Genomic DNA, 72,089 nt, shown 5'->3' with positions numbered 1-72,089 from the left:
ATCGAACTTTGGTTGTCCAACTTAGGATATAACTTTTGGTTGTCCAACTTAGGATCGAACTTTGATTGTCTGACTTGGGATTGAACTTTGGTTGTCCAACTTAGGATCGAACTTTGGTTGATTCAACTAAGGATCTAACTTTGGTTGACCAACTTAGGATCGAACTTTGGTTGATTCCACTAAGGATCTAACTTTTGGTTGTCCAACTTCGATTCGAACTTTGGTTGTCTAACTTAGGATCGAACTTTGGTTGTCCAACTTAGGATCAAACCATGATTGTCCGATATAGGGTCGAACTTTAGTTGTCCAACTTAGGGTCGAATTTAAGTCGTCAAACTTTGTTTGTCCAACTTCGGATTTAACTTTGGTTGCCCAACTTAGGAGTTCGGACAAGACGTGTTTGTCATTGTTGTAAACACCACGCCCGTGTCTGTAATCTTCTCTTTCGCAGTCCCAGATTGATTATTATTATTTATTTGTTCTTGTATACATAGTCGAGGCCCGTGGAAGAGCTAGTACTAGTTACCATTACTTGTTACAGCAAATTAAACAATGCACCACATAAATATGTGAACTTTAGAAACGAGTGAAATGGAATTTCAATCTGCGTGTTCTCAATGCTTCAAATAACCGGCTGAGGATGTGCTGGCAGGATGGACTCGCCCTATTCTATAGGTATGCATGCTCACCTCTATAGTGATGCAACCAGCGGGCTGAATTCAAGAATTCAATCATAGCAACAATATGCTTCACTAACAACAACGATCGTCTGAGGATGTTTCTGTGGTCAGTTATCAGAAACAGAAAAACAGACCTTCGGATTTACCCAGATACTGTAGATTATCTCCGATGCAAGGCTATGTACAGGCTATCTGGTTTTTTAATGTTTGTTTTTACATGTCTAGAAGAACATTTTGTGCTCCACGAAAGAATTGTCCTCCTCCCATCAAAAGGTTCCCTTCCCTCCCTGCCCTCCCCCAACACCCAAGCCAGAAAAATGTACAGTATTGCTCTTGGTCTACAAACAACCCTAACAACTTTTTCAGACTTTGTTCCAAGTGATATTTTCAGGATCGTCACCGAACACCAGATTGCCTCCAGTTGTAGTTCATTTGTGGTAATATTCCCGGGGGTGGTTTTTAAGATCTCTGTAAGGTTCTTCTTTATCATTCCCATTGCTCCAATTATTATCACTGGTTCAATTTTGGCGCTCTTCAGCTTCCAGGATATTTTCACTTCATTCTTGAGGTCTTGGTATTTGAGCCTGGTGTTGGCTTAGCGGTTAGGGTGCCAGCTTGGGATCCTAGGATCCTGAGTTCTGAATCCCGGTCAATTGCTAAATTAACACCAGGGGGGTTGACGCAGCCTGTCATCCTTCCAAGGTCGGTAAATTGAGTACCAGTTCTCACTGGTAATTCCCTGTGTGTCACAAGATGTGACTAACAGGGATGGCAGCAGGAAGGGCATCCGGCCATAAAACATTGCTTCAAAAAGGGGATCACAGTGCCCAAAAAAGGCCAACCCCTGCTCTGCGGTAAAAAAAAATGGCCTCTAAAGGTGTTTCTTCTTCTTCTTCTTTTTTTCAATACCGTCTCTTCCTTTTTGTATCTGAGTACTTTGTCTGGTCACAGTGTTTTGTTTTTTATGTTCACGCTGGATGGGATCATCAGGTGATACATGAGCATTATGTCCTTGTTTTCAGTGATTGCTTTTTTTTTTCTCTTTTTTTTTTTCTTTTTTTTGTATACTGAATCGAGGCTCGTGAAAGAGCTAACATTTACTTCACAAACAAATCAACCAGACAAACAAAATACACAAAAAGAGGGAGCGGAAGACAAGATGGGGAGAGAAGGGGAAGCACACAAACACAACATTTGAGAGCAGGGAGATGTGTGGAAGGCAGAGGGCTTGGGGGGAGGAGGCGTGGGAGGGGGGCGGGGGGAGGGAGAAGTATAAAACACAAGGACACCAAGGACTTCCAGGACAGAAGTTGGTATTTCTAAAAAGTGTAATTGGGGTGAAATTAGCGGGGGTAGAAAAGCTCAAGGTTTTGGATGGGGGAAGATAAGAGATGGTGGTGAGCAGCTGTTTTAAAGACCTGGAGGGTGGAGTGGGATTGAAGAGAGTGAGAGAGTTTGTTCCAGAGGCGGGAGAAAAGAGGAATGAAGGAGTGAAGGTGAGCAGAGAGTCTTGATTTTGGCAGTTTGACCATAAGAGGGTTGCAGGCAGATCTTGTGCGACCTGTAGGAATATTTGTGGGACAGAGCCCAGAGAGAGCTGTGGGGCAAGGCCAGAGAGGAGTCGGTAGAAGATGGAAAGACCACCAACTTGCCTGCGGTGAGTGAGTGAAAGGCCCTTGGAGTTAGCTTCATCGCGGGAGATTCCAATGATTCTGAATGCTTTGGTTTCAACAGCGTGAAGACGAGCTAGGTGTGAGGCAGGAGCACCAGCCCAGAGGGGAGAGGAGTACTCCATTGAGCTGCGGATGAAAGCCTTGTATGTGGTGAGGAGCTCAGGTGTGCCAAGGAAGGACTTCACACGACGGAGGATGCCCAGTCGGCGACTGGCTTTGGAGGCCAGATTTGAAATGTGGTTTTCCCAGGAAAGATCATGGCAGATAGTGAGACCCAAAAGCTTGAGTGACAGAACTTCTTGGAGAGGATTATTCAGAAAGTGGATGGGAGGGTTGTCCAGTCGGTCTTTTCGGAGAGACATCGTAAGAGTGTGAGATTTGTCAGGATTGAAAGACATGTTCCACTTGTTTGCCCAGTCTGTGAATTTGTCCAGGTCTGCAGAGAGTGAGGAGGCTGCAGACTGCCGATCTGAGGGATGAAGAATGGAGCGACAGAGAGTAGAGTCATCAGCAAAGAGATACAGAGGATTTTCAAGAGAGTCGGAGAGATCATTGATGAAGACCAGAAAAAGCACAGGGCCCAGAACACTGCCTTGTGGAACTCCAGCCTGAACAGGAAGAGGAGATGAGAGAAACCCATTCAGGGCCACACGTTGACTACGACTAGAGAGGAAGTCCGCCAGCCATGCGTGGAGATTTCCATGGATACCAAAAGAGCAGAGTTTGGTGAGCAGAGCGGGGTGCCAGACCGTATCGAAGGCACGTGATATGTCAAGGGAGACTGCTCTAATTTCCTGTTTGGCATTGAGGACCTCCATCCATTGTTGAGAAAGCAGAAGCAGCATGTCCAGAGTAGAGTGTCCAGGTCTGAAACCAAATTGATGATCAGAGATCAAGCCATTGGAGAAGAGGAAAGATTTCATATCTGAAGCAATAATGGAATCCATGACTTTGCTGATAATTGGGAGATGGCTGATTGGTCTGTAGTTGCTGGGATCTGTTTTTGCACCTTTTTTGTGCAAAGTGGTGATGTTGGCAGATTTCCAAGCAGATGGAAGATGACCTTGAGCAAAAGAGAGGGTGAAGAGAACAGAGAGAGGGAGTGAAAGAGCGGAAGAACAGGATTTTAGGACCCGTGGGCTGATGCCGTCAGGTCCAGTTGCAGAATCCGAGTCGAGGGTTGACAGAAACTTTTCCACCTTGTCAGGAGGAAAGGACACAGAGTCCAGGAGCAGCTGGGTACGACTGGGTATGGTGGGTACAGAGAGGGATGGGTTTGGGACACAAGATTTAGAGGAAAACACAGAGTTGAGGCATTCAGCTTTTTCACGTGCGGAGTCAGCCGTGTGGCCATTTGAGGTGAGGGAGGTGATGGAGGGGGAACAAACACCAGAAACAGATTTGACCAGATGCCACCAGGATTTGGAAGAGGGAGACAGATAAGAGAGTTCGGTCCTGAGAACGGAGAGATATTGTTTCCTGGTTCTCCTGAGGGTGGACACACACTTGTTTCGGGCTTTGTGAAAGGAAATGAGATTTCCTTCCGTTGGATTTGCTTTCCAGGAGACGAAAGCAAGTTGTTTCTGGGCAATAGCCTCACCACAAGATTCCGTGTACCATGGATGGGAGGAAGGGTATGACAACTGAAGACGAGATGGGATAAATCTGTGCATGAGAGAGAGCAATTTACTTTGGAAGAATTCCCAGGATGAGTTGATGTCAGAGGCGGTAGAGATGGGAGACCAGTCCAGATGATTGATGGCTGCTTGAAGACCGTGCCAGTTGGCCTGAGTGAAATGCCAGACTCGTCGACGCTGAGGAGGCTCTCTGAGAATGGTCAGAGAGATGTCCACTTTAACAAGCACACGATCAGAAGAGCCGATTGGAGCAGAAGAAGAGCAGCACACATTTTCAGGGAAGTTAGTCATAACCAAGTCCAGAAGAGAAGATGCTCCGTTGACTGAAATCCGGGTCGGGAAATTTGGTTCATGTTTCCATGAGTTTTGTGGAACTGGGATATCTAAATTTCTGCAGATTTGCCAGTGGATTACTCTACATACCTTGTTGTGCCTTTGGGTGTACAGCTGCTCTGACATGAGTTTTTAGCTCACTTGGAACGAAGTTCAGGGGAGCTTATGCGATGGCGCGTCGTCCATCTGTCTGTAAACACTTGCAACTTCTTCTCCGAAACCGCTGAAGGGATTGTGACCAAATTTGGCACAAATGATATTTGTTATGGTGCGACTAAAGTTTGTTCACGGCATTAAAAAATCGGGGTCTATGGGGGTTTACCAGGGTTCAAAGTGGATCCAGGTTTGACCCCCCAAAATAGGAATTTGCTTTCTTCTCAGAAACAACACACGCAATTCGGATGAAACTTGACCACAACCTTCATCACCCGTGTTGTACCTGAGTTTGCTCCTGGCATTTAAATAATCGGGGTCTGAAGTGGTTAATGGGGGGACTTGCCACCCAAAGTAGGTATTTGCTTTTTTCTCAGAATCTACACACACAATTTCGATGAAACTTCACCACATCCTTCATCACCTGTGATGTACCAATGGTTGTACAAGGCATTGGAAAAATTAGGGTCTGATGAGGTACACGGGGTGGGAGGGGGGATGGGGGTTGCCCCCAAAATAGATATTTTTTTGTTTGTTTAAATTCTTATGATTATGTTATTATGATTCTACATTCTGCGCTGTCTTCTAGCAACCATTGAAATTGGTTTAAAATTACCTTTAGTCAGTGCAGTGTAATGTTTATTCTACCAGGTGAGCGCCAGGGGTATTGCCCCATGTTTATTTCCAAAATCGAACCGTGTTTTTTTCCGACTTCGATTTGCAGGAAAGCAAGAAGAAAAAGACATAAATGTCAAAATTCCACCGTGGAGTTAGTAATTTTGCCGTATGGAACTATAAAGGCTGTCAGTCGGCCACCTTTGTTCGGATGACAAAATGATATCTTCTGTATATGCATACTCATTACTCATGTATTGGCTTTGTGCCAAGTTTGAAGAAAATCGATCCATGCATGTCCGAGAAATGGATGGGACACGTTTAAGTAACCAAATGGCCGCCAGTCGGCCATGTTGGATCTGATCTCGAAAAAAAATGGCGTGCATATATATGTAAGCTATCATTCACTATGTGTGTGCCAAATTTGAACAGGATCGGTAAATGCATTTCCGAGAAATGGTTGACGACGTGTTCAACATTGGGTGTTTTACAACAAAAATAGCTGCCAGTCGGCCATCTTTCATCACATCGCGAAACAAAATGATGTGTTTATGTGTACCGTCGTGTTTTGTCTTTGCGCCAAGTATGAACAAAATCGGTCCATACATCTCCGAGATATGGTTGCGGACACACGGACGGACGGACGAGACCAAATCCATAAGCCCCGTTTCGGATCAAGTCCAACGGGGGCTATTAATCTGTGCTGGCTTTGCTGCTGCTGGAAATGCAAGGGAAATAGAGCAAATTGGGAGCAGAATCCTGTATCAGAGGTTACCATGGATTTAAAGGACCTTTAATCTTATGACGTCACAAACGTAGTACGAAGGACTGGGAGGTTTCAACACACGAACAGCGATTTGAGTGGCGAAGCTACACAAACTGCAACCGTTGAGAAACTAGTACTAGAACGACAATGACGACAATGACGTCATCCAGGAGAATGACGTCATCCAAAGTGCACAATTATGTCAAAATAATTTTTTCACGAAAAACTCAATCCAGCAAGGTCCGCGAGGCGACTTTCTGTATCAAAATTTCCTGTTGTCCCGAGACCGCATGGGTGCTATCTGGACAGCAAATGTCTCGTCCCCTCCCTGCTGTCCACCCCCTTTTGGTGCTCGAAGCCAAGTTTTGCTCTGATTAGCAAAAATCTTCACATCGCTCGTGTCTCGTGCCTGCAACACCACTCTTCATCTGGGTAGCACATGTTGAGCTCACTCGTACGTCTCAGCCGTTTTGCGGTGCTCGGAAAAGAAGGAATGAAATTCGGAATCTCTATATGTTGTTCTTGAGTTTATATCTGTTGCAATGCATTTCGCCCATTAAAGTTCATTTTTATTTCTTTATTTGCTAACAAATAAGGCACGATACCTCATCATTGCTCAAGAGAGATTCAATCAGGGTCCGCGGAAAGTTTTGTTAGAATCCCAAGAGATTTGGCTGCAACGTCTGTTGGGAAGTCACATGGGAGTCCGAAGCGAATCTGCCAAAAGCTGCCGAGATTCCGGGGCATGAGGGATGTAAAGGAAATGATTGAGGGATGCAGGGGAAATTCAAATAAAACATGCTTCGCGCACATTTTTCTCATATTCCGGTGCATTTTGAAAGAGCCATAAAGAACCCTTTCTTTTTGAAATGGATGTCAGTGGCTCCTATGTGTGTGATTGTTCGCGCTTCGCAAAAGTTATGCATTACGCGATGCGAACTCGTAAAGCGAGCTGATATGTACAAGTTTGTATAAAAATTTATTATATAGTAAAAAAAAATACAACAAATTTGTGTAAAATATATTGTACAATAAAAAAACAAAACAAATTTGTGTAAAAGATATTATACAATAAAATAGTATATAAAAAAAAAATTGTGTAAAATATATCATATAATAAAATAATATTAAAAAACAATAAATTTGTGTAAAATACATTATACAATAAAATTAAATAAAAAAACAATAAAGTTGTGTAAAATATATAATATAATATAATAAAATACATTTTTTTCTAAAACAACAAATTTGTGTAAAATATATTGTATATAAAAATTTTTTGTGTAAAAGATATTATATAATAAAATAATTTTTTTTTGAAACATGTGTAAAATATATTATATAATAAAATAAAAAAACAAATTTGTGTAAAATATATTATATAATTATATACAATTAAAAAACAATACATTTGTGTAAAATATAGTACAAAAAAAAACAAAAAAAACAAGTTTATGTAAAATATATGATATAATAAAAGAAAATAAAAAAACAACTAATTTGTGTGTGTTTGAAATTTTCAAAAAATGTTTTTGATGTATTTTTTTTATATATTTCTTTATTTTTTGTATACAAGATCGAGGCTCGTGAAAGAGCTAACATTAATCACACAATAAGTCAACCGACACATAAAACACAAAATAAGGGGGGCAGAACACAAGATGGGGAGAGAGGGGGAAGGACACAAACACACAACATTTGAGAGCAAGGACATCGAGAGAAATGTGGGAGGGTGAGGGCTTGGGGGGAGGTGGGAGATGTATAAAACATATCAACACTGCAAGGACTTCCAGGAAAGAAATTGGAATTTCAAAAAAAGTGTATCTGGGGTGAATTAGCGGGGGTAGAAAAGATCAAGGTTTTGGATGGGGGAAGATAAGAGATGGTGGTGAACAGCTGTTTGAAAGACCTGGAGGGAGGAGTGGGATTGAAGGGAGTGGGGGAGTTTGTTCCAGAGGTGGGAGAAAAGGGGAATGAAAGAGTGAAGGTGAGCAGAGAGCCTAGATTTTGGCAGTTTAACCATAAGAGGGTTGCTGGCAGATCTTGTGCGACCTGTAGGAATATTAGGGGGACAGAGCACAGAGAGAGAGCTGGGGGAGCAAGGCCGGAGAGGAGTCGGTAGAAGACAGAAAGACCACCAACCTGCCTGCGGTGAGTGAGGGAAAGGCCCTCGGAGTTAGCTTCATCGTAGGAGATTCCAATGATTCTGAAAGCTTTGGTTTCAACAGCGTGAATACGAGCTAGGTGTGAGGCAGGAGCACCGGCCCAGAGGGGGGAACAGTATTCCATTGAGCTGCGGATGAAAGCCCTGTATGTGGTGAGGAGCTCAGGTGTGCCAAGGAAGGACTTCGCACGACGGAGGATGCCCAGTCGGCGACTGGCTTTGGAGGCCAGTTTGGAAATGTGGTTATCCCAAGAAAGATCATGGCAGATAGTGAGACCCAAAAGCTTGAGCGACAGAACTTCTTGGAGAGGATTGTTGAGAAAGTAGATGGAAGGGTTTTCCAGTCGGTCTTTTCGGAGAGACATTGTAAGAGTGTGGGATTTGTCAGGATTGAAAGACATGTTCCACTTGTTTGACCAGTCTGTGATTTTGTCCAGTCTGTGATTTTGTCCAGGTCTGCAGAGAGTGAGGAGGCTGCAGACTGCCGATCTGAGGGATGAGGAATGGAGCGGCAGATAGTGGAGTCATCAGCAAAGAGATAGAGAGGATTTTCCAGAGAGTCGGATTGTCGAACAATTGGTATGGAAAGAGAAAGTTTGTATGAAATGACCTAATGTATCCTGTGGGACAACATGTGTGGTCTTCATGGTATTCTTGGAATGAGGTGTGCAATAGTGGAAGAACCACAAACTTTATTTTAAATCATGAAGTAAACTATTAGTAAGAAATGATATTTGCTCACAAGTGTTTGTGTGTGCGTACGTGCATATGTGTATGTGTATTGTTATGTGCTTCCTCCCCAAACCCCGGCCACGGTGTACCTCCGAGCTTCGAAAGGAGTCACGGCAGAAAGATGTGCTATTATGTGTGTGTGTGCCAATGACCAATGGTTGAACCACACCAAGCAATTGATACAAAACAAATGATTGTATTCAAAACTCACACAATAATAACACTTAACGCAAGTACAAGGAAACTCTCACTTGCACATCATAAACCATACAATTCCTATGATGGTACCACCAATATTTCCTTAATCAATAACTCACAGTACTCCAACGTGAGTGAACTGTAACATTCCCCAAAGTCACGGTGTCACGACACAAGGCCAAAGTCGATCCCTACTTTGGCGATCAACACGAAAAGGTCGTACTGGGACCTGAACCCAGGTTAGTCGACAGTGAAAGCTGAAAAAGAGCCGATTGGTGAGAGGTCGGGCCGAAGTCGGTCCGGTAATGGTTCACCCAAAAGGTGAGTGGAAACTCACACCTTCTGTTTACCCGACAATGAAGCCGACATGAACAATTGGCGGTTCCCACGCTGAGTCGCTCCGGGAAAACCCACGCCACACACGTGGAACAGGGCGAATGGCTGGTGCGAGGTGAAATGGCGGATGCGCCGATAATGGAGGCATCAGCTTGCTCTCCAATGATGATTCACTCTCGGAACCAAAACCCATCGCACAGGTTTAATAATTGCAACAGCAATAACGACACTGTCACGGGAATCCCTTTCCCGGGGAAACCAACATTCGCTCGCGACCAATGTCCAAAAGGTCCGCTCGCCACCACGAAGCAGAGAAAACCCCCTTCTTCCCCGATCTCTCTCGATTCCCCTCGCCCGCCTCTTTTTCTTCCGGTTTCTTCTTCACCCATTTCGTTTTTCTTCTGAAACACTATTTTTACCTTTGAAGACAGTTATCTCCATTTCACACCGAAACCATAACAATAATAGTACCTGAAACTAAAAATGCTTCAAGTAGATGAAAACCACAAAGACGGAAGTGACGAATCCATAACAGTATGTACCAGTATGTGTATGTGTGTGTAATGGTTAGAGCATCCGCTCTGCGTCTGGGAGGTCGGTGGTTCAAACCCCACCGTCATACAAAAGACTTTGTAATAAACTAGAGCTTCCAGGAAAGCAGAACTCAACTGAACTGATGTTAAAGTCTTAACATCGTTTCAGAGCTGAAAACAATATGGCGGCCTATGATGACCATTTTGTGACGGATCGGGTAGGAATGCAATAGCAACCTACCTTGTGTGGTAAGGGTTAAGCATTCTAAGTTTGATCAAAATCTGTTGATATCTGTGGACGCTAGAGTGTTAACATCGTTTTCATGACCAAAAACAAAATGGTCGCCTAAGTCCGCCATTTTTCAACGGATGGGGCTGAAATGTAATACCAACCTGGTCCTTGGGGTAAGGATGCTGCAGGTCAAGTTTGATCAGAATCGGTTGATATTTGTGGACGCTGGAGTGTTAACGTCGAAAAGTTAACGGACGACAGATGACAGACGACAGACGACAGACGACGACAGACGACAGACGACAGACGACGACGACGACAGACGCCGGAGGGTTCAGTATGTGATGAACTCAACCGGACGGTAGTCCAGTTGAGTTAAAAATGTAAAAAAAGAAAGAAAAGTACGTGCTTCTTCCTTCCTTCAGTCAATATATCAATGCATAGAGCATGCACAAACAACGCTGGGAAGGCAATGGCAAACCACCCAGTATAAGCCCCGCTAAGAAAGTCCTTTGGCAGCTCGAAAGCTCTGTAGAGCACGGTACAGGTTATAGGTTATATACGGGTATGTATGAATATATACAGGATGTTTCAAAAGAAACTGGAGCAGAAACTTAACACTTCTTGTGCAAAAAGACAAGTCTTTTAGAGAAAAGTATTTATTGTCAAATACAACAAACACGTGGTGGCTCACTTGAGCGAGTCAATGATACCTGCAAGTAAACAAGCATACATTACCATTTTAAGATCAACAAACACATGAAACATAAGTATTTCGTTCAGTGCTCTATTACTATATATATATGTATATGTGTGTGTGTGTGTGTGTGTGTGTGTGTGTGTGTGTGTGTGTGTGTGTGTGTGTGTGTGTGTGAAGCTGACTTATGTTGATATTCATGATCAGATTTCTCCAAGCATCGCTATCTTGCACTGCTTTGCAAAACTGGCTGAGACACCTTGGTTGCATCCTGTACCCCCATCCATCAGGCCTGTGCAAGGTCTGCCTCTTCCTCTTCTTCCCTCAACCATACTCCGCATGGTTTACTTATCCAGACTTTCATTTTCTGTACACATGATGTGTCCAAAGTTTGACAGTTTCTGCTATAGCATCAGCCCTTCTAATGTACATGGTGGTCTCATTTCTTCAAGGACTGATTTGTTTGTTTTTCCTGGAGTCTGTGGATTTTTTAAACATTCATCTCAAACACCACATTTCAACACTATCATTGAACTTCCTTGCTTTCTTTTTCACCGTCAATGACTCACATCCATACATTGCAACTGGCAGTACCAGAGTATTCACCAGCTCCATCTTGGTTTGTGTAGTCACATCTTTGTCTTTCCAGATCTTTGTCAATCCTAACATTGCTGTTCTCCCCAATGATAACGATCCATTAATTTCTCCTCTACATTCTCCACTCACTTCGATCTCAGAACCCAGGAAGACGAAACCTTCCACTATTTCCACAGTGATAATTACAAACAGTTTGGCTGTGTAATGTTGACCGTTTGACCAGAGAAGCAACTTGATTTGAGTTGATCGCCCATCGTCTCTTGACAATCTCCTATTTGAGAATTAGCAATCGAGATGTGTCGGAAATTCCTTAAAGGAAACCTTTTGCCACATTGGAATCGAGCTTGAACCTGGAGCAACATGGCAATGCCAATGTATTCACTTTGTTGGAACTTCAACATAAATGTCGCCTGCCGGCTAAATCCTGGCTAGCAGCAAGACGGATGGTCTTGGCACTTGAGTGCGGCTCGCCGCTAAACCACACCATTGTGCGTCCGCACAGCGTCCACCCTTTACTCGGACATGCGGGGCGGTGCTACACCCAGCGCACAGGTCTCCGTCCAGCAGGACCGTGTTCACCAAGAGTGCCCGATCCAGACGGCTCGCCAGTTTGGTGACGTCACATCACCTTGTAAGTGTATCTGCCTTGTCGTTTTTATATTGTCCGTGTTTTGTGTCGTGTTTTTTAAGTTGCCATGAGCTAGGTGCTAAGTTAAAATTGAGGAATGGTAACCTCAGCTTCTGCTTCTTCTTTTTTTGTGAACACAACCAGGTCATTTTCCTACACGACTGACACATCTGTGTGCGATTTGTTTTCCCTCCTGAAACATGTCATCAATTGCAATCATTGTAATTGCTGGGTTATGAAAATGTTGCATCTCTGGTGTAAACGTGCGGTCTTTGGTCGTCTCACGACAAAACATTTATCCGCTTTCATCGAGTCCAAACAACACGCATTTTCAACCACCGAGCTCGATATTGCGGAATGATCGGTGCTAGAATACGTCATCCAGTGGATTGTTGTGCCCTGGTGGACACTTGGACGGTAACTGGCCACCCACACCGTACGAGTGACCGCTTGCACTTCGGATTAATAAAAGGATAATTCCATGTGTCAACCTCTTGTTCATGTGTCACCATCTTGTTCATGTGTCACCATCTTGCTCACGTGTCACCATCTTGTTCATGTGTCACCATCTTGTTCATGTGTCACCATCTTGTTCATGTGTCACCATCTTGTTCATGTGTCACCACCTTGCTCACGTGTCACCATCTTGTTCATGTGTCACCATCTTGTCCATGTGTCACCATCTTGTTCATGTGTCACCATCTTGTCCATGTGTCACTATCTTGGTCATGTGTCACCTTCTTGTTCATGTGTCACCATCTTGTTCATGTGTCACCATCTTGTTCATGTGTCACCCTCTTACTCACGTGTCACCATTTTGTCCATGTGTCACCATCTGGTCCATGTTTCACCATCTTGTCCATGTGTCACCATCTTGTTCATGTGTCACCATCTTGCTCACGTGTCACCATCTTGTTCATGTGTCACCATCTTGTCCATGTGTCACCATCTTGTTCATGTGTCACCTTCTTGTCCATGTGTCACTATCTTGGTCATGTGTCACCTTCTTGTTCATGTGTCACCATCTTGTTCATGTGTCACCATCTTGTTCATGTGTCACCATCTTGTTCATGTGTCACCATCTTGTTCATATGTCACCATCTTGTTCATGTGTCACCCTCTTACTCACGTGTCACCATTTTGTCCATGTGTCACCATCTTGTCCATGTTTCACCATCTTGTCCATGTGTCACCATCTTGTTCATGTGTCACCATCTTGTTCATGTTACACCATATTGTCCATGTGTCACCATCTTGTTCATGTGTCACCATCTTGTCCATGTGTCACCATCTTGTTCATGTTTCACCATCTTGTCCATGTGTCACCATCTTGTTCATGTTTCACCATCTTGTCCATGTGTCACCATCTTGTTCATGTTTCGCCATCTTGTCCATGTGTCACCATCTTGTTCATGTGTCACCATCTTGTCCATGTGTCACCATCTTGGTCATGTTTCACCATCTTGTCCATGTGTCACCATCTTGTTCATGTGTCACCATCTTGTCCATGTGTCACCATCTTGTTTTATGTGTCACCATCTTGTTCATGTGTCACCATCTTGTTCATGTGTCACCATCTTTTCCATGTGTCACCATCTTGTTCATGTGTCACCATCTTGTTCAAGAAGTTGTCTCCCTCTGGCAACATTCCAAATTTTCTTTTTTAATGTCATTGTGAGCAAAATGGTTCTTTCGGAGCACGTGTGGCCATTTGTACAAGGACATGGAAGGAACATGGACACGACAGCAGGAGAATTGAACGCTCCATCATGCCTGCGCTCGATCATATCAATATACCATATTAATTCAATCGATTGGCTAATCTACCTGAGCTTCATTTTGATTAGTTTGGTGGGGTTGGCATGGGAAGGTAGAGGGGTGAGAAGATTTGGGATGAGGACTTGGGACATGGAAAATGAACCAATACTGATGGGACATGCACGTTTTCCAGAGACCGATCTCTCACAAACATCACAATCACTACACCATCATCACAATCATAGACTATCACCAAATCCATACCTGAGCAAGCAGCCAGTCTGATCAATATACCTGTACACCTCAATCTACAGTGCTTCTTGGTACCGAATTCCAGTTGAAACCTACCTACTCTTTGTGCTGCCCCTACCTTTTCAGGGAGACAGGTTGATGTATGAACAAGACAGATTTAATAATGCAGAGACTCACCAAGGTGGTTGTCGAGACGACCCCTTTTACACAACGAGCCCCTTCGAGATTAATAACATCTATCTATAATTCCAGTAATCTCTGTCTGTCTGTACGTTTGTCTGTGACCGCTGTTTCTCGACAACCACGGGTCCGATATACTTTTAACTTGCCAGGTATATTGCTGGGGACCCGAGGATGTGCCTTTTCAAGGTTTCATATTAATCGGACAATTACTTACCGAGCTATGTCCAAAAAACGATTCAACCAATCAGAGAGCAGCGAACGATCGCGTGTGCCGAACGTGGCGGGCACACTCTGCCTCGGATGGCACATTTGAGAGCGTATTCATTTATTTCACGTTTGCAAACTATGTTGGCGTTAAACTATGTTTTACAACTAATAAAAACGAATTTGCGATTCATTCGCTTTCCTGCGCGTTTGTGCACGCGATGGCGATTTCTTTACCAAACTCCGGAAGCCGTTCGCTTTGGACCAAACCATTGCATGTAAATAGAGGGGGGGGATTGTCACCGTACTCGCAAGCCGTTCGCTTTGGACCAAACCATTTCATGTAAATAGAGGGGGGGGGATATAATTTTAGATATATATATAGTACGGGCATGCCCTAGTTTTTATAATGTAGCATATATATATTTTTTCAATGGAAAAGATATTTTATTATGGCTGCACTGTGTGACGTCATTAGTTTAACGCCTTTGAATAAATAATATATAGATTGCAGTAGATCTCGTTGTAGACAAAACAAAAACCCTCAAAAGGGCACAGCTGACTTGGACAAAATACACATTCAACAAATGTGAGCAAATAATGGTTAATTTGGACATGGAGCTGTCATGTTTAAATTAGGTAACTTTGTCGAACTGTGCCAAATGGCCGGTGCAGGGTGGCCACCGTGCAAGATAGTCATGCCCGGAGGCCTGGCAGGATACCTCATACCACGCATGGTGCAAACACGTACGTACTGAGGAACAGTCGGACATAATCCACATTCAAGGTACAAAATCCACTCGTAGTTAGATTCGATGTAATGGTGACTTGTAGGTAAATTGGACAACTTTGTTGGTTGAACTCTGCCTATGGCTGCTCGGGCTCAATGTTAAAGTAGGCTGCCCAGGGATACTATATTACACACACAAGTACACACAAATACACACACACACAAATACACAGACACACACACACACACACACACACACACACACACACATACACACACACACACACACATTGACACAAATACACAGACACACACACACACACACACACATACACACACACACACATAGACACAAACACACAGACACAAATACACACATATACACACACACATACACACACACGTACATACATACACACACATACATACACACACATATATACACACACACACATACATACATAAACACACACACATATACACACACACACACATACACATACACCTACACACATACACCTACACACATGCACCTCCACACATACACCTACACACATACACCTACATACAAACACACATACATACACATACACATAAACACACACACAAACACACACCTACACACCTATGCATCTATGCATACACCTGCACACTTACACAAACACAAACTCTTTCGGGTGAGCATAACTACTCTCTGTGGCAAAGCCCTACCTTACTACCATCCTAACGCTCTTCTTCACACTCACTTAGGTTCTGGCCCCTGATCCTGTTACTGTCCATTCTACTAGAGCAAAGTTTGCATTTATTTATTTATTTATTTCTTGTGTGCACCCTTCATTATTGTAAACATCTCTATCAGATCCCCTTGTTATCACTTCCTTTATAATGCATAAAGCCCTGTCTCCTACAGCTATTCCTCATAGCTTCGTCTTCCTAGGCTTGGAATCAATATCGTCTCTTGACACTGAACTCTCGCTATGGCAGCTTTTTGTCCTTCCTCAGATGTGGTGACCAAAACTGTACACAATGTTCCAGATTTGCGTTCACAAAATTATTGTATCGTGTTAACACTACCTCTATTGATTTATATCTTGTGCGTCCTACAGGAATATTTGGGGGATGGAGCACAGATAGAGCAGGGAGTGTAAGGCCAGAGAGGAGTCGGTGGAAGACAGAAAGACCGCCAACCTGCCTGCGGTGAGTGAGCGAAAGGCCATCAGAATCAGCTTCATTGCGGGAGATTCCAATGATTCTAACAGCCTTGGTTTCTACAGCGTGAAGCCGAGCTTGGTGCGAGGCTGGAGCACCAGCCTAGAGGGGAGAGCAGTATTCCATCAAGCTGTGGATGAAAGCTTTCTAAGTAGTTAGGAGCTCAGGTGTGCCAAGGAAGGACTTCACACAATGGAGGATGCCCAGTCGCGACTGGCTATGGAGTCCAGCTTGGAAATGTGGTTTTCCCAGAAAGGATCTTGGCAGATAATGAGACCCAAAAAGCTTGAAGGAATGAACTTCGAGAGGATTGTTGAGAAAGTAGATGGGAGGGTTTATATACGGTCTTTTCGGAGAGACATAGTGAGGGTGTGAGATTTGTCAGGATTGAAAGACATGTTCCACGTATTTGACCAGTTTGTGATTTTAACCAGGTCTGTAAAGAGTGGAGAGGCTGCAGCCTGCCGATCTGATGGATGAGATATGGAGAGAGTGGAGTCATCAGCAAAAAGATAGGATTTTCCAGAGAGCCGGATAAATCACTGATGAATATTAGAAAAAGCACAGGGCCGAGAACACTGCCATGCAGAACTCCAGCCTGGACAGGAAGATTAAATAATTTTATTTAGAGCCAAACGTTGACTAGGACAGGAGAGCAAGTCCACGAGCCATGAGTGGTGATTTCCCTGGATACCATAAGAGGAGAGTTTGGTGAACAATGTGGGGTGCCAGACCGTATCGAAGGCACGTGATATGTCAAGGGAGACGGCTCTGATTTCCTGTCTCTCATTGAGGACCTCCATCCATTGATGAGAAAGCAGAAGCAGCATGTCCAGAGTAGAATGACCTGGTCTAAATCAGAATTGGTGATCAGAGATGAGTTTGTTGTAGAAAAGGATGGATTTCTGCGATGATGGACATATCAATTATTGCAATGATGAATTCCATGACCTTGATGATAATTGGAAGTAAGCGAATGAGTGTAGTTGAGTGGATCCGTTTTTGTAGCTTTTTGTGTAATGCTGTGAGGTTGGCGGATTTCCAAGCAGATCGAAGATGATCTAGGGCAAATTATAGGGTGAAAAGAGCAGATAGAGGATGTGCAAAAGTAGCAGAGCAGGTTTTTAGGACACATGAGTTGATGCACATGAGCAGAATCTGAGCTGAGATACTCAGGTGGCCAGAATCTGAATCCTCGTTCTCAAGTGCAAAAGACACAGAGTGCAGGAGCAGTTGGGTACGACAGGAAAGAATGGGTACTGAGAGTGAGGGGTTGGGGACACAATATTTGGAAGCAAACACAGAATTGAGGCTTTCAGCCTTCTCACGAGCGGAGTCGGCTGTGATGCCATTTGAAGAGAGGGAAGGGATGGAAGGGGAGCTTACTTCAGAGACAGACTTGACAAGGTGCCACCAGGTTTTAGAGGACGGAGACTTATTGTTGAGGTTGGACAGATGTTGTTTTCTCGCTCTCTTGAGAGTGGACACACACTTGTTGCGGGCTTTGTGGAATAAGCCAAGATTGCCTTCGGATGGGTTTGCTTTCCTTGAAGAGAAGGCAAGTTGTTTCAGAGAAACTTCCCTCGCCACAGTGTACCATGGGTGGGAAGAAGGGTAGGATAACTGAAGATGACATGGGATGAATCTGCTGTGCATAAGAGAGAGAGCAGGTTTCTGTGGATGACTTCCCAGGCTGAGTTAATGATAGGTTTGAACAACAGCAGGATATGATAGAAAAAAGAACCTTCTAGCAATATAACTGCAAACGCCTTTACTTTTTTTTATGTTGTACGTACAGGAGAAGGATCCCACCGGTAGTCATTCAGAATAATCTCCTTTTTACAATTGAAGGGAATAAGAGTCAAGTACAATGAGTGGATTAGCATCAGTTTTAGATCAGTCCAGGTGCGGCATGCATATTGTCCCACCCTGAAGATCATTGTTGAGCGAGCTGGGTTTTCCTGACAATCCAAAAGTGAGGTTGCAATTCTTCTGAAACAAACTTCACTTCCTGAAGCGTAGAATGCATCTCTGAAACACAACCTCCCAGGGGGATGCTGGTCTAAAATCCTCACCAACAAACGACCACCAAACGTAACAATCCATTCCCCAGCATGTTTAGCTATTAATTTGAGTATAGTGGTGGTTTGTTGATGACAAAACGTGTGCAGTGTTTACTAAGACAATTCAACAAAAATGCAGAACCACAAATTCGCACAATTACCAATTACGGTTTTGTTTTTGTTGTTGTTCGTGAGCCACCAATATGTGGAATGTAAACTGGAATGTGGACGTTGCGCAATACGTTGTGTATATTGTTGTTATGGAAAAGGTCAGCCTAGAAATGCCCTATATTTTTTGGCTATTTGGGTGTCCAGATGGTCTATCTCTCCTGGAGATGAGACCGGCAAGGCACACAAGGCAATAACATATACACATGCTTGCATCTTGTATGCAAATCCATCAAGCTATCTTCTGCAACTCCATCAAGTACATAGTAGGCAGTATTAGCAGCAAGCGGTGTGCTTGCTTGGGTTTTTTAAACACAACTTCCAACAGTATTGAAGCCAAACTCGAATACCGAAACTATAAACTCTTCCGATGACATCACTGTGTATGAAAAACATGGTTGCTTCATCACTTCAATCATGTGATATATATGTGGGCGACTTAGCAGGACTTTGACATGGAAACGATACAGGGCTGGGCCATGCCAAGACAAGCTGTGATGCGCACAAGGGGGAATGGTAAAACACACTATATTTGAGTATGTAATATATAGACAGTACCACGAAGTACATTTGATTTTTTGTTGTTGTTTGTGAAGACAGCCAGACTGAGTGACAAACATTACCGATCATTTCCAGCGAATTCCCAAAATGCAAAACCCAAAAAGGAAATGCTGTCAGCACGGGGTCCCGAGGGTTGTGTACCAGGAACGTGTTGTACCCAGACCGCAGCCCAGTGTTGTTGATGATCCATGACAATCCCGAGAGTGCAGCTTTGTCCCGCATGACCCATTTAGTCCGTAGGACGAAGCACATGATGTGAGCGCTCCATGCACTTGCTTCTGGTGGGCTCGCTGATCCATTGTCTGGAGAGCAGCAGACAGCACGCCGGCCCATAGAGTTTGATTAATTATCAAGACTACAACAACATTGCCAGTTGTAGACAGAGCTCCCTTATACGATGAACTCATTCATGCACGTCCGTCCCAGGGCGATTGTCTTGGCGAGACTTCGCTTTCAGAGACAACGGTCCAACTTGAGTCGCCAATGAACTCTCAAGGAAAGTGCAGGAATTTTGTCTCCAATGTGATCAACACAAAAGGGGAAAAAACAAACTTTTAAAAGTTTATTTCCTCCAATAGGATGCCAACGTTTACATGTTAAGGCCAATAACGCAGGATAAATAAACAGTAGTGGGGTGAACATCCACAGGAGTGCGCCGTAAGCGCGCTCTTCTCGGGGACCTGGGGGAGGGCGTGGAGGCCTCGGGCCCGACCGAGCATCTTGACGGAGCATCTTGTCGGCGCCCTGGAGAGCCCGGGTGCGGAACATGCACCACTTGCGCCACGCTTGCTTCTGCCCCGCATCAGGACGAGGCGCCGCGCAGTGGCCGGAAATGGCACGGCACGCCACGATCCCTCCAGGCCCCTATGCAGATCCTCCACGATTCGTGCCCAGCTGCTCGCGACAACGTCCCAGGTATTTTGTTGCAACACTTATCTCTGAAACACGCATGGGTTTGATGTTTCAAAAAGCCTTTCGTTCTGTGTTGTTTATTGCCTTTTAAAGGATGCAGTGCATTCTCCATTTGAGATTGGGTTTGTGTCCGGACCCGACTTTAACGTCATCCTGGTGCTTCTCGAGCATCGACGTGTATGAACACTATCGCTCGGAGGACAAGTTCAGCCAGATGCTCCATTAAAATCCGTACTGATATGTACATATATATATATATATATATATATATATATATATATATATATATATATATATGTGTGTGTGTGTGTGTGTGTGTGTGTATATACATATATATATATATATATATATATATATATATATATATATATGTGTGTGTGTGTGTGTGTGTGTGTGTGTGTGTGTGTGTGTGTGTGTATATACTATATATATATATATATATATATATATATATATATATATATATATATATATATGTGTGTGTGTGTGTGTGTGTATATATATATATATGTGTGTGTGTGTGTGTGTGTGTGTGTGTATATATATATGTGTGTGTGTGTGTGTATATATATACGTATATATATGTGTGTGTGTGTGTGTGTATATATATATGTGTGTGTGTGTGTGTGTGTGTATATATATATATATATGTGAACATATATATTTATATATACATATATATTTTTATATTCATACATGTATATTTATATGTACATATATATACTTATATATACATATGTATATTTATATATGAATGAATGAATATTTATATATACATATATGTATTTATATATATATATTTAAATATACATGTTTATTTATATATACATATTTATATATACATATGTGTATTTATATATATATATATATATATATGTATATATATATATATATATATATATGTGTGTGTGTGTGTATGTGTCACTGATGGGAGCGTTAAGCACAAAAAGTTTCCAGGTGAGTGCGGGAGGGGTGATAGGGCTAAGGGGAGGTACGTGAGTGGTGAGGGCGGAGAGAGCGATGCTGCGAGTGATGTTTAAAGAACACTGTGAGAAACGTACCGGTTTGAGCCATGTTCGGTTCACCTCCTTATGATGGATTCTCGAATCGATGATTCCACGCGAGATTCTTTGGAAAACCTGGTGAGCCCATTTCGGACGCACTCACTCTTTTCCTCTCATCATCTAATCTTTCGTTACACTCTTCCACTGAGCTGCACTCTTGCCTAGGTATATAAAGAGAGGTGAGTGGTTTATTTTTTATTCAAATAACATGAACGTTCTATGCAAATGCGTTTACTATTTTCGAGTTGATTCCTACCTACACGTTACACTTTCTGTGACCTGAGGCCGGTGTTTATAATTCATTTCAGTTTTTAAAATTTTGACGTTATATAAACGGAGTATTTCACTCATTAAAGAAACGAATCGCATGGCACGGTCTCTGTGGTTAGAATTATAATATAAATGTGCTTTTATGGGGGTAGCCAGGTAGCAACGAACCTGTTTATACTGTCGACTCAGAGTATCTTTACGAATATACACAATGTGATTACATTCCCAACGTTACATTATTATTAAATAATATGTTTGTTATTTCCCCTTTACATCAACCTCACACAATATTGTTGTAATACCACCTTTACATCAATTTTACACTTTGGTTATAATACTCCTTGACATCAACTAGACAAACAAAAACATGGTTATATCACGCTAACATCTACTTTACACAATATGGTTATAATCCCACCTTTACATTAACTACACAATATGGTTATAATCCCACCTTTACATTAAATACACACAAACATAGTTACAATATCACTTTTACATAAACTTTACACAATATGGATATAATATCATCTTTACGTCAACTACACACAAAACATGGTTAAAATACCACATTTACATCAACTATACATTATATGGTTATAATATCACCTTTACATCAACTATACATAATATGGTTATAATATCACCTTTACATCAACTGTACATAATATGGTTATAATATCACCTTTACATCAACTGTACATAATATGGTTATAATATCACCCTTAAATCAACTATACATTATATGGTTATAATATCACCTTTACATCAACTGTACATAATATGGTTATAATAACACCTTTACATCAACTATACATTATATGGTTATAATATCACCATTACATCAACGATACATAATATGGTTATAATACCACCTTTAGATCAACTGTACATAATATGGTTATAATATCACGTTTACATCAACTGTACACAATGTTGTTATAATATCACCTTTACATCAACTGTACACAACATGGTTATGATGTCACCTTTACATCAACTTTACATAATATGGTTGTATTACCGCCTTTACATCAACTGTACACAACATGGTTATGATGTCACCTTTACATCAACTTTACATAATATGGTTCTATTACCGCCTTTACATCAACTGTACATAATATGGTTATAATATCACCCTTACATCAACTATACATAATATGGTTATAATACCACCTTTACATCAACTGTACATAATATGGTTATAATATCACCTTTACATCAACTGTACACAACATGGTTATGATGTCACCTTTACATCAACTTTACATAATATGGTTATATTACCGCCTTTACATCAACTGTACACAATATGGTTATGATACCACCTTTACATCATCTTTACACAATATGGTTATGATACCACCTTTACATCAACTGAACACAATATGGTTATACTATCACCTTTACATCAACTGTACACAATATGGTTATGATACGCCTTTACATCAACTGTACACAATATGGTTATGATACCACCTTTACATCAACTGTACACAATATGGTTATACTATCACCTTTACATCAACTGAACACAATATGGTTATGATACGCCTTTACATCAACTGTACACAATATGGTTGTGATACCACCTTTACATCAACTGTACACAATATGGTTATGATACCACCTTCACATCAACTGTACACAACATGGTCATGATGTCACCTTTACATCAACTTTACACAATATGGTTATGATACCACCTTTACATCAATTGTACACAATATGGTTATGATATCACCTTAACATCAACTTTACACAATATGGTTATAATACACCTTTACATCAACTGTACACAATATGGTTATGATACCACCTTTACATCATCTGTACACAATATGGTTATGATACCACCTTCACATCAACTTTACACAATATGGTTATAATCCGCCTTTACATCAACTGTACACAATATGGTTATGATACCACCTTTACATCAACTGTACACAATATGGTTATGATACCACCTTCACATCAACTTTACACAATATGGTTATAATCCGCCTTTACATCAACTGTACACAATATGTTTATAATCCGCCTTTACTTCAACTGTACACAATGTGGTTATGATATCACCTTTATATCAACTTTACACAATATGGTTATGATATCACCTTCACATCAACTGTACACAATATGGTTATGATATCACCTTTACATCAACTTTACACAATATGGTTATAATCCGCCTTTACATCAACTTTACACAATATGGTTATGATATCACCTTTACATCAACTTTACACAATATGGTTATGATATCACGTTTACATCAACTGTACACAATATGGTTATGATACCACCTTTACATCAACTTTACACAATATGGCTATGATTCCACCTTCACATCAACTGTACACCATATGGTTATGATCCCACCTTTACATAAACTTTAAACAATATGGTTATAATACGCCTTTACATCAACTGTACACAACATGGTTGTGATATCACCTTTACATCAACTGTACACAATATGGTTATGATATCACCTTTACATCAACTGAACACAATATGGGTATGATATCACATTTACATCAACTGCACACAATATGGTTGTGATATCACCTTTACATCAACTGTACACAATATGGTTATGATATCACCTTTACATCAACTGCACACAATTTGGTTGTGATATCACCTTTACATCAACTGTACACAATATGGTTATGATATCACCTTTACATCAACTGTACGCAACATGGTTATGATATCACCTTTACATCAACTGAACACAATATGGTTATGATATCACCTTTACATCAACTGAACACAATATGGTTATGATATCACGTTTACATCAACTGTACACAACATGGTTGTGATATCACCTTTACATCAACTGTACACAATATGGTTATGATATCACCTTTACATCAACTGTACACAACATGGTTGTGATATCAACTTCACATCAACTGTACACAATATGGTTATGATCCCACCTTTACATCAACTTTACACAATATGGCTATGATACCACCTTTACATCAACTGTACACAATATGGTTATGATACCACCTTTGCATCAATGTTACGCAATATGGTTATAATATCACCTTTACATCAACTTTACACAATATGGTTATGATACCACCTTCACATCAACTGTACACAATATGGTTATGATCCCACCTTTACATCAACTTTGCACAATATGGCTATGATACCACCTTTACATCAACTGTACACAATATGGTTATGATACCACCTTTGCATCAATGTTATGCAATATGGTTATAATATCACCTTTGCATCAACTTTACGCAATATGGTTATAATATCACCTTTACATCAACTTTATGCAATATGGTTATAATACCACCTTTACATCAACTGTGCACAATATGGTTGGAATACCTCCTTTATATCAACTGTACACAATATGGTTATAATACCACCTTTATATCAACTGTACACAATATGGTTATGATCCCACCTTTACATCAACTTTACACAATATGGTGATGATCCCACCTTCACATCAACTGTACACAATATGGCTATGATCCCACCTTCACATCAACTGTACACAGTATGGCTATGATCCCACCTTCACATCAACTGTACACAATATGGTTATGATACCACCTTCACATCAACTGTACACAATATGGTTATGATACCACCTTTGCATCAATGTTACGCAATATGGTTATAATATCACCTTTGCATCAACTTTACGCAATATGGTTATAATATCACCTTTACATCAACTTTATGCAATATGGTTATAATACCACCTTTACATCAACTGTACACAATATGGATGGAATACCTCCTTTATATCAACTGTACACAATATGGTTATGATATCACCTTTACATCAACTTTACACAATATGGTTATGATCCCACCTTTACATCAACTGTACACTACATGGTTATGATCCCACCTTTACATCAACTTTACACAATATGCTTATGATCCCACCTTTACATCAACTGTACACTACATGGTTATGATACCACCTTTATATCAACTGTACACAATATGGTTGGAATAACTCCTTTATACAACGGTACACAATATGGTTATAATACCGTCTTTATATCAACTGGACACAATATGGTTATAATACCACCTTTATATCAACTGTACACTACATGGTTATGATACCACCTTTACATCAACTGTACACTACATGGTTATGATACCGCCTTTATACAACTGTACACTACATGGTTATGATACCGCCTTTATATCAACTGGACACAATATGGTTATGATCCCACCTTTACATCAACTGTACACTACATGGTTATGATACCACCTTTATATCAACTGTACACAATATGGTTGGAATACCTCCTTTATACAACTGTACACAATATGGTTATAATACCGCCTTTATATCAACTGGACACAATGTATGGTTACAATATCACCTGTGCATCAGCATTATACAATGTAGTTATAATATTACCTTTATATCAACTTTACACGATATGGTTATTATACCACCTTTACATCAACTATACACAATATATGATTATAATGCCACCTTTATGTCAACATTAAACAACATGTAAACTGTGGTTATGTTTCCACCGTTGTATCAAATGTAAGCTGTGGTTATGCTTCCACCCTTATATCAAATGTAAACTGTGGTTTTGTTTCCACCCTTGTATCAAATGTAAACTGTGGATATGTTTCCACCCTTATATCAAATGTAAACTGTGGTTATGTTTCCACCCTTGTATCAAACGTAAACTGTGGTTATGTTTCCACCCTTGTATCAAATGCAAATTGTGGATATGCTTCCACCCTTATATCAAATGTAAAGTGTGGATATGTTTCCACCCTTATATCAAATGTCACCTTTGGATATGTTTCCACCCTTATATCAAATGTAAACTGTGGTTATGCTTCCACCATTGTATCAAATGTAAACTGTGGTTATGTTTCCACCCTTATATCAAATGTCACCTTTGAATATGTTTCCACCCTTATATCAAATGTAAACTGTGGTTATGCTTCCACCATTGTATCAAATGTAAACTTGGATATGTTTCCACCCTTATATCAAATGTAAACTGTGGATATGTTTCCACCTTTATATCAAATATAAACTGTGGTTATATTTCCACCCTTATATCAAATATATACTGAGGTTATGTTTCCACCCTTATATCAAATGTAAACTGTGGTTATATTTCCACCCTTATATCAAATATATACTGAGGTTATATTTCCACCCTTATATCAAATGTAAACTGTGGTTATGTTTCCACCCTTATATCAAATGTAAACTGTGGTTATATTTCCACCTTTATATCAAATATAAACTGTGGTTATATTTCCACCCTTATATCAAATATATACTGAGGTTATGTTTCCACCCTTATATCAAATATAAACTGTGGTTATATTTCCACCCTTATATCAAATATATACTGAGGTTATGTTTCCACCCTTATATCAAATATATACTGAGGTTATGTTTCCACCCTTATATCAAATGTAAACTGTGGTTATATTTCCACCCTTATATCAAATATATACTGAGGTTATGTTTCCACCCTTATATCAAATATAAACTGTGGTTATGTTTCCACCCTTATATCAAATATATACTGAGGTTATATTTCCACCCTTATATCAAATGTAAACTGTGGTTATGTTTCCACCCTTATATCAAATGTAAACTGTGGTTATATTTCCACCTTTATATCAAATATAAACTGTGGTTATATTTCCACCCTTATATCAAATATATACTGAGGTTATGTTTCCACCCTTATATCAAATATAAACTGTGGTTATATTTCCACCCTTATATCAAATATATACTGAGGTTATGTTTCCACCCTTATATCAAATATATACTGAGGTTATGTTTCCACCCTTATATCAAATATAAACTGTGGTTATATTTCCACCCTTATATCAAATATATACTGAGGTTATATTTCCACCCTTATATCAAATATATACTGAGGTTATATTTCCACCCTTATATCAAATGTAAACTGTGGATATGTTTCCACCCTTATATCAAATATATACTGAGGTTATGTTTCCACCCTTATATCAAATATATACTGTGGTTATATTTCCACCCTTATATCAAATATATACTGAGGTTATATTTCCACCCTTATATCAAATGTAAACTGTGGATATGTTTCCACCCTTATATCAAATATATACTGAGGTTATGTTTCCACCCTTATATCAAATATATACTGAGGTTATATTTCCACCCTTATATCAAATGTAAACTGTGGATATATTTCCACCCTTATATCAAATGTAAACTGTGGATATGTTTCCACCCTTATATCAAATATATACTGAGGTTATGTTTCCACCCTTATATCAAATGTAAACTGTGGTTATGCTACCCTTATATCAAATATAAACTGTGGATATGTTTGTATCATTATTATATACCTGAAGCATTATTATGTCCAAGCCGCGTATCGAGGTGCTATAATCATACACGTCTTGTTTGTCCATGGTGTTCCCTCGACCCTCCTCCATCCTCCCACATTCCTCTCCATTCCTTCTTCCATTTTTGTCACATGATTCCCATGATATTGTTTAGATGCATGACGAGACGAGCTGAAGGAACAACTTCTCAAACGAAGGCTATTTTTGAAATCGTGAAGAAATGAACAATCCATGATCTATAAAAAGGGTTATGAATGATTATTTGCTTCCTGGCTGTTTGAAACATGCCCTCACTGCGCTCGAGTTTTTTTCAGCTACTTTTTGTAAAAGTTAATTAACATTTTTCACTGCAGTTATAAAACTTTAGTCACTCATTCGTTATCATTATGTGAAGATATGTCCATCACGGACACCAATCCAGATGACTATTACGAACAGCTTAATGCATACTTTCTCTTGTGGTGCACAAAACCTCTTCCAACTCAATTCGTCATTGATTCAGTCATTAACCTAATTGTTTTTATTTATTTATTATTTTTAGAAATACAACAACAGAGTGTACATTAATTCTTTGCAATTCGATATGTATATACAGTCACGTGAAAAAGTAAGTACACCCCATGTAAAGTTTTGACTTTTTCAACATATTTCAACATGCAGCTATTTTATCTTCATTTCAACAATATTGATAGATAAAGGTGATATAATATAACAAATATCATGAAACATTTACATTTTGTCATCCATTGTATAATTTAAATAAACATAAATGCAAATTTCGCATGTGGAAAAAGTAAGTACACCCTTGGCTCTAATCGGTGGTATTGCCCCCTTTGGCAGAAACAACCTCAAGTAGGCGTTTCTTATAACTGTCTACCAGTCTCTGACATCGACTGGGAGAAATTTTTGCCCACTCCTCCATGCAGAATTCTTTCAGCTGTGTGATGTTTGAGGGGTTTCTTGCATGCACAGCTCGTTTCAAATCCCCCCACAACATCTCGATGGAATTTAGATCCGGGCTTTGACTTGGCCATTCCAGAACCCTCCATTTCTTTCTTTTCAGCCATTCCTTGGTGGATGTATTGGTATGTTTAGGGTCATTGTCATGTTGCAAGGTCCACCTTCAGTTGAGCTTCAACTTTCTGACAGATAGCCTCACATTATCGTCAAGCACCCTCTGGTACAATGAAGAATTCATCGTGGATTCTATGATGGTGTGCTGCCCAGGCCCTGATGCAGCAAAGCTGCCCCAAACCATAATATTTCCACCACCATGCTTTACAGTTGGTATCAGGTTACTGTGGCCAAATAGCTCTACCTTTGACACATCTGTCCAGAGCACATTGTTCCAGAAGTGCTGGTCTTTGCCGAGGTGTTCATTGGCAAACTTTAGTCTTGCCCTGATGTTATTTCTGGACAGCAACGGTTTCCTCCTGGCACACCTCCCATGTAGATCAAATTTGTGCAGCCTCTTTCTAATGGTAGACTCGTGCACTTTGACATCAACAGTGGCAAGAGCTACCTGTCGGTCCCATGATGACATTCTGGGGTTCTTAGAGACTTCTTTCAGCATCTTGCGGTCTGCTCTCGGGTTGAACTTGCTGGGGCGGCCTGGCCTGAACAAGTTGGCAGTTGTTTGGATTCTTCTCCACTTGTAGATTATCTTCTGGACAGTGGAATGATTGATTTCAAATTGTTTGGAGATCTTTTTAAATCCCTTCCCAGACTCGTCGGCATCTATAACCTTCTTTCTGAAGGCCTCAGAGAGCTCTTTTGATCTAGGCATGGTGACGCCGCACACTTAAACAACAAAGAGCAAACCAAACTAAATGTCTGAGGTTTAAATAAGACAGGTTCCTCCAAGATCCTCTCTAACGATGTTCGAATCATTTGCACTTGAGCTGGTGCACCTGATTCTAATTTTAGGTATTTGAACCTGTAGGGGTGTACTTACTTTTTCCACATGTGAAATTTGCATTTATGTTTATTTAAATTATACAATGGACTACAAAATGTAAATGTTTCATGACATTTGTTGTATTATATCACCTTTATCTCTCAATATTGTTGAAATGAAGATGAAATAGCTGTATGTTGAAATATGTTGAAAAAGTCAAAACTTTACATGGAGTGTACTTACTCTGTCACGTGACTGTATATACAGACTTGGCAATTCATATGGAATATATATTTTTTCTTGACTTGGGTTTACTTTCTTAACTCAGTATATCAATCTGGTGAGTTTATTTTACACTTTGGTGATTTATTTGTTAAAAGAACCATGTCACTGATTGTCTGTCGCAGCAAGAAGTCAACAACAGGATTATATCACAGGTGGCGTGGCAAAATGTACGGACAGGTGCATTTGATGATTGGCTTCACAGTCGGGTATACAAGGGTTGTTGCGTTCTGTATTAGTGGAAAACAACTGCTGCACGTCTCCAAAAGTTATTGCCGCTTCCTCTGGAGGCGGTCCGTCAACTCGACAATGCTGTTTGTCATGGAGTGGTGGCTTTACGAAATTACAGCATTAAACAGCGTGCTATTGCTCGGCAGTATGGCATCACTCAAGGTCAGGTGTCAAAGATCCTGAAACGAAATGCTCAGAGGGGTGTCCCTACTCCAATACCGAGGCCAGGACGTCCCTGCAGAACCACAAGGAGGGATGATCGCCAGCTGCACCGGTTAGTCCGCAATGGCCATACCAAGTCAGCTAATCGGCTTAGGGCTGAGAGGCAGCAACTGACAAATGTGCCTGTATCCAGAAGGCTAGTCAACCAACGACTGGTTCAAGCAGGCTATCATGCCAGGCGTCCCCTGAGAAAGCCATGCCTGACCAGACAACACCGCCAGCGCCGATTGCAGTGGGCCAGAGAGCACCGTCAATGGCAGCCAGGACACTGGAATCACGTGATCTTCAGTGACGAGTCTAGATTTCTGGTCTATCGTCAAGATGGCTGCGTCCGAGTGCGCAGACAAGTGCATGAAGCCTACAACAAAGATTGTATAGTGCCAAGAGTCCAAGCTGGAGGTGTTGGGGTGACCGTTTGGGCTGCTTTTCATGCAGGGGGCAAAACTGACCTGGTTGTTCTGAATGGAAACCTGAACCAGTTCAAGTACAGGGCCATTCTGGAACAAACATTGCTTCCATTTGCTCGTGCAGCCTTTCGAGGAAACTTTGTCTTCCAAGATGACAATGTACGGCCTCATCGTGCTCGCATGATCCAACACTTTCTTGCTGACCGTGGTGTAGAGCATGTGGAGTGGCCTGCCATGTCCCCGGATATGAATCCGATAGAGAACTTGTGGGCAGAATTAACGTGTCAAATCGACCACTTGGACCAGCAGCCGACCTCTGTGCGTGAATTGCAGCAGGCTATTGTCATTGCATGGCAAGCGATTCCTGTCCAAACCTTGGCAAATCTCGTGAACGGCATGCCTCAACGTGTACGTGCTCTCCTGAATGCTCGTGGGGGTTACACGAAGTACTGAATTGTAATTTTACTGTCAGTAATCCCAGTCGTAATTTAAGTTTTGTTTTTGTTAAAAAAATTTTTGGCTAATGTGCAAAATAAAGAGATACTTCTGGAAAACGTACAGAAGTTTAACACAGTACTGTCCATGAATTGAGTTCGATATCAGTTTACATCACTTTCAAGGATCAATTTATTTGTTTCGAAATGTCAAATGTGGTTTTTGTTTCTTTTAAAGGTCACATTAACAAAATCTAGAATAATTTCAACATAATTCCAATGAACTTTTGGTTCTAAGACATCTTGAAAAGTAAGTTCACCCCCACAAAAAAATATTCCATATTAAATGCCAAGTCTGTGTATATATATATATATACCAGGGAGGATGTATGTATGTATGTATGTGTGTATATATATATATATATATATGTATATATATATATATATATATATACATACATATATAATGGTGGTTCTTAGCTACATAAGGGAAAAACAATTTGAATTATTTTACTCCTAACCTTTAATTGTTTTGGTATTGAGGTAAAACTTCTGCCTATGAAATATTTTTTGAATACATCAAGTTTTAGGGGTGACTCATGGTTGCCAGCCACTCATTGATTGTGCCTGATAAGCATTGATTTCCTGCAATCAGGAAACCTCCTGCGATGTTCTGTCACAACTTGAAGCAGATACTGGGTTTGCTGTTCATCCCTTGTCAGGAGACGATTGTACTCCTCAATGAGAGTAACTGCATACACCACAGTACAGCTATACTGTAATTAATTAATTTAAAAACAACTTCAAAATGTGCAGTACATAGCAAGGTCATGGGTCAACTGTAATGGTCAAAATCACAAGTATTGCAGTGGAGAATAAATAATCAACTCCAAACATTTATGCGAGCCAAATATGTGAAATTATAAACTACGTGTGCAACCCCTAAATTTAGTCCAAATGGTTTAAAATGTAAACTCACCACAAGGGTTTTTTAATGCATTCAAAATTTTGTGTTAGGAGCATGACTTTTCTAATTTTCATTTTTAAGAACCACCCTAATATATATATATATATATATATATATATATATATATATATATATCGATGTGTAGTATTTACTCAAGAAGCAGAAATTTTCTGGCAAGTGATCCCTTGCTCTCAAGTGCATCTACGTTACTGTCAAGTTGTTACAAAGGCTGTGGATGTGACAAGGATCATTATTCCAATATTTGGAAGGATGTTGTGAGAAAGATTTAACTTATTTGAAAAACGAACTTTGCGATTGAAGTCGTCGTCTCTTCTGCACAAACTTTCACTTTGTTCAGCAATGACGTTTTATTGTAAAGCCAAAAAAACGGTGTGGTTTACAAAGTTTAAGGTGCTCGTCACTTAGTTTTAAAAAATCGATTTTTAAACACCTAAGTTGTCATTATTAACTTTTATCCTTGCGTAAATGTAATGTATTAATTGATTTGATCCTGGGGCAGCGTTTGCCTCAAAATGACAGTTTCTTAGCGATTCCTCCATGCGTTTACCTGCTCCGGGGAAACTCACAACGAAGGAACAAACCGGTTGTACACAAGGCGCAAGAACAGTTTGCAGTGACAGTAAACACTCTTTTTCTGCCTGACGACATGATTTTTATCCTATTTTTCATTATTCAGGCGGTGGATGTTGTTCCTTTTGTGTCTCCCTTTTTCATTGAAGTTGTATGTCCTTTCCTCGGTATGCAAAGCAGACTCAGTTGTGCAATTGTTAGTGCGTCCGCTCTGAGTCTGGGCGGTCTGTGGTTCAAACGTCGGCCGAGCCATACCAAAGTCTTTAAAATGGTACGTGCTGCTTCCTTGATTGACGCTCAGCATTTAAAGAGGATAGAGCATGGACAAACAACCGTGGATTGGTAGTATCAGTGCAGGATTTGACTTGCCTTATGGCATTCTCCTGTGTTGAAGTTTCTTGTAAGACTACATATATTATATAAATATGAAATGGTATCAAGGCTAGTTGTCCATGTCAGTGGACAGTTGGAATAAGAAGTTTTATCCACTAAAGGTTGACAACGGAATGCTGACCACGGTGTGAAATCAAAGAGAATTTGACGTTTCAGGCGTTAACCCTTCATGGAACAAGAGTTCCTTTTGTCAGAGCAGGAGACGGTTGGTCTCTCTCTTCTTCCGATGATGGGCTAATGCCCGAAACGTGAGCTTCTCCACTGTAGTCGGCATAGCATTGTCAACCTTGAGTTGAAAAAAAAGTCTTTTTTATTTAAAAAAAACTTACCGCTCAGCACATTATCGATGAGTAAATTTTTTTCCAAGCAACTTCCAATTGACTCTTTTGCCAGGAGTGAGTATTTATTCGATATTAGAGATGGTTCGCTTCTGAGCACATGGCATTATTGGAGGAAGACACACTTTGTGCCCAATGACCAGCCTCCAGGAGACGTATCAGTGTTTTGCGGTCAATTTGACAAACGATCATTCATTGGGGGAAGGAAGCTGCCTGGGTCGGATCGGAACACGAATCCGGTCAAGTTTAGTCGATTTGCCATACAAAACACCTCAGGATCTAGCTAGTACCCTCATTTGCCCAACAGAAGAGTGACCTTGTTATTATTCCATTATTAATGCTTGCAAATGTAGCAGAAGTATGTGAGAAAATAATTGGACGTAGCAACAAAGTACTTGGGTGTTAGTTCAGCATCAGGAGCTAAGTGCTCAGATGGGAATGCAAAACAAGCCAACCCTGATTAGTGGGGTATTACGAAAGAACAAGACAGTCACATTTGTCCAAAACACACCAATGTTTTTATCTATTTATTTATTTTTCATATTTCAGTAAATATAATTCATGAGTACGTATATCATCAGTGAGAGCTGGCAGGACAGCGTCGACTAGGATTGTAGACCTTGCCATAGAAACTGCTTCTGCAGAACCGACTCGCTGTGTAGAGCACGGTCCGTGATGATGATCTATCAATACAGAACGTTTTTATATTTATACAAACATTGTAATATTTTTGGCACGTCTTGCATTCCATCCGATCATTCACCTGACTCGTATATAGCATTTCATTAATCACATGCTACTAATTAATAATTAATAATTTAATCAATAATTAATATAATAATAATAAATAATATTATAATAATAATATTAATAATACAATAATTAATAATATTAATACTACAATAAGTAATAATATTAATAATCGTATTAATAATAATAATAATAATCTTATGAATACTAATAATTAATAATTAATTACATACTTCGCTGATGATGGCATTACTGTGACAGTTTTCTGTGATGATCCCTCCAAACTCTTTTCCACTTGGAATTGCAGCGCATTGCTGGGAAGCTGGAGCTGTACGGGAACAAACCTCCGGCCATGAGCACCGTCTCCGAAGGGGAACAGACCAAATTCCTGGAGCTTTCTGCGTCGGGGGTCGTGCCGGGGCAGCCTGGACTTCAACAACCGTGGTCTTTGCATCAGTCTCATCCAGAACGCATATCTGGGTAAGTTCCTTAAAAAGCATTTCCCATTCTGTGCCCTGACTCCTGAAGACTTATTTAGGAGCTCTGTGAGCTTCGACTCCATATCGGAAAACATGGATTATATGGTCACTGGAGGATGATGTTGGGTGGCAGGATGGCTTGGAGGTACGCACACTCACCTTTGAGCTGTCTCCTCTGAGTTTGAATCTCCACTTGGCTATAAACTGCCGTCCTGGTGTTTCACCATGCAAGGCAAGGCATCAATATGTGTACTTGTCGTTGGTCGACGTTAAATATCCCACGGTGCCAGGAATGACTGACCATGAAATCTGACCATGAAGAGTAGTCGAGTAATCGCCATCTCTCTGAACAAATTCCGAATTGCCACCCTGACTAATTGCTGGGAAGGCAACGGCAACCCCTTCCCCCCCACCACTCCCCCCCCCCCCCCCCCCCCGTGCATAGACCTTGCCAAGAGATGGTAAAGAGTGGGTGTTTGCAGTTTCCCCATTTGTGGATAACCAACGATTCTAGTGTGTGTTTGCAGTTTGGTATTGGTACCACGTTGATGATGCTGCCACAGTAATATATAACACTAATGCAATTGTCCATGAGATTTATTGGCGACATAAAACAGGCTGATGACCTAAAACTGTATATACTGTATAGTGTATACACTGTATATACTCTACACACTGTATATACTGTATGGGGTGTATACTGTATATACTGTATAGTATATACTGCATAGTGTATACACTGTATATACTGTATGGTGTGTATACTGTATGTACTGTACATACTGTATAGTGTATACACGGTATATACTGTATATACGGTATAGTGTATACACGGTATATACTGTATATACTGTATACTGTATATACTGTATAGTGCAGACACTGTTTCTACTGTATAGTGTATACACTGTATGTACTGTATAGTGTATACACTGTATGTACTGTATAGTGTATACACTGTATATACTGTGTCTGATATCGTGCCTAACTGTGTCGATGCACCTGCGTTAATCGACACTCGATTCCATTTGCCGTCAATGATTGCTACATAAGGCTTCGTTTTCTGTATTTGAACCATGCATTTGTATTGTATTGCACAATTTGTATTTTGTATTGCATTTGTATTGCATTTGTATTGTATTTTCTGTATTTGAACGCGATAACATTTGTATTGCACAAATGTGGAAGTGTGCGATGATTTTTCAGTAAGTCCATGGTTATAATAATATTAAAAATATATAACGGAGAGTCACTCAATGAAAACGAAAACATCTCTTTTTTTTATGCCTCCGCTGATGAAGTCGCCGAAGACATGTTTTCAAATTGTCCGTCCATCTGTCCGTCCGTGTGTCCGTGATAGACTTTCGTGACCACGATCACTTAAGAATGGCTGAAGGGATCCAATATCAACTTGGTGCAAGTTTGTATAATGATGCAAAGATGAAGTCATTAGATGTTGGGGTCAAGAGGTCAAAGGTCATAGGTCAGAGTTCCCTTAGGTAACAAGTCTGTTACCAAGCTAACTTGTGAACCAGTGATGGGATTTTGACCATGCTTGGTACAAGTATATATTATGATGAAAAGATGAATTGATGAGATTTCAGCATCAAGAGGTCAAAGGTCAAAGGTCAGAGTTTGTAATAGGTTTTCCATACCGCGATAACTTAAGGCAGAAGGGAACTAAGTCAAACTTGGTACAAGCATGTATAATGAGGTAAAGATAATCGGATTGGATTATGTGGTCAAGAGGTCAAAGGTCAGAGGTCCCCTTGGGTAAAAAAAAAAATTCTGTTGCTGCCCTAACTTGTGAACCAGTGATGGGATTTTGACCAAATTTGGTATCAATATATACATCATTATTATGCAAAATGAAATAATTAGATTTCGGTATCGAATGTCAAAGGTCAGAGGTCATGTCAGGTGAAAATGTGATACTTGAGTACAGCTGAAGGGATTTAAATCAAACTTGGTAGAAGTATTATAATGATGTAATAACGTCGGTGGAGGGATATCAGTCGCCGTCGCGACGCCGAAGAGTGCCATTGTAGTTATAATCATTGCACATTAATTGTCGTTTCGTTGTTATCCTTTAAAAAAAAAACTTTTTCCGTCAAACGAGGTTTCATTGGTCATTCCTCACGCGTACGTACCAATATGACGAGTATAATACCCACCTGAGATTCTGAGGACGACCGTCTGTTTTTCTGTCTATTTCATCAACGGTGATGACGTGGGAGTAAAAGTTCGAGATAATATCATGATCATGATGAGCGCATTGATTTTTCAGATCCCACGACATGCCGGTGCTTCTGACGCTGAGAGCCCGTGATCCGCACACGGCCTGAGGGATACAGCGTATTGGAGGGGGATAGGGGGAAGAGGGGAAGTAACAAAAATATCACAATTCGTAGATACCGAGGGATTCGGAGGTAATTAGCAGTGCTGATTTTGAGCACGCATGATGTCACAGTCACTTGAGGTGTGTAAGGTATCGGGAAGGTTTTATTTCGGGCCATGTCGACGTGCATTTGTAGAATGTGTTGTTAGCGCACTATTCGCAAATTATTATACCTCTATTTGTTAGCAACGTGAGGCAGTGTAAGGTGGGGCAAGATACCCGATTGTACACACACACACACACACACACACGTTCATGTTGTGTGTGTGTATGTGTGTGTGTGTGTGTGTGTGTGTGTGTGTGTAAGTATGTGTGTGTGATTGAATAATGAGAGTATCACAAATATGATTACAGGTGCAATTACTTGTTTTGAACGATCGAATGGACAAGTGTTCTCTCAGTGGTGTATTATTTATTGACAGTTATAATATATGTATTAATTATTACATTCCGTAACAATTTTGGAAATTATTCTATTGTTTCTTCCATCAATCACTTTATCGAAATCGATATGTTGGTCATGGCGGAGCATGAGGAAGTCGTTTACAATCGGTAATATAAAAAGGAACCTTTTTCATATCCCATGACACAAACGACTTCATTATACAACAAGTACAACAAGTACATTCAACAATTCAACAATGCTATATGAATGTAATATCATGTTATTTATTTATTATTTTCAACACCACAGTGTCATATTCCTACACCTCCCCCATCAGGCCTTGCAATAATATGTCTTTTACAATTAAATATTACAGTAAAACATTTTTGCCATTGTATGTCTCAATCTCATACAGGTGTCCCAAAAAAACCCCATAAAGAAGTGCACAATACATCCATTTTTATTCTGAATTACATGAAACTTCAGAAATTTGTGCTACATTTAGTGTGACGCAGGTGTACCAAGTATCAGAATCAGTAATTTGTAAGACTTTATTTGGCACAAGGTCGATCACGTGCTCCAAGTGTCCACCTCTGTGCGGAATGCAGATTTGAACACCACGGGCGAAGTTGTCGATTACGCGCTGACGTTCGGCAAGTGAGATGCACCTAACTTTCTCTGTGATTGCTTATCTCAGCTCTAAGATGCTTCGAAGGTTATCCTTGTCCACATTGTCTTTGAGATATCCCCAAATATATAAAAAAAATCTAGTGGGCTCAGATCAGGGGAATGTGGAGACCACTCAACGCTGAAGCGCCAGCCAATCATCATCTCACCGAAGGGGCTTGCCACCCTCTCACAGGACTCATTTGTGGTGTGAGGGGTTGCCCCATCCTGCTGAAACCATTATTCCTCAAGCTTCTCCTGCAGAAAAACTCATTCAGCATTTTAATGTAGCGCTCAGAGTTGATAGTCATGGCATCACCATCCTCGTCTTGGAACCAGAGCGCTTGGAGAATCCTCCTGAGACCTGACACTGTGAGTCCAAGTTTGTGATTGCGGCGGCGAAGCGACGTTTCTCGGACTTGCTTCCGAACAACTGTTGGACCGTCGTAACGACCTCGGGAGTTCTCAACTAACGGCGTCCAGAATGAGTTGGTCTGTCCGTTGATTTTGACTTCAGGTTGTGCACAGTTCCTTGCTATCGGAATGTCTTACATTTGAACATTCTCTCTTTGCACGGGGCAACTCTGCACTAAGTTTGCTCTTGAATATTTTTTTGAGTTTGGACGAAGGATTGCATTTCGATGTAGGATTGTACAGAAAAAAACATTTTCTTCATCTTTCCTTCAGGATCTCATCTGTCATTAACTGAAATAGAGAGAAAAAAACGTGGAAAATAAATTAATGGTAAATGAAACAGGATTTAATTGGTTTTTTTTTTGGCACGCCTGATATTTTCATTAGCACCGGGCACAATTAGGTAGGTACGCGGACGTACGTGAACAAGCATGAATTGTCAGGTGCGGGGTTGGGGGGAGGAAGTGGTTCAAGACCAAAGGGATCAGAATGATCCAGAATGATGCAGTTTTTTTGTTTTTAGCACCACACATCCGAAGGTCTTTCTTTCCTTTTTTTGAAATTACTGAGCTTTAGGGCTGGCAGAATGGCCTAGATGTATACACACACTCGCCTCCAAGTTGTGTAGCCTTGGTTTGAATTCTGACGCAGATATAAACTGCCATCCAGGTTTTTCGCAGGCAAGGTGAGTCGTCAATGTGGGTGCCCATCCCTCAGATGGACGCTAAACTGGGCGTCCCATCTGTCGGCATTAGTTGCCAGACGTTGAAGACTCCACCATGTCCTTCATGAGGACGAGGCGAGCTGTCGCCGGTACACTGAACAAATTACAAATTCCTGCCCTGACCTACAGAGGGCACTGCATCAACACCTAGCACAGCCGCACCCACAGCCAATGATGCTGCCCGGCGGTCTTGTTGCATGCAAAAGAAAAAGACTAAGCTTTAATATTCTGATGTATAACTTTGCAAGCAGTTGAGCTATAGGCGGGATTTGGTCGGGATATCAAAAGAAAGACTTGCTCTTGTTCAAAAGGTATTGCATGCAGGGTCCTTACACATATCACAATGGAATGCAGATGGGATGGCGAGCTTATTAGCCGGAATCTCACTCCTGCCTTCTCGTCCAAACCATAACTTTTCCATGATGCATCCTATTTGCCAGAGCCAGGACACCATTTTGTATTTCGGTCTGATTTTCTTTTGGACCCCTTAACTCGACATACCAGTGACTCTGCTTCTCCGTCACCCTCTCATTGATGCCTTCTCAAAATCAAATGTAAAACTTTGAAAGGAGTTTGAAAAAAGAAATTGGGCCCAAATTGATATGAATTCTGAATGTAAATTAGAAACATAATTTTTCTGTGATAATCTATTTTACTGGACATTGTTGCTATGTCTCTTGGACACGATGGCCTTCGGGGCAGTTTAGAGGTATGTATAACGCCTTAGAGATGATCCAGTCTGGATTTGATTTCCAACTCGATGATAAACTCTCATCTTGGTGCTTCGCAGGCAGAGTGTTCCAGGGATGAGTGCACCGTCTAACGGCCTTGATCGTGCTGACTGGTCTACTGGTATTTCCCGATGGATGCTAAAGTTACCAGATAAATATTTAAAGGCACAAACTAGTAGACATGACAGCCGGCCTCATACATACGTGCCTTAAATGAAAGGATGGAGTATTTTCTCTAGAATCAGGGAGAAAGTTTGCTGTCGGATCTTCTTTCCCCCAAAGTCAATTCCAAGCAGGAGAAATAAAAGACAGGTAAACCATACCTCAGAAATGTTTTACCTGGCCACATGTAATAGGGACACCGAATTTACTGTTTCGCACAACTCAAACTGTTTCGCACAAGGGAAAGGTGTATGCTGCATGTGTGAGAAGTGTTATGATTTATGGGAGCGAGACATGGGTAATGAACGTAGAACAGCAACGAAGGCTGGAAAGGGTGGAAATGCGAATGGTTCGGTGGATGTGTGGAGTATCATTGAGAGAGAGGAAGACAAATGATGAATTGCGAAAGATGATGGGAATAGAGCCTGTGATTGATGCTGTGAAGAGAAACAGGTTGAGATGTTTTGGTCATGTGTTGAGGAAGGATGAAAGTGACTGGTTGAGAAGAGTGATGGAAATGAATGTAGAAGGAAGTAGAGGACGGGGAAGACCGAGAAAGACTTGGCTAAAGATGGTGGAAGAATAAATGCGGGCAAGGGGGTTAACAAGGAGAGATGCAGAAAATAGGGCAAAATGGAGAAGATTGTCATGGGGACCGCAAGGCTAACCCCCGCTCCAGCAGGGAAAATGGCCTTAAAATGCCTGTTGTTGTTGTTGTATACTATGTGGGGCATTCTCAAAAAGTTATTGGAGTGAGAAACTGATTCCAGTTATTCAAGAAGTGACAACCTTTTATACTTTTCAATATACCAATAAAAATAATGAGTAAGGAAATACTTTTCAATATACCAATATAAATAATGAGTTAGGAAATACTTTTTCTTGCCAATTATGAAGAGAAAATGAATGAATGAATTATCGTTTTAAGGCCATGTTCCCTGCTAGAGCAGGTGTTAGCCTTGCGGCCCCATGACAATCATGGTTCCCTGTTTGAGGAAATGTTTTTATGGCCGGATGCCCTTCCTGACGCCAACACTTGGTCGCCTCTTTCGATGCGCAGGGATACAGTGTACCTATTCTAAGTCGGGGTACACAACGGGATCATTCATCCCAGCAAGCCAATGCTCAATTTGCTGACCTCAGAAAGATGACAGGCTGAATCAGCCCCCTGGCGTTAATTCAGCGATTGACCAGGATTTGAACTCACGATCCTAGGATCCCAAGCCTGCACCCTAACCACTAAGCCAACACCAGGCTCAATTATGAAGAGATTGAACAATAAAAAGTTGCTATTTTTTGGACTGTTGTATCTCGTTCCGAGAACACAGCTTGAGACATGGCTATCACCTTGATACGTTTTGCATTGCTGTGTTCATCCTGGCTTGTTCGACTTGGCTTGCTCAACTCAGCATGTTAGGCCTGGCTTGTTCGTCTCGGCGTGATCATCTCGGCATGTTCGACTCGTCGTGTTCAGCTCGGGTTGTTCGTCCTGGCTTGTTCGACTCAGCGTATTCAATTCAGCGTGTTCATCCTGGCTTGTTTGACACAGCGTGTTCAACTTGGCTTGTTTGTCTCGGCTTGTTCATCTCAGCGTGTTCGTCTTGCCATGTTCGGCCCTGTTTGGTCGTCTCGGTATGTTCGTCCTGGCTTATTTGGTTTGACGTGTTCATCTCGGCTTGTTCGTCCCTGCTTGTTCATATCAGCTTGTTCATCCCGGCTTGTTCCGCTCTTCATGTTCAACTCTGCGTGTTCGTCCCAACTTGTTTGTCCTCATATGTTCGTCCTGGCTTATTTGTCTTGACGTTTTCGTCCTGACTTGATCATCCTGGCTTGTTTGTCTCACCTTGTTTGTCTTGCCTTGTTCGTCCCAGCATGTTCGACTCGGGATGTTCAACTTGGCATGTTCGACTCTGCCTGGTCATCTCAGCTTGTTTGTCTCGGTGTGTTCGTCTTGGCGTGTTCCTCTCATCGTGTTCAGCCTGGCTTGTTCATCCTGGCTTGTTTGACTCGGCATGCTAATCTTGGTGTGTTCGTATCAGCTTGTTCGACTCTGCGTGGATGTCTTGGCTTGTTTGACTGCGTGGATGTCTCGGCTTGTTCGTCTCGGCTTGTTCGACTCTGTGTTGATGTCTTGGCTTGTTCGTCTCGGCATGTTCGTCTTGGCTTGTTCGTCTCGGCTCGTTCATCTCGGCTTGTTCGGCTCGGCTTGTTCGTCTCGGGAAGGTTCATCTCGGCATGTTCGACCCTGCGTGGATGTCTCGGCTTATTTGTCTCGGCTTGTTTGTCTCAGCTTGTTCGTCTTGGCTTGTTCATCTTGGCTTGTTCGTCTCGGCATGTTCGTCTTGGCTTGTTTGTCTCGGTGTGTTCGACTCTGTGTGGATGTCTCGGCTTGTTCGTATCGGCGTGTTCGTCTTGGTGTGTTCGACTCTGCGTGGATGTCTCAGCTTGTTCGTCTCGGCTTGTTCGTCTCGGCATGTTCGACTCTGCGTGGATGTCTCGGCGTGTTCGACTCTGCATGGATGTCTCGGCTTGTTTGTCTCGGCTTGTTCGTCTCGGTGTGTACGACTCTGTGTGGATGTCTCGGCTTGTTCGTCTCGGCGTGTTTCATCTTGGTGTGTTTGACTCTGCGTGTTCGACTCTGCGTGGGTGTCTCGGCTTGTTCATCTCAGCTTGTTCGTCTCGGCTTGTTCATCTCGGCGTGTTTGTCTCGGGCTTGTTCATCTCGGCTTGATCATCTCAGCATGTTCGACTCTGCGTGGATGTCTCGGCTTGTTTGTCTCAGCTTGTTCGTCTCGGCTTGTTCGTCTCGGCTTGTTCGCCTCAGCATGTTCGACTCTGCGTGGATGTCTCGGCTTGATCGTCTCGGCTTGTTCGTCTCGGCATGTTCGACTCTGTGTAGATGTCTCGGCTTGTTCGTCTCGGCGTGTTCGTCTTGGTGTGTTCGACTCTGCGTGGATGTCTCGGCTTGTTCGTCTCGGCTTGTTCGTCTTGGCGTGTTCGACTCTGCGTGGATGTCTCGGCTTGTTCGTCTCAGCGTGTTCGTCTCGGCGTGTTTGTCTCGGCGTGTTTGTCTCAGGCTTGTTCGTCTCGGCTTGTTCGTCTCAGCACGTTCGACTCTGCGTGGATGTCTCGGCTTGATCGTCTCGGCTTGTTCGTCTCATCGTGTTCAGCCTGGCTTGTTCGTCCCAGCTTGTTCTTCTTGCCGTGTTCTTCCAGGCTTGTTCGTCCCGGCTTGTTCATCTTGCATTGGTGCGTTTGTCCCAGCTTGTTCACCTTGATGTGTTTCATTCACCTCGGTGCATTTTGTTTGCTTCGGTGCGCTTCGTTTGCCTTGGCGCATTTCGTTCACCTCGGCGTGTTTTGCCACGCCGTGTTTGCTTCTAAACTCCATACATCTTTATACATAATTAAGACAATTATATAGGGCACATTTTCCGATACTCCTGCCTGTATTTTACCCGGGATGTTAACCCACCTGTTTTTTGGGGAACATTACCACCACAAATATAACCATTATATTGCACCAGGATCCACGTAGGTTTTGTTGCAAAATGAATTAGCTGTGTGCCGTTGTCCTTGCCATATTCCAAATCCCTGCCTTGACCTACAGGTACCCAGTGCTACACCTAGTGTTGCAGTAAGTGACACAAAATCACGTAAAGGTTCATCCATTTCAAGGAATTAAGAGAAACCAAATGTATTTTACCGAAAAGGGGCTTTTCCATGGGCTTTTTGCAATAAGTTTCTTTCTCAGGGAGTATTTCTCCAGCCATTCATTTTTCTTTATTCTGGCAAAAAGGAAAGCTGCTAAAACAGCGAGCATCTCAGCCGGTAATATTTTTCTTTTTACCGTTGGCAGATTAATCACGTAAAAAAGGTATTCGGCTTCATTTCCCTAAAGTAACATTCCACCGTAAAGTTCATTTGAAGACAGAAATTCCAGTTTGTGCGTTACCGTGCAGCATTGGAAAAGTTACCGAGAAATCCCTTAACCGTCGCAGCGCACATCTGGCACGTCTTGTAGAGCAGAGCAGCACCTCCGCAAAAGTTTGGAAAACTACCAACAACTGGCCTGTGCTTGTAGCTGTGACGTTGACATTTTGGGGGAAATGCAGACTATATCATCAAGTTTTAGTAAACACTTATTTTATTTTGTATCAGTGTATACATTTTCTCTCAGGATGTGTACCTGCCCTAGCTCAGTAGGGGATCAAAAAGTTATCGCAATGAGATATACTCATGATAGTTGAATAAACACCAACATTATTTTGCATTTACTATCTAAGTAGGCCGACATCGCATGTAAATGGGAAGAACAAATATTTCCTTCCTATTTGTATCTGGGTTGATGTTGGTAGAGAAAGCACATTCACATTTGAGCTGTCTAGCCTGGGTTTGAATTCCAACCCAGCTATAAACTATGATGTTGGTGTTTGGTATGAAGGGCGAGGTGTCGATGTGTGTGCCATTCGACAGAAGGACGTTACGCCAGAGGATTAGTCTGCCAATACTGGTTGTTGTTGGACATTTCAGATCCCTCGGCATCTTTTGCATAAGGGAGGCAAGTTGTCAAAGCACCCTAAACGAGTTTCAAATTTGAGTCACTTTCATTTGAGTAGCCCATGTCAGAGTGGTGATTTGTCCAGGATTGGTTCCTTTCAGTTGCGTAGCCCATGTCAGAGTGGTGATTTGTCCAGGAATGGTTCCTTTCAGTTGAGTAGCCCATGTCAGAGTGGTGATTTGTCCAGGATTGGTTCCTTTCAGTTGAGTAGCCCATGTCAGAGTGGTGGTCTGTCCATGATTGGTTCCTTTCAGTTGAGTAGCCCATGTCAGAGTGGTGATTTGTCCATGATTGGTTCCTTTCAGTTGAGTAGCTCATGTCAGAGTGGTGATTTGTTCAGGATTGGTTCCTTTCAGTTGAGTAGCCTATGTCGGAGTGGTGTTTTTTTCCATTAATTGTTCCTTTCAGTTGAGTAGCCCATGTCAGAGTGGTGATCTGTCCAGGATTAGTTCCTTTCAGTTGAGTAGCTCATGTCAGAGTGGTGATTTGTCCAGGATTGGTTCTTTTCAGTTGAGTAGCCTATGTCAGAGTGGTTATTTGTCCAGGATCGGTTCCTTTCAGTTGAGTAGCCCATGTCAAAGTGGTGATTTGTCCATGATTGGTTCCTTTCAGTTGAGTAGCTCATGTCAGAGTGATTTGTCCAGGATTGGTTCCTTTCAGTTGAGTAGCTCATGTCAGAGTGATTTGTCCAGGATTGGTTCCTTTCAGTTGAGTAGCTTATGTCGGAGTGGTGATTTTTTCCATTAATTGTTCCTTTCAGTTGAGTAGCCCAAGTCAGAGTGGTGATTTGTCCAGGATCTGTTCCTTTCAGTTGAGTAGCTCATGTCAGAGTGGTGATTTGTCCAGGATTGGTTCTTTTCAGTTGAGTAGCCTAAGTCGGAGTGGTGATTTTTTCCATTAATTGTTCCTTTCAGTTGAGTAGCTCATGTCAGAGTGGTGATTTGTCCAGGAATGATTCCTTTCAGTTGAGTAGCCTATGTCAGAGTGGTGATCTGTCCAGGATTAGTTCCTTTCAGTTGAGTAGCCTTTGTCGGAGTGGTGATCTGTCCAGGATCAGTTCCTTTCAGTTGAGTAGCCTATGTCGGAGTGGTGATCTGTCCAGGATTAGTTCCTTTCAGTTGAGTAGCCTATGTCGGAGTGGTGATTTGTTCAGGATTGGTTCCTTTCAGCTGAGTAGCCTATGTTGGAGTGGTGATCTGTTCAGGATTGGTTCCTTTCATTTGAGTAGCCTTTGTCGGAGTGGTGATCTTTCCAGGATCGGTTCCTTTCAGTTGAGTAGCCTTTGTTGGAGTGGTGATCTGTCCAGGATTAGTTCCTTTCAGTTGAGTAGCCTATGTCGGAGTGGTGATCTGTCCAGGATTAGTTCCTTTCAGTTGAGTAGCCTATGTCGGAGTGGTGATCTGTTCAGGATTGGTTCCTTTCATTTGAGTAGCCTTTGTCGGAGTGGTGATCTGTTCAGGATTGGTTCCTTTCATTTGATTAGCCTTTGTCGGAGTGGTGATCTTTCCAGGATCAGTTCCTTTCAGTTGAGTAGCCTTTGTCGGAGTGGTGATCTGTCCAGGATTAGTTCCTTTCAGTTGAGTAGCCTATGTCGGAGTGGTGATCTGTCAAGGATTAGTTCCTTTCATTTGATTAGCCGATGTCGGAGTGATGATTTGTTGAGGATTGGTTCCTTTCAGCTGAGTAGCCTATGTCGGGGTGGTGATCTGTTCAGGATTGGTTCCTTTCATTTGAGTAGCCTTTATCGGAGTGGTGATCTATTCAGGATTGGTTCCTTTCAGTTGAGTAGCCTATGTCAGAGTGGTGATTTGTCGAGGATTGGTTCCTTTTATTTGAGTAGCCTATGTCGGCGTGGTGATCTGTCGAGGATTGGTTCCTTTAAGTTGAGTAGGAGAGGGGGGGGGGGGGGTGGGGGAACACCAACAGCAGAGTAGAAGTGAGAGTGCAACCTTGAAACTTTATCTCAACTTGAGAACGTCCCAAACCTCTAATTGTACCAGTCTCCATAATATTATTGTTTTATATTTCTATTCCTATATGTGGTAAAAAAAATAGAAAAGATGGCGTTTATTGGACTATTTGAGAATCTCGTTCTGAGCACTCTCTGGCCTCACTCCAGGTAACATGTGTGTTTACCCCCTTTATCTGGCGATCCTTATCACATGTGTTTCCTACCTGCAATGTGACATACACCTTTTGTTTTTCAAAACACACTGTCTACGTGAGCCTAAACACCCTGTATCACTACAAGTTGGTTTTTAACATTGATTCATAATTTATGGTCTATGTATTTTTTTTTTGTTCAATCACAGGGGAAGCTGAGCTTCTGCCAACTAACATGATGGATGAAATAATGCCTGTGTAAACAACAAAAAAAACTCTCACTGCTCAGAATAATTTTTTCATGTTGCAATGTATGCAGCCCGAGGTCGTGCTTCGCTCCCAAAAAAAGCAGAGTCGGTTGATTGGCCAGAGCCACAGGATTCCTCGGGTTGCACTCCGCGGAACGCATGCTGGCGCGAGCCCACCGGGCTATCACAAGGAATATCCGAGACAATCTTGGACGTTTGAACTAAATGGTGTGTGTGAGTTTGGCCAGGCTTTGACTGTGAGTCTGTGAGTTGTGATTGGAAGCTGCAATGACCTCAATCTGGGCAGTTGGTCGAGTTCTCCTATACAAGGGAGTCACGTAATGAGTGCAAATACTGTTCATGTGTTCAGCACAGGAATGAAAAGATGATGGAATTGTTTTTTTTCTGTTTTTTTTGGAAAGAGGGAGGGAGAGAGTGACAGAGAGCGAGAGAGAGAGACAGAGAGATAGAGAGAGAGGAAGAGAGGAAGAGAGGAAGAGAGGACGAGAGGACGAGAGGAAGAGAGGAAGAGAGGAAGAGAGGAAGAGAGGAAGAGAGGAAGAGAGAGGAAGAGAGAGAGGAGGAGAGAGAGAGCGAGAGAGAGAGAGAGCAAGAAAGAGAGTTTTCGGACAAAGTTTGAAATTATACTTGATCAACTCGAACGCCACTGCAGCATCCGGTCAATTTGGATTGCACAGTATCAGACCAAGGAAAAATCTGATATGGACATATCGTTAAAGAAGCTTGCATTACATTACTGACGGATTGCTTGCATGACCACCAATCACGATGTACTATTTCGTTTCTGCACATGAGATGTGACTTTATCACGTGTTATTATCCGCACTCTTATAAAAATATGAAAAAAGGGGGATATTGTAATTGGCTCTGTCTGTCCATCCGTCCGTTACGCTATCTCCTCCTAAACAGATGTGCAGAAATTCACCAAACTTGATAGTGATAAATAATCACCACATGATGGGAAGGTGCAAGAGCAGTATCATTTTGGCCACATAAGACCCTGCGGTGGGGTCAAAAGGTCGAATAACAAAAAATGCAAATTTTAAGCGTTTTTTAATTGAAACTTTGTATATGCAATTAACATTGGGGGACGCATGAAATATGTAACGTTTCAATGGATTTGATCCCTGGGTCATGCCCCCATTGCCTCAAAGGGTGGGGGCTTAGGGTTGCAGGGGTCACAACAAAATATATTTTTGACTCCTAATTTGATATTTAGTCATTCCTGGTGTAATGTTTTGCCACCTTTATCCCCACATTTTTAGCCGCGTCGCAGACGCTGGTCATAGAGTGCCCTCTGCTGTTGTTGTTGTTCTTCTTGTTCTTGCAGAGAAGACAAAACCTCAAAGCTCCACCCATTCTGGGAACCATAGCTCCACCCATTGTGGGAGAGGCTTCATATAAACAAATATCCACCATTTTATTAACTCGCATAGCTTTGAGGCCTGTTTTGTAGGCCCATGGTGTCTTCCTCTCTCACACAGTTTTATTTCAAATCAAATTCGATATATCATTTCATTTTTCACAGTCGCTAACATAGTTTTAGACTCGGTTGAAAAAAAACGGGAAGAAAATCCGATGAAAGTTGCCCTTTATAGAACGAAATGAATTCTCAAAGGCCTGTAACTTCAAGTCCATTGAGATATATATTTTTTAAATCACGGAGTGGTCAGTCATACACCGCCCGAAATAACAGACGGGAAAATGCCGAGATATATATATTTTGTTTAAATTGCGGCATGGTCAGTCATACACCGCCCGAAATAACAGACGGGAAAATGCCGAGATATATTAAAAATTCGTCCATTTGATGACAATCGTCACGATGAAATATTTAATTTATACGTCGTCACAATAATGTGGAGAGAGGAGCATAGCTTCGTTCACGTGTCGCCACATACGGGAAATTGCCGAGATATATATTTTTTAAATCGCGGCATGGTCAGTCATACACCGCTTGAAATAACAGACGGGAAAATGCCGAGATATATTAAAAATTCGTCCATTTGATGACAATCGTCACGATGAAATATTTAATTTATACGTCGTCACAATAATGTGGAGAGAGGAGCATAGCTTCGTTCACGTGTCGCCACACACGGGAAATTGCCGAGATTTTTTTTTTTAAATCGCGGCATGGTTAGTCATACACCGCCTGAAATAACAGATGGGAAAATGCCGAGATATATTAAAAATTCGTCGCCACACACGGGAAATTGCCGAGATATATTAAAAATTCGTCCATTTGATGACAATCGTCACGATGAAATATTTAATTTATACGTCGTCACAATAATGTGGAGAGAGGAGCATAGCTTCGTTCACGTGTCGCCACACACCTGAAATTGCCGAGATATATTTTTTTTAAATCGCGGCATGGTCAGTCATACACCGCCTGAAATAACAGACGGGAAAATGCCGAGATATATTAAAAATTCGTCGCCACACACGGGAAATTGCCGAGATATATTTTCACTTTGCACAAAAATAACATCAAGTAATCGAATCAATAGGAATGTCCTGTGCCTATAACATCGACGTTATAGGCACAGCTGCATCTAAGCATTGTGTAACATCGACGCGGCTTTTGTTTTAATTAAAACTTTTTGTACTTGTTTCAGTAAAAGTTATTCTTGTTTTGTATATCAGTTCATGTTACATTTTAAGTTCATCATCTATTCACGATGAAGATTCAAATAAAGTTCAAACACCTTATCTTGGCGTGTCACTTTAATAATTAAAGTTTTATTCTATTTCACAAAAGATACACCGCCAATGAATGTTGTGAGATTAATCTTCATCTTCATCATCTTCTTCACCTTCCTCATCTTCATCTTCTTCATCCGGATTCATCGTCGGGGCGGATTCATCTCTTCCGAAACTGCTAACAAGGCAGGGAGTTTACGCCTGATTGGCTGATAATAATATCAAGTGGGTGGTGTTTGTGATCGAAGTCGCTGCTCATTCTCAAGGGGGGCGTGGTCTCTCGCTCTCTCTCTCCTCATGGTCGTGGAGATCCGGACAAAATAACAACAAAATAAGGACAGTGTTTGGTATGATTGTCGTCACTTTGCTTTATTGTTCAATTACGAATTGTACTTCTGTACAAAGATGATGAACCGAACCCTTACCAAGATATTAACGTCATAAGCAATCGATATTTCTGTGACGGTTTGTGGGGTGGGGGTGGGGGTGGGGGTGTGGGTGGGGGGGGGGGGGTGGTTCGATGGGTCGCGACTGGATGCCTGGGTTTTTTTATTGGGTCCTGGGCTAAAAAGGTTGCGGAACGCAGGTCTAAATGTTACATGTTTGGGTAATTTTACAATTATTGATAAGACTACATATTTCTGCACTGAAATGCTGTCCAATAATAACCAATAATAAAAAAAGACGAGCGGTTCCAACCAGGCAATGAACGGGTGGCTGAGTTATAAATGCATTTGATGAGCAATTGCTCTGATTTGGATCGAAACATGTTCAGGTCGTTTAACTGTAAATTGTGTGTGCAGAAACAGAATCGTTTCACAAGAACTACCCTGTAGGCACATTTTTGTATTGTTGGCAGGAGGCGTTCTGGGACCACCAAAGCACGCCATCGACGGCAGGCACTCCAAGACATGGCGCGACCACTTAAGCATTGGCTCTACAAGCACCGAGACAACCCGTACCCGACCAAAACGGAAAAGATTTTGCTCGCGCTTGGGTCACACATGACTCTCGTGCAGGTAAGAACAGCTGCAAAGCACAGGTAGGGTTGCCTAATCTATGTTGAAGTGCAGACTGGTTTTGATTAGGGGAATCAGTAGAGAATGCCATTCAAATGTCCTCTGCTTGGCCTATTGTCAATCTTCCTCTTCTTCTCTTATGCAGCACGTGACTGCCAGTAGCATCATTGCTAATGCAGTTTCCCAAGTAGGTTAGAGCAGGAATTTTTGTAATAATTTGTCCAGGTGTCAATGATAACTCGCATACTCTTCGTTAAATACACTGTGGGGTTAGTAGAAGGGACAGCCAGCTTAATGTCCATCCGTAGGACGGTGCACTTCATGATGTGCTGTCTGCTTGCTACCAATCCGACACTTTATATTCGAACCGAGAGTCAATCCGGACTAGACAGCCCAAAGGTAAGAGATAAGTGCACTACTTCTGTAATATATTGTCAGGACACCTGTTGTCAGTGCATGAAGTTAAATCTCTGTCAGTGTTTCCTCTCTCCTGCGCATATATATATATATTATATATATATATATGCAGGGATAAAATTTTACTCGCGCTCGTCAAATCTCATTATTCTCGGGGTATTAATTAAAAATAAATATAGTCAAGAAAACAAAGACTTGTGTGTTTGTTTCTGTATTCAAATAGACTATCTCACTCCCTGTGGCTTTTATTGCGTAAATGATTAAGCATGCCACAGATAAGTTTAACACATAAGTTGCTATGAATTAGCACATTTGATCACATTTAATAATACTGATTGAAAACTTCAAAAGTCATGTTATCTATTTGTTATGTCAACAGTAATTACTTTTGATATAAAAGATTTTCTCGAATTATGCGCGAAAATTGAAACCATTTATCTGATAAATTATCGATTATAATCGAAAGGGAAAAAAAAGTTTAAAGTTTTTACCTGATACTTGGGCCACGGGAATCTTCCTCTCTGATAGATGTTGCTGGATGGCTTTAAATATGCCACTTCCCATTGCCGAGGTGATATTCAGATCCGTCAAAAATAGAGTGGAGGGCATGGAGGACGCCCCCTGTGCTGTCTTTCCCTCGCGGTCCCCCTGTGCTGTCTTTCCCTTGCGGTCCCCCTGTGCTGTCTTTCCCTCGTGGTCCCCCTGTACTGTCTTTCCCTCGCGGTCCCCCTGTGCTGTCTTTCCCTCGTGGTCCCCCTGTGCTGCCTTTCCCTCGCGGTCCCCCTGTGCTGTCTTTCCCTCGCGGTCCCCCTGTGCTGTCTTTCCCTCGCGGTCCCCCTGTGCTGTCTTTCCCTCGCGGTCCCCCTGTGCTGTCTTTCCCTCGTGGTCCCCCTGTGCTGTCTTTCCCTCGTGGTCCCCCTGTGCTGTCTTTCCCTCGCGGTCCCCCTGTACTTTCTTTCCCTCGCGGTCCCCCTGTGCTGTCTTTCCCTCGTGGTCCCCCTGTGCTGTCTTTCCCTCGCGGTCCCCCTGTGCTGTCTTTCCCTCGCGGTCCCCCTGTGCTGCCTTTCCCTTGCGGTCCCCCTGTGCTGTCTTTCCCTCACGGTCCCCCTGTGCTGTCTTTCCCTCGTGGTCCCCCTGTGCTGTCTTTCCCTCGTGGACCCCTGTGCTGTCTTTCCCTTGCGGTCCCCCTGTGCTGTCTTTCCCTCGTGGTCCCCCTGTACTGTCTTTCCCTCGTGGTCCCCCTGTGCTGTCTTTCCCTCACGGTCCCCCTGTGCTGTCTTTCCCTCGTGGTCCCCCTGTGCTGTCTTTCCCTCGCGGTCCCCCTGTGCTGTATTTCCCTCGTGGTCCCCCTGTGCTGTCTTTCCCTCGTGGACCCCTGTGCTGTCTTTCCCTTGCGGTCCCCCTGTGCTGTCTTTCCCTCGTGGTCCCCCTGTACTGTCTTTCCCTTGTGGTCCCCCTGTGCTGTCTTTCCCTCGTGGACCCCTGTGCTGTCTTTCCCTTGCGGTCCCCCTGTGCTGTCTTTCCCTCGTGGTCCCCCTGTACTGTCTTTCCCTCGCGGTCCCCCTGTGCTGTCTTTCCCTCGTGGTCCCCCTGTGCTGTCTTTCCCTCGTGGACCCCTGTGCTGTCTTTCCCTTGCGGTCCCCCTGTGCTGTCTTTCCCTCGTGGTCCCCCTGTACTGTCTTTCCCTCGTGGTCCCCCTGTACTGTCTTTCCCTCGTGGTCCCCCTGTGCTGTCTTTCCCTCACGGTCCCCCTGTGCTGTCTTTCCCTCGTGGTCCCCCTGTGCTGTCTTTCCCTCGCGGTCCCCCTGTGCTGTATTTCCCTCGTGGTCCCCCTGTGCTGTCTTTCCCTCGTGGTCCCCCTGTGCTGTCTTTCCCTCATGGTCCCCCTGTGCTGTCTTTCCCTCGCGGTCCCCCTGTGCTGTCTTTCCCTCGCGGTTGTCAGCTCTTTCACGAGCCTCGATTCAGTATACAAAAAAAACAAAAAAAAAATTGTTTTATGATCCAAAACTCTGGCTGTTACACACAGCTTGTGATGTATAGCAATGTCTGTACTCTCGTCCATCATAATTGTAATGGCAGGTGACTTGTGGAGCTTCTCGCTGACGGATTTGTCAATTGTTGTGGAAATGGCATCCAGAAAACCACAGGCTGATTTATAACTCGCATATGTCACATGTTTGTTCACTTTTAAATTCTCCAGATTTGTGGTATTAAGCTCTGACAACAAGGTCAGCAAGCTGTTATACTTAGACAGGGGAATTGCTTCCTTCGACATCCAATACACCACTTTCAGACACGTCAAAATATTTTCCTCTTCTTTTGATTTAGCCCCCTCAACCATGAGTTGAAGATTTCTTCTCGCCAGTGGTCCTGCAATCGCTCGTTGGTGATCAGATGACGATATATGTCGGGTTATTGTAGTCGTTTTGAAATTATTTGTACCTTGACTTACACTGTTGACTAACTTCTCCGATCTACACAGTGAACAATACATTTTGTTCTGATCGGCATCATATTTCAGCCAGTCTCCGAAATTAAGGACCCACCTGTCTTGAAACGTTATTAAAGTTTTGCCAGAAGTAGCTGTCTGCACTGTGGCGGCCCTGGCCACTGTCCCGCTTTCGCCCTGCACACGGTCACCAGCTGGATCATCCTGGTTGTCCTCAGTGTTAGAACTACTGCTGGTACCTATAAATAATCGTTTTATAATTTGCCCATCAGGCTGTGGTTGCGGAGGTCTCTTTTTCGGCGGCATTTTCGGAAAAAGCGTAATCCAGAAACGACTGCAGACAGCGAACACGTGGTTGCCGAAAAGCCGTCCTTTAATGCCGCAAAACATTGTCACGACTACCGTAAAGCGTGAAAGCGAAATTAAAATGGCTACGGTCTGTTTACAGTTTAGAATAGCTTCATCTTTGACAACTTACAGACCTGACAAAAGCAGTAGTAAGTACACGATTTGAAACTGTTTCGCCTGAAAACTATACCGTGACAACTGACACGCTCTATGCGATTTTTTTTATCGCTCTGGCCAAAATTGTATGCGATATTTTCCAACTTTATGCGAGAATATCGCGGAATCGCGGCCAAAGTGAATCCCAGTATATGTATATATTTGTAGATATCCCAGTATATGTTACGGTTTTCCACCGCCCTTTTTACCCTTACCAAGGGGGGATTAAGACCCTTGTTCTTTCTGGGCCTGGCGTAACCGAGAGACTTGAAACGCCTCTTCCGGGCAAACGCAAGGTAGGGTTTCGGGACCAACTCTCGCTCGTACCTAAATACTCGCGCCACCACGGAAGCGGGGAACCAAGCCTCGCACGAGCCACGTGCAATTTGAGTACACCGAGCGGATTGCGTATGTAAGGTATCTCGACAAACTACGATCAATTGTCATACACGTTTATTCACTCTGCCGATACAGGCCCGATTCACCTCAGCGCCATCCGAGCTGGGGCGTAGGGATACAATGCGGTCACGGTGTAGGGATACAACGGTGAATATTTGCACTTCATACATGATATCCTCCCCTTTAAGTCCAAAATTATCAAGAGCAATACGTGCTAGATTCCAAGAATTGACATTTCAAAAGCAACATTTCCAAAACATGTGAAAATATGTGTGCAAACGATTATGAGAATAATGAAAATACGTGAAAATAGAACATGTGTCACCGTGAAAATAGAACATGTGTCACCGTGAAAAAAAAAGATCTTCAAAGATTCAACCGGTCGGGTGCTTTTCTCTCACGCATTGAGCGTCGCGGTGTACCAGTGGATACAGAGTCCGAGGTGATCCCTTTGGGTAGCGGTGTACCAGTGGATACAGAGTCCGAGGTGATTCCTTTGGTCTCCACGAAGGGTGTAGCGTTCGCAGAGGTTTTTGGGGCATCCGAGCCGGCTGGAGCGGCCATGACGATCTCCGGCAGTGGTGGGTCGAACTGTTGTCCTGACTGTGACGATGCTGCAGGCTCTATCGACTCACAGTGACGGTAGGTTATGTGGTCCTGATGTCGACGAATTTCGTGGCCGTCCTGCAGGTGAATCACGCACGACAGTGGACCTGGCTTCTCGATGATGTCCCCCGGTAGCCACGTTGCACCTGCACCAAAATTTCGGGCAAACACTGGATCTCCAATGTTGATACATCGACTGTTGGACGTCTTATCGTGCACCAACTTTTGATTAAGCTGGCTCTGATAAACATTTGATGATATGTCTGGTTTGAGATTGTCAAGTGACGATCTCACATGTCGTTTCATCAATAACTCAGACGGAGCTGCACCGGTTGTTGATTGTGGCGTGATGTGGTATTTGAACAGGAGACGAGACAGCTTTGTTTCCAGGGTTCCCTCCTGAAATTTCTGCAATCCGGATTTGATGATTCCCACCGATCGTTCGGCCAAGCCATTTGAAGCCTGGTGATGTGGGCTGACAAACTTATGTTTGATGCCGTTCCGACGTGTGAACTCGGCAAACTTGGAACTGGAAAAACACGAACCGTTATCACTCACGATCATCCTGGGCAGACCATGAGTGGCGAAACAGCTCTGAGTCTTTCGATGACAATGGCTGACGTAGTACCACGCGTCACATAGGCATCGATCCATTTTGTGTGCGCGTCCGTAATTATTAGAATCATGCTGCCATTAATAGGCCCGGCATAATCGAGATGTAGGCGATGCCACGGTTCGCTGGGCCATTCCCAGGGATGCAGTGGCGCTTTCGCAGGTGTATTCCGGGTGCTCTGGCAGGGGCAACAATGTCGAACATGATGTTCGATATCAGCATCAAGATTCGGCCACCACACATAGTTTCTGGCGAGTGACTTCATCTTCACAATCCCGGGGTGACAGTCATGGATTTCATCCATGACCCTGGAACGCAGATTTTTTGGGATCACGACACGACATCCCCAGAGTAGGCAACCATTTTCCACGCTGAGTTCGTTTTTACATGCTTTAAAAGCCGCAAAATCTGGGTCACCCTCAGGTAGCAAATGCCATCCAAGCTGTACAGCCTGGACAGTTCTGGACAGAACGGGGTCTCGTCGAGTATGAGTGCGGATCTGGCCAGAATCGACAGCACAATCTTCCTGATGATCCATCAGTGCGATAATGGATCCTGGTGTAGGCGAATCATCAACGGATTCTGGAAGGGGTAACCGACTCATGGCATCTGCATTTGTGATAGACGAACCGGGCTTATAACATATGGTGTAGTCATAAGCAGCGAGAAACAGGGACCAGCGGATGATCCTGGGCGGTAGTGTGTCAGATGTCGCCTTAGTTGGACCAAACAGACTGATCAGCGGCTTGTGATCAGTGTGAATCGTGAAATGATGTCCAAGAAGGTACTGGCGAAATTTGCTGACGCCGACAACGATTCCCAATCCTTCCTTGTCAAGTTGGGAATCGTTCTTCTCTGCCAGGGACAACGTTCTGGATGCAAATGCAACCGGTCTTTCCGTACCATCAGGCATCACGTGTGATAATACACTCCCCACTCCATACCGACAGGCATCGCATGTCAGCACAAGATCCTTCTCTGGATCAAAATGAACGAGAACATTGGACGATTTGAGCAGATCCTTAGAGGTCTGGAATACTGATTGTTCAGTAGACCCCCAGCTCCAGGAGACTCCTTTCCTCAAAAGCCGATAAAGGGGGCCCAAAACGTCGGTCACATTAGGAATGTAACGACCATAGAACTGAAGCAAACCGAGGTATGACTTCAATTCGGTCACGTCTCGTGGAGCAGGAGCATCCTTGATAGCTCGGACTTTCTCATCTGTCGGGTGTAGACCCTTGGCATCAATCGTATGACCCAGGTACGTGACTGATGACACCATAAACTTGCACTTGTCTCGACACAAACGTAGGCCGGAGTCCGAAATCTTCTTCAGAACTCTATCCAGGTTTTGTAGATGTTCCGCATCCGTACGACCAGTAACCAGAATATCATCCTGGTAACAAACGACGTTGCGTTCGGCAGCAAACAATCTGTCCATGACACGCTGATAAATTCCAGGTGCAGATTTCACTCCAAAGCTGAGTCGGTGGTACCTGTACAACCCACGATGCGTGTTGATGGTAAGATACTGTTTCGAATTCTCGTCCAAGCGGAGCTTGATAAAGCGTGATAAAGAGATAACGGCGAGGTCACGTCTTTTCGAAGCTGTTCCATGCGCTCACGCTCTCGAAGCTAAGTGATCTTTCACAATCGTGTTTTTGTCGAGACTGTATCTATCTTTCGGTGTGTGTACCTATAGCGTATCTTTTGGAAAATTTTCGGTGCTAATTTTTCGTACATGTATACACAATCGTAGGTTAATGCGTATCGAGTATTCTGCGGCCTAGTACTCATAGGCTTAGACTACCGTACCGTCTCCGACCTTGTGGTTTTGTTTTTCTCTCAGCGATTCGTCGAATGCGCTGAAATTATTTTCGTTCTCTGTTTCGTCCCAGTCGTTCACCCCGTACCTCCTTGTTTACACCTCAGTCACATTTGCTCTACGGCTAGGATACGGCGGCCGTACACCCCCTAAATTGACAGAAAAGTGCGGCGGCCGCAGAGTTTCTGAGGTGGCCTCAGGGTGGCCCTAGGGCGTATGGCTATCTTTTACAGGCCGTAGGGGTCGCCGTGGAATTATAGCGCGGAGTTATAACTTTTTTCATTTCTAGGGTGGCCGTAGCAATTCGACAAGCCGTAGCCATGACAACTGTAAGTGCTGTTATACATATGAAAAAGAACTGGTATATATACCCACTCGTTACCGTCCGTCTGGCCGCACGTTCGCCCTAGGGCCCCCCTGCGGTCGCTTTGCGGGCACCTTGAGGCTACCTTGCGTCTGCCTTGAAAATTCTATGGCCGCCGCAGGGACGCCCTAAGGTCACCGTGCGACATCAAATCAAAGACCGTACGGCACCCCCACGTTTTCGGTCTCCACAATTTATAAATACCCCGTGCGGCTACCCGAAAAATAAAAACATATGTGACTGCTACATTGTGTGACCGTGGAAATACTGCGGCCGCCCTAGAATTGCTTGTGGCCGTAGATTTTTTTAGACCCTACGGCCGCCGAGCCAAATGTGACTGAAGCATTAATATCTCTACTCACAAAAAAAAAAAAAAACCCCAAAAAATATTTCCTTCCCAGGTCTTATTCGTTTATTTGTTGTTCTTTTGTTCGTTCGTTCTTCGTTCGCGATCATGCGGTTAGAAATGTATAATCTCTCCCCTGAACAACTATTTTCTCTCATATATTATGACACCCTTTTCTTCTTTTCCTACAAAAGGATGCTTTCGTCTTGCTCACCAAATCTATTCATTCCAAAAAATATATATAATACCATCTCTTACAGTTCCTCCTTTCTACATTCCCTAAACTATCCAGAACTCCACCCCTCCTCCAGTGTCCTCAAACGTATTTTTGACTCGAAGGTCTCAAACTCATTTTGCAAAAAATGTTCGTTTCCCATGAATCGTACACTTTTCAAAATCCAATCTCACCCCTCCCCTCCAAATCCTCCCCATCACCCATCCCTTTCAAATCTCCCCCCTTGCCCCTTCCCTCCCCTCCCTCCTAAACTCCCCCCACACCCCTCCCCTCCGAGACTCTCCCTCGCTCCTCCCCTCCTAGACTCCCCTCTCACCCCTCCTCCTCAAAGCATCCTCCCTGCTTCTTCCCCCTTCCAACTTTCACCTTCATCTCCCCCAACCTTCTGCCTCGCTCTTCCCCCTCCTCAAATAACACCTCACTGTTCCTCACCCAATCTCCATCAAACCTTTTGTCCGCCCCATTCTTCCCTTTCTCCAAGCTATTCTGAAATCTCTGAAATCTCTGACACACCTTCAACAGCTCTCCCTACCTCTTCCTCCTCTTCCACATCTTACCCTACCCCTCCCCCCCCCTGTTCTGGACCCGATGCTCCCCCTTCCTCTTCATTAACGGTATGGACCTCAAACATCCGGGGCCTTCGCTCAAACTTGACTGACCTCTCCATACAGGTTGCTTCTGACAAACCAGATGTGATCTGCTTAACAGAAACTTTCCTCCTTCATGATGTCTCTGATGCCTTGGTATCTCTCCCAGGTTACTCCCTCCTCCGGTATGATAGACCTGAGCCTCGTCCTGGAGGTGGGGTTGCTATCTTTATAAAAAACTCTCTTCCTCACTCGCCCTCCACTGCCCTCTCTCCACCTCACCCCCAGGAATACCTTTGGCTACGGCTTCCCCTTCGCTCCCACCTTTTGTTCATATGTGTGTTGTACCGTCCACCAAACAGCGATGACTCCATCTACATCTCACTGTCTGATAATATGGACCAACTTCTATCTACCCATCCCAACTCTCTCTTCCTCATATGTGGTGATTTCAATTGTCACCATGCCAGTTGGCTGGGTGTGGGTACCTCTCTCACCAGCCATGGCTCTTCAGCAAAGGACTTCTGCGACTCACTGGGACTGACACAATCTGTCAATTTCCCGACCTGGATCTCAGTCAACGGAGCATCTTCTCTTCTGGATTTGGTTATGACAAACTTCCCTGAAAATATCTGCTGCTCTTCGTCTGCTCCAATCGGCTCATCTGATCATGTGCTTGTCAAAGTGGACATCTCTCTGACCATTCTCAGAGAGCCTCCTCAGCGTCGACGAGTCTGGCATTTCACTCAGGCCAACTGGCACGGTCTTCAAGCAGCCATCAATCATCTGGACTGGTCTCCCATCTCTACCGCCTCTGACATCAACTCATCCTGGGAATTCTTTCAAAGTAAATTGCTCTCTCTCATGCACAGATTTATCCCATCTCGTCTTCAGTTGTCATACCCTTCCTCCCGTCCATGGTACACGGAATCTTGTGGTGAGGCTGTTGCCCTGAAACAACTTGCTTTCGTCTCCTGGAAAGCAAATCCAACGGAAGGAAATCTCATTTCCTTTCACAAAGCCCGAAACAAGTGTGTGTCCACCCTCAGGAGAGCCAGGAAACAATATCTCACCGTTCTCAAGACCGAACTCTCTTGTCTGTCTCCCTCTTCCAAATCCTGGTGGCGTCTGGTCAAACCTGTTTCTGGTGTTTGTTCCCCCTCCATCCCCTCCCTCACCTCAAATGGCTTAACGGCTGACTCCGCACGTGAAAAAGCTGAATGCCTCAACTCTGTGTTTGCCTCTAAATCTTGTGTCCCAAACCCATCCCTCTCTGTACCCACCGTACCCAGTCGTACCCAGCTGCTCCTGGAGTCTGTGTCCTTTCCTCCTGACAAGGTGGAAAAGTTTCTGTCAACCCTCGACTCTGATTCTGCAACTGGTCCTGACGGCATCAGCCTACGGGTCCTAAAATCATGTTCTTCTGCTCTTTCACTCCCTCTTTCTGTTCTCTTCACCCTCTCTTTTGCTCAAGGTCATCTGCCATCTGCTTGGAAATCAGCCAACATCACCGCTTTGCACAAAAAAGGTGCAAAAACAGATCCCAGCAACTACAGACCAATCAGCCTTCTCCCAATTATCAGCAAAGTCATGGAATCCATCATTGCTTCAGATATTAAATCTTTCCTCTTCTCCAATGGCTTGATCTCTGATCATCAATTTGGTTTCAGACCTGGTCACTCTACTCTGGACATGCTGCTTCTGCTTTCTCAACAATGGATGGAGGTCCTCAACGCCAAACAGGAAATTAGAGCTGTCTCCCTTGACATTTCATGTGCCTTCGATACGGTCTGGCACCCTGCTCTGCTCACCAAACTCTCCTCCTTTGATATCCATGGAAATCTCCACGCATGGCTGGCGGACTTCCTCTCTGGCCGTAGTCAACGTGTGGCCCTGAATGGGTTTCTCTCATCTCCTCTTCCTGTTCAGGCTGGAGTTCCCCAAGGTAGTGTTCTGGGCCCTGTGCTTTTTCTGGTCTTCATCAATGATCTCTCTGACTCTCTTGAAAATCCTCTCTATCTCTTTGCTGACGACTCTACTCTCTGTCGCTCCATTCCTCATCCCTCAGATCGGCAGTCTGCAGCCTCCTCACTCTCTGCAGACCTGGACAAAATCACAGACTGGTCAAACAAGTGGAACATGTCTTTCAATCCTGACAAATCTCACACTCTTACAATGTCTCTCCGAAAGGACCGACTGGACAACCCTCCCATCTACTTTCTCAACAATCCTCTCCAAGAAGTTCTGTCGCTCAAGCTTTTGGGTCTCACTATCTGCCATGATCTTTCTTGGGAAAACCACATTTCCAAGCTGGCCTCCAAAGCCAGTCGTCGACTGGGCATCCTCCGTCGTGCGAAGTCCTTCCTTGGGACACCTGAGCTCCTCACCACATACAAGGCTTTCATCCGCAGCTCAATGGAATACTGTTCCCCCCTCTGGGCTGGTGCTCCTGCCTCACACCTTGCTCGGCTTCACGCTGTTGAGGCCAAAGCTTTCAGAATCATTGGAATCTCCTGCGATGTAGTCAACTCCGAGGGCCTTTCACTCACTCACCGCAGGCAGGTTGGTGGTCTTTCTGTCTTCTACCGACTCCTCTCCGGCCTTGCTCCCCCAGCTCTCTCTGTGCTCTGTCCCCCCAATATTCCTTCAGGTCGCACAAGATCTGCCTGCAACCCTCTTATGGTTAAACTGCCAAAGTCTAGGCTCTCTGCTCACCTTCACTCTTTCATTCCCCTTTTCTCCCGCCTCTGGAACAAACTCCCCCACTCCCTTCAATCCCACTCCTTCCTCCAGGTCTTTAAAACAGCTGTTCACCACCATCTCTTATCTTCCCCCATCGAAAACCTTAGTCTTTTCTACCCCCGGTAATTCACCCCAGAGTCCTTGCAGTGTTCATATGTTTTATTCCTCTCCCACCTCCCCCCAAGTCCTCCCGATGTCCCTGCTCTCAAATGTTGTGTTTGTGTCCTCCCCCCTCTCTCCCCATCTTGTCTGCCGCTCCCCTTGTTTTTTGTGTTTTGTGTGTCGGTTTGTCTTTTTGTGTGATTAATGTTAGCTCTTTCACGAGCCTCGATCTTGTATACAAAAAAAAAGAAAAAAAAAAGCTGTAGATAGGCGGATTTGAGATCGAGTTTTGTAAAGTCTTGCCTCCCGTGAGACGAGCATAGAGGTCTTGGATCCTTGGGATTGGATATTTATCCAATGAAGAACACTTGTTCACAGTCATTTTATATATCTCCACATATGCGGATGGACTGGTCCGATTTTATGACCGGAACGATGGGCGCCGTCCATTCGGCATACTGGATTTGCTCGATGATCCCCAAATTTTCAAGATGATCCAGTTCCTTGTCAATCCGCTCCCGCAGGGCGAAAGGGACTGGGCGAGCTCTGCAAAATATTGGATTGGCATCCCGGTCAACCCTGAGTTTAGCCGTATGTCCTTTCAAGGTTCCAAGCTCATCCTTGAAGACATCCGGGTACGTATCCAGCACATTTTTGAGTGTGTATGCTGCGGTAGGAGAAACGTTGGCTGCCCGGAGTTGATGAATGCTTTTCCACTTCAGTCGAATTATGCTCAACCAGGTCCTGCCGAGTAAGGAAGGGCCCTTTCCAGGAATGACGATCAGGGGTAGGTGAAACTCACGGTTATCGTAGCCCACCGTGACGTCACATGTACCGCAGGGAACAATCTTCTCACCTGTATAGGTGGAGAGACCATAGGTAGTAGGTTTCAGATGGGGTCGGTCAGCATCACTCCACAGGTTTGTGAAAACAGCATGGCTGATGAGCGAGACGGCCGCACCAGTGTCGACCTCCATTTGCAATGGTCGATTGTTGACGACAACATTGGCAAGAAGAGGGTCCCGCCTATGGTGAGAATCAATATGAAGCAGGTCATACGATTCTGAGTTGTCGGAAACAGAGCTCACCTGGTCAAGCTCAGGTTCCTCCGAACCGATAAACTGATGAATCTTGTCAGCAGCTTTTCCTTTTCCCGATTTGCGAGTGATGCAAGCTGGAGCAATATGGCCAGTTTTCGAACAGAAATGGCAGGTTGTGTTGCATTTGCACTTCATACATGACAGCGTACCACATGGTCCGTGCAGTCACCGTTGATATTGGACCCCGATTAGAGCGGTTTCATTCGTACCACGCTTAGTCAATGATGGAAGACACAAGAACAATCGAATGGAAGGAAGAACACAGGTTTAATTATTATTCCCAATATTATGTACAATGATCGGTAGAAGCAGAGACACAGAGCAGAACTTAAGCAGTCTTATTCTTAATTCCCAGACTCTGGCCCGTTCACACTCAAACATGGAATTGCAGGCAGGATGATGTTCAGGCCAAACGCGCCGGCTTGGGCGTCCAGGAACGGCCCTGTCCGGTTCTCATCGGTCACAGCACGTCCCACGATGATGGCAAGCAGGCGGTGGAAGGATCCTCGTAGCGCGTCTCTCGGACAAATGCAGATGATGAGGCAGGAAGGCGGGAAGGAATGTACGCGTCTCTCGGCGTGGCTGGCGATTCCACAGCGCGTTTAGCAACCAGCGCGCTATCACTCACGTAATTCAATGCACTATAGCGGCTCAGCTTCAAGCTCAACCGAGTGTCACTTTCATACAGCGTGTATTTTGGTTCATGCGCGTCTTTCTCCGATCTCGTATCTTTCAAGCTCTACTGCTGACCACACTCCTTCAACTCCTCACTCAATGCCAACTCACCGCCAACTGCTCGACTCGACGCGCGACTCCACTTACTGCCCCTGGTGGCTTTGCGCAACGGCTTATATCTACACGCCCTGAGCCTTCTCGAACGTTCCAACCACGCCCTGTGACGCAGTGCTGCAGCCACACCCTCTGGGCCCTGATTGGCGGCTCGCGCTTAGCGTCAGCTTCTTCGCCGCCCTCATTCGGTCCCGACCCGACCCTCCAGGCCGGCCTTGTGTTAATTCGCGCCAAAAAGCCAAAGGCAGTACAAAGAGGCGTAAGAGGCATAAGGCAATGGAGGCGGGATAAGGCAATGGAAGTATGAGAAGGACCTATTCTCCTTACTCTACTCAACGCAAAACTAACACAGGAAAAGGACTATGCTCACAAATACTATGAAATAACTGAACTACCGCGAGGCTACATGTTGTTGTGTGACTAAACTATGAGGGGGGAATTTAACCTTTATTATACAAAACTCAAAACCGCACCAATATGTATGTGAAGTGACAGGTCACCACTCTAGCACAAGGTATTGGCAGGAATTCAAAATCTGGCAAGGGTGCCAGCACACAATGACCTACTCTTGCAACAAAATAACTCTGTGGGATCTTTAACATCCACCATTGAATGTTAGCAAACAAGAGACTCAGCTTAACACATCCCTCCAAAGGACAGCACACTCATTGATATTACACTCTGTCTGTGAAACACCAGGATGACAGTTTATAGTTGGGTCGGTAATCAAACACAGACTAGACAGCTCAACAGCAAGTACACTACCTCCAAGATATTTCTGCTGGCCAATGGACAGCATACATAAATAATAAATATAAAATACACTAGTAAATACAGTCGAATGTTTGTACTCACTCCTCTTTTTAACCCCCACTCTCTGCCCTCTTAACACCCATCAGGTGTCCAACTGGTTTGCCAATGCACGTCGTCGCCTCAAGAACACAGTCAGACAGCCAGACCTGAGCTGGGCCATGCGTATCAAGCTGTACAACACGTATGTGCAGGGTAATGCTGAGCGGCTCTCTGTCTGCAGTGATGAAAGCTGCTGTCAAGGTGCGCTTTGTCTTACACATACCAGGGTCACCTTGGCCACCCACGTGGAGGTCGCTTGCTCTAACTCTGATACCTGTGCATATGTTTGGCCATAAATGGTGTCCTCACACTTTATTTGGGAGCTGGTTTGAGTGTACAAAATGACAGACAAATGAGACTTCTATCGTGGTTTGCTAGCTTAGTAAAGCTCGATCCATTCTTTGTTTGTCAATAAGTAAATATAACCAATGTTAGGCTAACCAGATGATTAGTAAAGCTTGTTGCATTCTTTGTTTGTCAATAAGTAAATATAACCAATGTTAGGCCAACCAGATGATTAGTAAAGCTTTTTGCATTCTTTGTTTGTCAATAAGTAAATATAACCAATGTTAGGCCAACCAGATGATTAGTGAAGCTTGATCCGTTCTTTGTTTGTCAATAAGTAAATATAACCAATGTTATGCCAACCAGATGATTATTAAAGCTTGATCCATTCTTTGTTTGTCACTAAGTAAATATAACCAATGTTAGGACAACTTAGTAAAGCTTGATCCATTCTTTGTTTGTCAATAAGTAAATATAACCAATGTTAGGCCAACCAGATGATTAGTAAAGCTTGTTCCATTCTTTGTTTGTCAATAAGTAAATATAACCAATGTTAGGACAACTTAGTAAAGCTTGATCCATTCTTTGTTTGTCAATAAGTAAATATAACCAATGTTAGGCCAACCAGATGATTAGTGAAGCTTGATCCGTTCTTTGTTTGTCAATAAGTAAATATAACCAATGTTAGGACAACTTAGTAAAGCTTGATCAGTTCTTTGTTTGGCAAAAAGTAAATTTAACCAATGTTAGGCACACCAGATGATTAGTAAAGCTTGATCCATTTTTTGTTTGGGAAAAAGTAAATATAACCAATGTTAGGCACACCAGATGATTATTAAAGCTTGATCCATTCTTTGTTTGTCAATAAGTAAATATAACCAATGTTAGGCCATCCAGATGATAAGTAAAGCTTGATCCAATCTTTGTTTGGCAATAAGTAAATATAACCAATGATAGGCCAACCAGATGATAAGTAAAGCTTGATCCAATCTTTGTTTGGCAATAAGTAAATATAACCAATGATAGGCCAACCAGATGATAAGTAAAGCTTGATCCATTCTTTGTTTGTCAATAAGTAAATATAACCAATGATAGGCCAACCAGATGATAAGTAAAGCTTGATCCAATCTTTGTTTGGCAATAAGTAAATATAACCAATGATAGGCCAACCAGATGATAAGTAAAGCTTGATCCATTCTTTGTTTGTCAATAAGTAAATATAACCAATGATAGGCCAACCAGATGATAAGTAAAGCTTGATCCAATCTTTGTTTGGCAAAAAGTAAATATAACCAATGTTAGGCACACCAGATGATTATTAAAGCTTGATCCATTCTTTGTTTGTCAATAAGTAAATATAACCAATGTTCGGCCAACCAGATGATAAGTAAAGCTTGATCCAATCTTTGTTTGTCAATAAGTAAATTTAACCAATGATAGGCACACCAGATGATAAGTAAAGCTTAATCCAATCTTTGTTTGGCAATAAGTAAATATAACCAATGTTAGGCACACCAGATGATTATTAAAGCTCGATCCATTCTTTGTTTGTCAATAAGTAAATATAACCAATGATAGGCCAACCAGATGATAAGTAAAGCTTGATCCAATCTTTGTTTGGCAATAAGTAAATATAACCAATGATAGGCCAACCAGATGATAAGTAAAGCTTGATCCATTCTTTGTTTGTCAATAAGTAAATATAACCAATGATAGGCCAACCAGATGATAAGTAAAGCTTGATCTAATCTTTGTTTGGCAATAAGTAAATATAACCAATGTTAGGCCAACCAGATGATGAGTGAAGCTCGACCCGTTCTTTGTTTGGCAATAAGTAAATATAACCAATGTTAGGCCAACCAGATGATGAGTGAAGCTCGACCCGTTCTTTGTTTGGCAATAAGTAAATATAACCAATGTTAGGCACACCAGATGATTATTAAAGCTTGATCCATTCTTTGTTTGTCAATAAGTAAATATAACCAATGTTAGGCCAACCAGATGATGAGTGAAGCTCGACCCGTTCTTTGTTTGGCAATAAGTAAATATAACCAATGTTAGGCCAACCAGATGATGAGTGAAGCTCGACCCGTTCTTTGTTTGGCAATAAGTAAATATAACCAATGTTAGGCCAACCCGATGATTAGTAAAGCTTGATCCATTCTTTGTTTGGCAATAAGTAAATATAACCAATGTTAGGACAACTTGGTGAAGCTTGATCCATTCTTTGTCAATAGGTAAATATAACGAAGCTTAGTAAACCTTGTTCCATTCTTTGTTTGGCAATAAGTAAATGTAACCAATGTTAGGCCAACCCGATGATTAGTAAAGCTTGATCCATTCTTTGTTTGGCAATAAGTAAATATAACCAATGTTAGGACAACTTGGTAAAGCTTGATCCATTCTTTGTTTGTCAATAAGTAAATATAACCAATGTTAGGCCAACCAGATGATAAGTAAAGCTTGATCCAATCTTTGTTTGGCAATAAGTAAATATAACCAATGTTAGGCCAACCAGATGATAAGTAAAGCTTGATCCAATCTTTGTTTGGCAATAAGTAAATATAACCAATGTTAGGCACACCAGATGATTATTAAAGCTTGATCCATTCCTTGTTTGTCAATAAGTAAATATAACCAATGTTAGGCCAACCAGATGATAAGTAAAGCTTAATCCAATCTTTGTTTGGCAATAAGTAAATATAACCAATGTTAGGCACACCAGATGATTATTAAAGCTCGATCCATTCTTTGTTTGTCAATAAGTAAATATAACCAATAATAGGCCAACCAGATGATAAGTAAAGCTTGATCCAATCTTTGTTTGGCAATAAGTAAATATAACCAATGATAGGCCAACCAGATGATAAGTAAAGCTTGATCCAATCTTTGTTTGGCAATAAGTAAATATAACCAATGTTAGGCACACAAGATGATTATTAAAGCTTGATCCATTCTTTGTTTGTCAATAAGTAAATATAACCAATGTTTACTTAGTAAACCTTGTTCCATTCTTTGTTTGGCAATAAGTAAATATAACCAATGTTAGGCACACCAGATGATTATTAAAGCTTGATCCATTCCTTGTTTGTCAATAAGTAAATATAACCAATGTTAGGCCAACCAGATGATAAGTAAAGCTTAATCCAATCTTTGTTTGGCAATAAGTAAATATAACCAATGTTAGGCACACCAGATGATTATTAAAGCTCGATCCATTCTTTGTTTGTCAATAAGTAAATATAACCAATAATAGGCCAACCAGATGATAAGTAAAGCTTGATCCAATCTTTGTTTGGCAATAAGTAAATATAACCAATGATAGGCCAACCAGATGATAAGTAAAGCTTGATCCAATCTTTGTTTGGCAATAAGTAAATATAACCAATGTTAGGCACACCAGATGATTATTAAAGCTTGATCCATTCTTTGTTTGTCAATAAGTAAATATAACCAATGTTTACTTAGTAAACCTTGTTCCATTCTTTGTTTGGCAATAAGTAAATATAACCAATGTTAGGCCAACCCGATGATTAGTAAAGCTTGATCCATTCTTTGTTTGGCAATAAGTAAATAAAACCAATGTTAGGACAACTTGGTGAAGCTTGATCCATTCTTTGTCAATAGGTAAATATAACGAATCTTAGTAAACCTTGTTCCATTCTTTGTTTGGCAATAAGTAAATGTAACCAATGTTAGGCCAACCCGATGATTAGTAAAGCTTGATCCATTCTTTGTTTGGCAATAAGTAAATATAACCAATGTTAGGACAACATGGTAAAGCTTGATCCATTCTTTGTTTGTCAATAAGTAAATATAACCAATGTTAGGCCAACTTGGTAAAGCTTGATCCATTCTTTGTTTGTCAATAAGTAAATATAACCAATGTTAGGCCAACCCGATGATGAGTGAAGCTCGACCCATTCTTTGTTTGTCAATAAGTAAATATAACCAATGTTAGGACAACTTGGTAAAGCTTGATCCATTCTTTGTTTGTCAATAAGTAAATATAACCAATGTTAGGACAACTTGGTAAAGCTTGATCCATTCTTTGTTTGTCAATAAGTAAATATAACCAATGTTAGGACAACTTGGTGAAGCTTGATCCATTCTTTGTCAATAGGTAAATATAACGAATCTTAGTAAACCTTGTTCCATTCTTTGTTTGGCAATAAGTAAATATAACCAATGATAGGCCAACCAGATGATTAGTAAAGCTTGATCCATTCTTTGTTCGTCAATAAGTAAATATAACCAATGTTAGGACAACTTGGTAAAGGTTGATCCATTCTTTGTCAATAGGTAAATATAACGAATCTAAGTAAACCTTGTTCCATTCTTTGTTTGGCAATAAGTAAATATAACCAATGATAGGCCAACCAGATGATTAGTAAACCTTGTTCCATTCTTTGTTTGGCAATAAGTAAATATAACCAATGATAGGTCAACCAGATGATTCGTAAAGCTTGTTCCATTCTTTGTTTGGCAATAAGTAAATATAACCAATGATAGGCCAACCAGATGATTAGTAAAGCTTGATCCATTCTTTGTTTGTCAATAAGTAAATATAACCAATGATAGGCCAACCAGATGATTAGTAAACGTTGTTCCATTCTTTGTTTGTCAATAAGTAAATATAACCAATGTTAGGACAACTTAGTAAAGCTTGATCCATTCTTTGTTTGTCAATAAGTAAATATAACCAATGTTAGGCCAACCAGATGATTAGTGAAGCTTGATCCGTTCTTTGTTTGTCAATAAGTAAATATAACCAATGTTAGGACAACTTAGTAAAGCTTGATCAGTTCTTTGTTTGGCAAAAAGTAAATTTAACCAATGTTAGGCACACCAGATGATTAGTAAAGCTTGATCCATTTTTTGTTTGGGAAAAAGTAAATATAACCAATGTTAGGCACACCAGATGATTATTAAAGCTTGATCCATTCTTTGTTTGTCAATAAGTAAATATAACCAATGTTAGGCCATCCAGATGATAAGTAAAGCTTGATCCAATCTTTGTTTGGCAATAAGTAAATATAACCAATGATAGGCCAACCAGATGATAAGTAAAGCTTGATCCAATCTTTGTTTGGCAATAAGTAAATATAACCAATGATAGGCCAACCAGATGATAAGTAAAGCTTGATCCATTCTTTGTTTGTCAATAAGTAAATATAACCAATGATAGGCCAACCAGATGATAAGTAAAGCTTGATCCAATCTTTGTTTGGCAATAAGTAAATATAACCAATGATAGGCCAACCAGATGATAAGTAAAGCTTGATCCATTCTTTGTTTGTCAATAAGTAAATATAACCAATGATAGGCCAACCAGATGATAAGTAAAGCTTGATCCAATCTTTGTTTGGCAAAAAGTAAATATAACCAATGTTAGGCACACCAGATGATTATTAAAGCTTGATCCATTCTTTGTTTGTCAATAAGTAAATATAACCAATGTTCGGCCAACCAGATGATAAGTAAAGCTTGATCCAATCTTTGTTTGTCAATAAGTAAATTTAACCAATGATAGGCACACCAGATGATAAGTAAAGCTTAATCCAATCTTTGTTTGGCAATAAGTAAATATAACCAATGATAGGCCATCCAGATGATAAGTAAAGCTTAATCCAATCTTTGTTTGTCAATAAGTAAATTTAACCAATGATAGGCACACCAGATGATAAGTAAAGCTTAATCCAATCTTTGTTTGGCAATAAGTAAATATAACCAATGTTAGGCACACCAGATGATTATTAAAGCTCGATCCATTCTTTGTTTGTCAATAAGTAAATATAACCAATGATAGGCCAACCAGATGATAAGTAAAGCTTGATCCAATCTTTGTTTGGCAATAAGTAAATATAACCAATGATAGGCCAACCAGATGATAAGTAAAGCTTGATCCATTCTTTGTTTGTCAATAAGTAAATATAACCAATGATAGGCCAACCAGATGATAAGTAAAGCTTGATCTAATCTTTGTTTGGCAATAAGTAAATATAACCAATGTTAGGCCAACCAGATGATGAGTGAAGCTCGACCCGTTCTTTGTTTGGCAATAAGTAAATATAACCAATGTTAGGCCAACCAGATGATGAGTGAAGCTCGACCCGTTCTTTGTTTGGCAATAAGTAAATATAACCAATGTTAGGCACACCAGATGATTATTAAAGCTTGATCCATTCTTTGTTTGTCAATAAGTAAATATAACCAATGTTAGGCCAACCAGATGATGAGTGAAGCTCGACCCGTTCTTTGTTTGGCAATAAGTAAATATAACCAATGTTAGGCCAACCAGATGATGAGTGAAGCTCGACCCGTTCTTTGTTTGGCAATAAGTAAATATAACCAATGTTAGGCCAACCCGATGATTAGTAAAGCTTGATCCATTCTTTGTTTGGCAATAAGTAAATATAACCAATGTTAGGACAACTTGGTGAAGCTTGATCCATTCTTTGTCAATAGGTAAATATAACGAAGCTTAGTAAACCTTGTTCCATTCTTTGTTTGGCAATAAGTAAATGTAACCAATGTTAGGCCAACCCGATGATTAGTAAAGCTTGATCCATTCTTTGTTTGGCAATAAGTAAATATAACCAATGTTAGGACAACTTGGTAAAGCTTGATCCATTCTTTGTTTGTCAATAAGTAAATATAACCAATGTTAGGCCAACCAGATGATAAGTAAAGCTTGATCCAATCTTTGTTTGGCAATAAGTAAATATAACCAATGTTAGGCCAACCAGATGATAAGTAAAGCTTGATCCAATCTTTGTTTGGCAATAAGTAAATATAACCAATGTTAGGCACACCAGATGATTATTAAAGCTTGATCCATTCCTTGTTTGTCAATAAGTAAATATAACCAATGTTAGGCCAACCAGATGATAAGTAAAGCTTAATCCAATCTTTGTTTGGCAATAAGTAAATATAACCAATGTTAGGCACACCAGATGATTATTAAAGCTCGATCCATTCTTTGTTTG

The 72,089-nt window shown here is 42.2% G+C and overlaps 1 protein-coding gene across 1 annotated transcript; it reads left to right on the top strand.

The window, feature by feature from the left end:
* Positions 1-21,108: 21,108 nt before the first annotated feature.
* Positions 21,109-65,111, top strand: MKX (mohawk homeobox). Its single transcript, XM_078786213.1, has 4 exons — positions 21,109-21,156; positions 34,576-34,748; positions 50,726-50,885; positions 64,863-65,111. The coding sequence occupies exons 1-4, from the start codon at positions 21,109-21,111 to the stop codon at positions 65,109-65,111; spliced, it is 630 nt and encodes a 209-aa protein (XP_078642339.1).
* The last annotated feature ends 6,978 nt before the right edge of the window (positions 65,112-72,089 follow it).

Source organism: Myxine glutinosa, chromosome 10 (genome assembly GCF_964187855.1).
Source record: "Myxine glutinosa chromosome 10, kmMyxGlut1.1, whole genome shotgun sequence".
Lineage (NCBI taxonomy): Eukaryota > Metazoa > Chordata > Myxini > Myxiniformes > Myxinidae > Myxine > Myxine glutinosa.
The sequence above is the reverse complement of the archived record's forward strand: the minus strand, read 5'-3'. Positions and strand labels throughout refer to the sequence as shown.

Excerpts from the sequence above, each read along its gene's own strand:
- MKX (XM_078786213.1), top strand. The coding sequence starts at position 21,109 with ATGGATTCTCGAATCGATGATTCCACGCGAGATTCTTTGGAAAACCTG. Across the intron at positions 21,157-34,575 it reads GAGATTCTTTGGAAAACCTG|CGCATTGCTGGGAAGCTGGA; the intron begins GTGAGCCCATTT and ends TTGGAATTGCAG. Across the intron at positions 50,886-64,862 it reads CACACATGACTCTCGTGCAG|GTGTCCAACTGGTTTGCCAA; the intron begins GTAAGAACAGCT and ends AACACCCATCAG.